Genomic DNA, 72,089 nt, shown 5'->3' with positions numbered 1-72,089 from the left:
ATCGAGTATGGGGCGGTGTGGCTTTCCGTCAAGATCTGTTGCTTGAGTTCCTCAATGTTAGGTACGCAAAGCCTGTCCCGGTACCATAATGTTCCTTCACTGTCCGTGACGAATTCTGAAGTCTTACTACGGTTCATTTTCTTCTTTATGCCTTTGATACTGGGGTGTCCCTGTTGGGCCTTCTTGATTTGTTCCACTAGGGTGGGTTGTATCTCCAGGTTCGATATGGTGCCCTCAGAGACTAACATCATGTTGAGCCGAGTGAACTCTCGCTGAAACTCAGGCCTCAAACTTTGCTGACCGTCACTGTCCGGGCTGGGGTTTCGACTAAGGGCATCGGCCACTACATTTGCCTTCCCTGGGTGGTAGTGAATACCGACGTCATAGTCCTTGACCAGTTCCAACCAGCGTCGTTGGCGTAAATTCAGCTCTGGCTGTGTGAAAATATATTTGAGGCTCTTATGGTCTGTATATATTTCACAGCGATTTCCCAACAGAAAGTGCCTCCACTCCTTGAGTGCATGTATAACTGCTGCTAGTTCCAAGTCATGTGTTGGGTAATTTTCCTCATGTTTTCGAAGCTGTCTGGAGGCATATGCGACAACTTTGCCATCCTGCATTAGCACACATCCGAGACCTTTTCGGGACGCGTCACAATACACCTCAAAGCTCTTGTGTATGTCTGGTACGGTTAAGACTGGTGTGGTTGTTAGCTTCTTCTTGAGTTCTTGGAAGCTCTGCTCACATGCTTCCGTCCATACGAATTTCTTGGCCTTCTTGAGTAACTGTGTTATAGGTTTTGCCATAGTGGAGAATCCTTCAATAAATCTCCTGTAATATCCGGCCATTCCTAGGAAACTCCGTACATCTGTAACATTCACGGGTGGCTTCCAGTCCAGTATGGCCTTGACCTTTTCTGGGTCTACGACCACGCCTTCTTGGTTCAATATATGGCCCAAGAAACCAACTTTTCTTAGCCAAAATTCGCATTTGCTAAATTTGGCGTACAACTGATCTTTCCTCAATTCTCCCAAAACAATTCTGAGGTGCTCACCATGTTCTTCTGGTGTCCTTGAGTAAACCAGAATGACGTCAATGAATACCACCACAAATTTGTCCATGAATTTCATGAATACTTTGTTCATGAGGTGGACGAAATATGTGGGGTCGTTTGTTAGTCCAAACGGCATCACCGTAAACTCGTATAACCCATATCTGGAAGTGAAAGCTGTCTTGGGAATATCTTCCGTCCGTACCTTCAATTGGTGATATCCCGATCGCAAATCAATTTTCGAGAATACCTTGGCCTGTGCGAGCTGGTCAAACAAATCATTTATTCGTGGCATCGGATATTTGTTTTTGATGGTGACCATATTGAGGGCTCGATAGTCTATGCACAGCCTTAAAGTCCCATCCTTTTTTTTTGGCGAACAACACAGGCGAACCCCAAGGTGAGGAGCTGGTTCGAATAAATCCTTTGTCCAATAATTCTTTTATCTGCTTCTTTAACTCCACCAATTCTGAGGGTGCCATTCTATATGGCTTCATATAAATGGGAGCGGTGCCAGGTGCTAGTTCGATGCTGAATTCGATCTCTCGGTCTTGTGGCATGCCTGGTAGTTCTTTCGGGAACACATCAGGGAACTCGCATACCACTGGCACTTTTCTCAATTCTGCGATGTCCATCTTGTTCAGTTTTGGTTTCTGTGATCGTGGCCTTTCTTGAGCGGAAACTCTTATAGTCTTGCCGTGATGGTGAGTGAGAATCACTGTCCGATTGAAACAGTCGATGAATCCTTTGTTGGTGGTCAACCAGTCCATTCCTAAAATGACATCCAGTCCTTTACTTTCCAACACGATGAGATTCGCGTGGAATGGTAGTCCTTCGAACTCAATGACCACTCCTTGGCAGTAACCCTGAGCAATTTGCTTATTTCCGGGGGACTTGATGATCATAGATTTTTCCAAGGGGAGTATCGGAAAACCATGTTGCGAAACAAAACTCTTCGAAACGAACGAATGGGAAGCTCCAGAATCAAACAAAACCGTGGCAGGTACTGTGTTGACAGGGAACGTACCGAGCACGATGTCTGGGGCATTCTGCGCTTCTTCCCTGGTCACATGGTTCATGTGACCCTTCCTATGGTTGTTGCTGGGATTGAAGTTGTTGCGCTTGGGGGCTGGATTGTTTCCACCATTGTTCGGCTTGGGTGCCGAGTCTCTTGGCTTCGGGCACTGTTTAGCATAATGCCCTTGTTGACCACAAGCATAGCAGGTGACCCCTGGACGGTATGTGAACTCCTTGTCTCTGGCATGAAATTGTCCGACGGGTCTTGGCTCAGTAGTCGTGGATCTCCTCGTGTCTGTCCTTGGGACCTCAGTCTTGCCTCGGTTGCTGCGGGCAAGAGTCGTCTTGTCCCTCTTCCGCTTGCGGATATCTTCCAGACTACGGCGCTCATTCTCCAGGGTGATGGCCTTGTCCACCAACGTCTTAAAATCCGGAAAGGTGTGTACAATCAGTTGGCATCTTAATGCTGGTGCCAGGCCGTCCAGGAATTTTTCCATCTTCTTGTTTTCTGTCATGTGCTCGTCGTAGGCATAACGAGACAGTTGGGTAAACTGGCCGTTGTATTCTATGACGGTCATGCCTCTTTGCTTCAGGTCATCAAACTCTCTCTTCTTGATCTTTAGGATGCTCCTGGGAATGTGTGCCCCACGGAAGCCTTCCTTGAATTCTTCCCAGGTGATGTTGTGTTCCCTGGGGTGCATGTGTAGGAAGTTTTCCCACCATGCTGCGGCTGCTCCAGTAAGGTAGTGTGGTGCATAAAGCACCTTCTCATGATCTGAGCATTGAGCGATAATCAGTTTCCTTTCAATCTCGCGAAGCCAATCGTCGGCTTCCAGTGGCCTGTCGGTGTGAGCAAAAGTTGAGGGGCGAGTCTTCTGTAACTCAGATAACTTGGAATGTGGTTGATAGGGTTCACGGTGGTTTCCCATATTGATGACATGGTTCATCATCTCCTGGTGCTGTTGCTGGCTTTGCTCGAAGAGACGGCATACTTGAGATAGTGCCGCTTCGCTGTCCTGTTGGCTAGACTGACCCTGAGTGAAATTGTTGCTGGTCTGTGTTCCGTAAACCTCTTCTGGCTGATTGGGCATAGAGCGAGTCCAAGGGCGAGACATTTTTCCAGTCTGGGGTATCAGTTGCAAAACCCATGAGAAAAACCGTGTAGCGCAGGAAAACCCTTGCAAAGGCAATAATCAAAAAGGCTTCAAGGTTTTCAAGAAACACAAATGATTTTCATGGAGAAGAAGTGCTTAACACAAATCTTACATGCGAAAGCAAACACAAGATACAGCACTCAGGTTGTGCGTACACAATCCTGACATGTTATTAAAAACTAGCGTACTACTCCGGAAGGCAGCAAACACACCAACACAAACTAGCGTACAGATAAAAACAGCACATCAAACAAGCAGGCATAACACGCGGCTACTCGGTGCTCTCAGTCGGAGATGGTGAAGATCTCCTTCCCCTTGCCGAGGGCAAGGCTCACGGTCCAGGAGAATCAACCTCCTCCTCTCTAGCTGGCTCCTGGCGTGCGACGCTGCGCTGTGGTGATGGTGCGGGGGCGACTGGCGGTAGAGCGCGTGCGGCAGGCGGTGCGGCTCTGACTGGAGTAGGAGCGATGACTCGGTCGAACTCCTCAGTGGTAGGCAGACGGCGAGCAGTGGCCAAAATGGCCGGTGCATACGAGGCTGAAGACGAGACGAATGTCAGAGGCGGCGCCGTGTGGAGAAGCTCCTTCCTGCTGGCAGGACCGCCCCGGACTAAGTCCATGCGGGCAGCCACAAGATCATCTACGAGGTTGTCGAAAGACTCCTCCAGAGCCTTGAGATACTCCACAACCATCTCGATGGCTTCATCTCGCTCTCCCCGATGGCAGGCGAACGCATAGTGGCTGGTGTAAGGCACATGGCATGGGAGGTAGCGGTAGCGACGAGTCTTCATCGTAGGAAGGATGTCCCGAAGGCGAGCTATCGCCTCCCGGGCAGCCATCTGCATGGCATGCCTCTCCGTAGGCATGGCCCTTCCCACAAAACGGAAGTGGCGTGCAGCTGAATGTCCTCCCTTGAACTGCACCACAGCCTGGTGCATAGACACGTCGTCACTGAGCTTGTGCTGATAGAGGGTGAACTCCGGGCGAGCTGCTGGCCTGATCGCGAGCTTGGTGATGGAGACGAGGAGCTTGACAAACCCCTCGGGCACGTTGGTGAACACTCGATTCTCACAGCTGTTGCCAGCCATCTAGTGGCTTCCTACATTCAGCCTGGCTCTGATACCAAGCTTGTCACGACCGGTTTTTCAATAAAATAATTATTGAGAAACCAATCCCTGTTACGGACCAGCGAGGAAGAATTCCTTCTCACTGATAGACAATACATTGGTCACAGAAGAAAAAAAATACCAGGAGTACTAAATATAATACAAAGTTGAGTAGAGACTGCCCAACAATTTATTACATGCACGCCGATAAAACAATACGGCGGATAGGGTGGCAGACTACTAACTCACGATAATGACGATGGTGGAGATATCACTGCGAGGCGAGTGATATGTCTCCAGATGACTACAGCTCTTCGAGCGTCGGAGTGAGACTCGAGAAGACTTATTGCGGGTGGCGGAAGCGTATACGATACAAGTGACCAAAATCCGGGATCGCACAGGACTGACTGGGACTCCTCTAGGCATCGGACGCGCTATCAAACTCTTCATCCAAGAGATCGCCTTCGTCAACATCTTGCCAAATCAACAAGCCAGGTGAGTACTATGAAAGTACTCGCAAGACAGTTCGGACATAAGGTATAACAAATGCAAACATGAAACACATGAATAAGTTAACCAGTGCGATTAGACATAGAGATAATAAATACTGGGTGCCAAGCGAGGGTCTGAATGACGCCTCGAGCGGAAGCTGCCGAATAGTAATACGGGTGCCAGACGAGTGTCTGAAAGACTCCTCGAGAGGAAAATGCGGAATAATAATACAAGTGCCAAACGAGTGTCTGAAAGACTCCTCGAGCGGAAAATGCGGAATAATAATGCAGGTGCCAAACGAGTGTCTGAAAGACTCCTCGAGCGGAAAATGCGGAATAATAATACAGGTGCCAAACGAGTGTCTGAAAGACTCCTCGAGCGGAAAATGCGGAATAATAATGCCACAGTCGGGCGTCGGGGCGACACCACATAAAGGGCTTATAACAGAAAGTAAAGGCAGTGCATGCCGCAGTCGGACGTCTGAGCGACATCACATAAAGGGCTTATATCGAAAGTGAGAAACGAGTACACGCCACAGTCGGACGTCTGCGCGACGTCACCTAAAGGGCTTATATCACATTTCATTATTACAACAGCTCGGAGACATAAATTATCACAAGCATGAGAAACAAAATAAAGCTTGTCCATCCACTGAAATAACAATAAAACCTGAGATTTTACCACTTGAGCTTGTTCACCGGGGACAAGTTTTTCACATGGATAGATATGGATATAATGTATACACTACTGATCATGGATACGATGATTTGGAAAGAATTGACTCTGCAGAGTTTGTACTTAACCACAGCCAACGGATTTCAGTAGTCACGGGGACTAGTTCCGTCTACGGTGTTCTGGAAGGAACACGTCTAACCAGTACACACCCAATTCAACCATCCGAAGCCAGGGATCACCCTCGGCAACATTCAAGAAAAACCTTGAGTCGGGGAGGCTACAACCTCGCGTAGCATGGGATCAAATTTCTATACGCGCGCTATAAGGGGGTGCCCCCCCTCTCGGTCCCAACCGAAAACACCCATGCCCCCTAACCGAATGACTGGCTTTAATCCTGGGCCAAGGTACCATCATCCCGGCCTCTCTGTTTGGTGTGTACACGGAAAGAGGTTACCAACTTCTAAACCGTATCCTGGCAATGAGACATGTGGTAGCACGGAAAGGGGAAGGGACGATAACACGGCTCCAACCATGTTAACGTCGGAAAAGTCGGATGACACAAGGCTGGCATGCTACAACAGTACCACCTTGCTGCCCTTCATGTCACCACATGATTAGGCCACCTCTCATTAGAGGTCATCGCAACTTTGGAACATGCGGGAAAAGATCGATAACGTGGCTCCAACCACGTTAACGTCGAAGAAAGTCGGATGACGCAAGGCTGGCATGCTACAACAGTACCACCTTGCTGCCCTTCATGTCACTACATGATTAGGCCACCTCTCATCAGAGGTCATCGCAACTTCGGAACAACCGGGTCGTTGCCTTACGAGCAACGAGATATTTACCGACACTCATATGCCACACACAAACTTTCACATGAACATGCAAAACTTCTGCCATATCAAATGTCCAAACATGCTTGCCTGGTTCGGAGAAGTCGGAATCTAGGTCCGCGAAGTTCGCGGCTCCGTCACCTCTCCCGGAACCTACGGCAATCACGAAACGGGTACTAACGTGAAAACCAACACATGCACAGAAACTTTGCCAAATATTTCCCAAATAAATCCCATAAAAAACTAGACAAAATTTTAAGAATGTCAGAAAAAGAATCACTCAAAAATACCTTTTTATTAAAAAGTTATAAAGGTTTCTGTCCAGGGACCTTTCTGTAATGAAACAGAAAAGTTCCAGGGTTTTAACTGAGAAAACAGAAAACGGTTCGTTTGGAAATGCGCAAGCGCAAGAGAGAAGACGTATTTTGCCCGAAGGCGTCAACAGAAAACGGTTCGGGGAAATAGAACAGAGGCTGACACGCGGGGCCCGCATGTCAGGTTTGAAAAGGCCGCCGGCGCCCGAAGACGGCGGTGGACGCCGGCGTCGAACCACGGCGAGTTAGGAGAAACGGAGGGTACCAAGAGCTTCGGTGTCTTCTTCCGCGTCGGTGGGTGGTGGACTCGTCCAACTGGGAGCACCACGTCGACGGCGACACTATCTCCGGCGGACGGCGGCTCGGGTGAGGATGGGGAACTCCGGTGGAGGGCTGCAAGCTTCAAATTGAAGTGCGGGTCAGAACGAGAGATGCATGGTGAAGTTACTGGCAAGAGAATGGAGGCTGCGGAGCACACACGGGGGCGAATCGGGCTGGATCCCGTGGCGGGTCGCGGCGGCCGGAGTCGAGGAAGGAGACCTCCTCGGGGCTCTTCCAGTGGCTAGGCGTGCTCTAGAGGAAGTGCAGGGCTGGTGGGTGCTCGAGTTGAAGCTCGGGACCTCTATTTATAGGCAGATCGACGGGGTGGCCGTGAACGGAGAATCTCCGGCGAGCGATTACGGCGGAGCAGTGGGTTGGCAGAGGGTTTGAGCAGTCGGGCAGCATCGGTGGATGTTACGGGATTCGTTTTGCAGCTAAACGGAGCTGGCCCTGGCGTAATGGCGTCTGCCCACGGTGAGGTGACCGCACGGGCTCAACGGCGGCAGAGAGCGTGCTCCGCGCCCTGCGGTTCACGACGAGAGCGGCAGCGCATTCGGGGGAGTGGACGGCCACGCGGCGGGCTCCGGTGGTTTGGGCGGCGCTGGGTGGAGTCGTCGGCGCCGTGTCTCCCGCTGGCGTCCGCAAAGCCGCCGCCGGCGTCGGTCACGGGGCGGCGCACCTCCTGCTGCCCGTCGCCGACGCCCGTAAGGTGCCAGGCGCTCGTGCGGTGCAGGAACGAGTGGGCGAGGATGAGGAGCAAGGCGACGCGGCGGTACTGGGGAGATCGATGCCCGTTTCTGAAGAAAACGACAGCAAGCACTGAACTGAAACTCTGAAGTTACTGAAACTTGACAGTGACCATGCATTGCAGGTGTTCGACAGTAGGTTTTGGTAAAGAGGTAAATTTTGCTGGAGCTATAACTTGGTGAGATGAGCACTCAAAGCACCCAGGGGCTGCATGAATTTATTTGGAATTTTTGGAGAAGGTTTTGAATGAATTTCACCAAATTTGCCAAATCTGGTCCAAACTTGCAGCTGATGTAGTTTGAAAATTTTGAACTGGAGACCAGTGGATCTTCATGGTTCTAGGTTGAGGGTTCAAAGGACTAGGAGGGGAAAGAAGTTTGGTGGTAAAAGTCCAAACAGAAAATGGAGTTCCTTTGTAAATCTCCAAGAGGTAGAATAGAAGGCAGAAAATATTTGAATAGAATTTGAATGGAAAATAAATACATGGGGAGGTTCAACTTGCTGGATTTGATGTAAATCATGATCCAGAGGTGAGGGAGTGTTTAGGAGAGAGGATTTGCACTTATGCCATGGCAAGAAGGAATAGTTGAAAGTGGCAAAGTACCTTCCAAAAGCCATAGTGCAAATTCAGAAAAAAGGTTTTCAAAAGTTCTTTTCCCAAATGAAAAAAAACATTTTGTCTTGAGTCCAAATGAAGAGCAAGAACTCCCAAGGTCAAAGGCAGATCTTGGGTGAATCCAAATAAAATTTTTGCCATAAAGAAAATATATGAGAGGGAGAGTTCTCTTGAAGAAATTTTTTTAAATCATTCCCCTCAAGTCAAATAAAATCTTTTTTAAAAAAATCCAAATAAAAACTTGGGTGCCACATTACCAGACGATACATGCACGACGTGCGTATCATGCCATCCATGGGAAAGGCTGAAACATCAGCTAATGGCTGGATTAGCAATCGTCCGAGTGTCGTTCAGCATTTTTATCCTGTGTGAAGTACTTCCGATATTTTACTGGTCAAAATTGACCAACCAAGCGCCTTCGCCCGAGACCATCTGCTTTAATTTACAAGCGCCAGTGTTACAAGCGGTTTTGATTGGAAAATGACGATCCAATCACGGCCTAATATCATGAGTTGGTCGGAAGATCATATGGTTTCACGTCAAACCTACCCGACTTGTCGTATAGGCTATGAATGAAACATCAGACGATGAACTTCTTAAGCACGGAAACAACAGAAGAGGATGATCTTCTTAACAAGCAAATCACTGGCATTAGATCGACATGCAAAACAATACGAAGCATTATTCTCAGGAGGCACGGTGAACAGCTCGTGATGCCGGATGGCACAACATTCCCAGCTCAGCTTTGCAATCAAACACAAGGCCTGGCATTACATAGACAATATTCAGAACAAACTCTTAACACAGGAATATCTCAGCAGAGTAACTATTTACTTCTAAACTGAACACAGGAATAGGAAAAAACACTCGACGCTGCTCACAGCAAGGGCGTCCCACTCAAAAATATCAAATGCATGTCTTCTGGCTAACATCAATGAGCAAATTTTGACAAGGTTTTCCAATTCCAATATATTAAACTAACGTCTTCTTGCTAACATCAATGATTAAACTTTGACAAGCTTTTCCCATTCAAAATATGTATCCTGTCGTAGCTTCCTGTACTTGTTTGGGCACTTTTTGCCCAGGGCACTCCACGTGTTGTTAAATTGCCAATGGTCTCTGCAGACTAGTCATGTCACTGGTGTCTAATAATACTCTGTAAAGCTTCTCAGTCATTCCTTCTATAATGTAGCCCAAACAGTGAGTGCTTCTTTCTGCAAAGTGGAACGACCAACTGGACCCAGTAATGCAGCAGTTTGCCTTGGACACATTGGCTCCTTTTGTGCAGTTCAACTAAAATCGAAGTCGGAATAAAACCGAGCTTTAATTTTGATATCCCTGTAAGCAACAATATGTATAAGGGAAACAATTACTGAGAAATAACGGTTGATGACTTGTACTCCCAGAAGAAAAGCATCTACTGATCTACTTTATCTTAATGGGAAACAAAGCAGGAGAGTAGCAATTCTCCATCAGTGTGATTCATTCATATTGACTGAGACATTATCTTAACAATGCCTTGTTTCAACATGTATAAAGAACGACAAAGCAGGAAAGTACCATTCCTAAAACAATGCAACTGATTCATTTTAACAGAGACATTATCTTAACAATACCTTGGTTAAACATGTAGAAAGAACTACAAAGCAGGATAGTACCATTCCTAACAAGTGTTGCAGTTTTGAACTAAGATTCAGTAGTTAATTAATTCTGAGAGTGGCATTTCTTAATTTTACCAGCGACATTAGATTAACGAAAAGCATAAATAGTTCCAGGGGAGAGTGGGCGCAACAACAGTATGTGCTTCCATCTACTTATAAAGGGGGTGATGCAGAGTTTGTTGTAACAAAGCAACAAGCATCATGTCTGGGTTGGTCCCATTTTTGTTCACTACTTAATGGGAAAAGACAGCAATACAATAGCTTCAATTCAACATTTATTTAAAACAGTACCAATACAAGTACACAACATCTCAAAGCACACTGCACAATCATGTGGATGAAGGCCTGTACTGACCTTCCATGAGACGGACAAAGATAAAATACGAATCTGCCAACACGAATAGGAAATCCAATCTCGTTTTGTGCAGTTGCACTGAAATCAAGCAAAGTGTTTCGCGTAGCGAAGCAAAATGTCGCAATAGCAACAAGTTGAATAGATATCCCTGTTTAAACAGAGGTAAAAAGGAATCAATTACTGGCTAATAAAGGAGGATGAAACATGCGGCCACAAAAATGGTAATCCCGCCAATCCCTAACAAGTGTTGCAGTTTTGAAATAAGATTCAGTAGTTAATTCTGAGAGTGGCATCAATTACTAGCTTATAAAGGGGGTGATGCTGAATTTGTTGTAACAAAGCAACAAGCATCATGTCTGGGTTGGTCCCATTTTTGTTCACTACTTAATGGGAAAAGACAGCAATACAATAGCTTCAATTCAACATTTATTTAAAATAGTTCCAAAACAAGTAGCACAACATCTCAAAGCACACTGCACATCATGTGGTTGACACCAAGATTTGAGACAACTCACCACGAAGACTGGAAACAAATCTCGATCTCCTTTTGTGCAGTTCCACCAAAATTAAGCAAAGTCACCGGTGTGACATTCAAGTTGAACTGCACAAAACACTCTTAAACATAAGTGTTTCGAGTAGCGAAGCAAAATGTCGCAATAGCAACAAGTTGAATCGATATCCCTGTTTTAACAGAGGCAAAAAAGGAAAACAATTACTTGCCGATAAAGGAGGATGAAACAAACAGTGACAGAAAGAAGCATCTAACTTATCTTGGATGGAAAACAAAGTAGGACAGTATCATTTCTAAAACGGTTGCATTGATTCATATTAACAGAGACATTCTCTGGAAACAACATTCGTTAGAAAATGTAATTTACTTTTAACAGTGGCATTGCTTCAATTTTCCGGCGGCATTCTTAGATTAACAACAGTAAAATAGCTGTATGGTACATGCCAGCACCATGTGCATCCACACGTATAAATGGGTGATGCAGAGTATGTAGCCAAGCAGCATATATGCGCTGGTCCCATATTTGTTCTCTTTGAACCTTCTTCCTATGTGAGGGCAGCAAATCTAGTCCTGCACAAACTACCCGACCCCCCAGTTTCTTTCCCTTTTCAACAAAGAGATCGGTTCCATACAGATGTGTGTACTGGGTTACCCCCTTTTTCCCTTTTCGACCTACAAAGCGGCTGGATAGCCAGTCTATAATACTTTCCGTCCCTCCTTTCCTCATTAAACCACGTCCTAGATTCTTGCTCCATCCCACTGCACCCTTCTTTCCTCTTTGAACCAAGACCTAGATTCGACTACAGATCGAAAAAGATCCACATGCAGCTAGAGCAACGACAGTTTGAAAGAAACTTATACCTTAGGGTCGTCGGGATGTGGCAAGGCGTGCGGCGGGAGGACGGATCTGCCCACACTACGTACGGCAGCGAGGAAGAAGGGGTCGGTGGCCCTCCCGCACAGGCGCTGGGTGAAAGAGAACAGCGCAGCCGGCAGTGGATTGCCTCCCTCGCCGAAGGCGATAGAGTGAACGCCGCACGTCCTCCCCTTCCCGGTGCGACGGGATACAAATGCCTCCTTAACCAGCTGTGAGGGGGGAGAGAGAGACAAGAGGCCAACGCAGTCTTTTTTAGATCTGGTGAAGAGAGGGTGAGAGAGTGTGAATATAGCAAACCCTAGCAAATGAATGCTGAGCCTCCGACGTGTAACATATATGGAGAGGGTGAGAGAGCGAGACACGAGACACGAGAAACTCTATCAAACAAGAGGCTATAATGGAGTAAAAAAATCTCTCCATAGCAGTGGTTTTAAATAGAATACGCGCGTTCCTGGAAAAAAGAAACGAAAACTGGCGGGCAATTTTTTAAGGGTCTGTCTAGGACACATCTAGATGGGACATAGTTATGTCACATCTAAGTTGATGTCCACTCTGTTTGTGGTCTATTTTTTTCCTAGTTTTTTTTGTTTCTTGTTGCTACATTATATACTTGTGGGAGCTTAGATGTGATATCCTTAAATAACATCCAGATGTGAATTAGACAAACTGATTTTCTAATGTACCAAGAAAGAAAACTCGATCAAAAACACGCCCCCGCTTCCAGGTCGCGAGAGTCGTCGCGCACACACACATAGACATAGACATGCATATCCGTGTTTACGTAAAATTCCATTTCCATCTCCATCTCCAATCATATTTGTCCAACTGGCACATTATTTACGTTGTTAATTATATACGCATCAATATTAACATACATCATCTCTTGTTTGCGCACGTCCGGACCGCTGCCACGGCCGGTCCTGACCAACCCGAACGCTCTTCATCACCCGTGTGTGTTTCCCGCCCGAAACGGTCAGTGCCGCATTCATGCCCGGCCAGACCGGACGCGACCTCTCACTGGCGCCGGCACTGAAGCGGCGCGCCGACCGAGAGAGCGTCGCCCGCGCCACTTCCGGGTGCACGCGGCTGCTCCGCGTTCAAAGGTCGCAATAGCCGGCTACAACATGCATGTAAAATGTTCTTGGGAGTCCGTTCTATAGCTAGCTGTCCTCCCCCAACTCGTCAATCTCTTCCAGTAGTGCTAGTAATCCATGGCGTGATCCATCGACAAGCAGGCGGGAAAGTTATCGTATACTCGGTTTGCGGGTGAGTGGCATGCCGAGCGACCCTGTGGGGTCGAGCCCTAGAGGAGGGTGAGACATGAACACGACAGACGTGATTTAAATGTTGGTTTTGCTCGATGGCGCGATCCAACGAAACGAAACGTTGGTTTCTCTCCGTTTCCATTTTTTCTCCGGAAAAACGGAAACTTTCCACTCCATTTTCATTCCTATTCCAAGGTTGCCCCATTACAACATTCCATCAAATACAAAGGAAAACTAACACGCATGCTGATGCATCTCAATGATTCACAGATCATAGCCAATATTTACTTCACAACTAAAGAAAAAAGTTGTGAGAACGTGTACGAAAGAAAAACTACTGCTGGGGTCACTACGACTTAAACCCTAAACATGATTTAATTTCCTGGCCAGGAAGAACCTGTCGAAGGAAAGACGGCTGGCACCCTCGGATCATACGATGCTTTTGTGCAGTTCCACTAAAATCGACCTGAGCATCCCTGATGGCAAAGATATTGAAGAAGTGTGATTAGAATAATAGTACTGGCACTAGTTCATGAGACATAAACTCATCACAAGTAGAAGCCGGTAGAAGTAGAGAAAGATCGACATGTAGATGGAGCTACGGCAGTGGAGCAAGCCGGCGCCAAAAGGGAGATGGACTACCTGGGACGTCGGGCTGTAGCTAGAAGAGCGGTTAGGATGCGGCATCGGCCCATACCGCGGTGACCCCCGATTGGGAAGCACCGACTGTGGGTTTTCTCCCTCGCCGATGTCGACCGCGTCTACGCAGAACATTGTTCCCTTCCCCCAGCTGCGGGATCAGGCCCGTCATTCTATGCTTGTGAAGAGAGCAACCTAAGCAAGCAGGCTTTTAGCTTAGGCTCCTGCTAGTGTATATATAGTGGTTTTCTTTTTCTCTCCATATCAACCATTTTATATTGCGTACGTGTCATTCAAGAGTGAAATGATGGTTGCTTCTTCCGACTAACATACTGTGTGATTTGCCTGCTCCTTAGTGGCCCCTACATGTATGCAACAGTCACACGTACACATGGACGCAAAAACGCGCGCGACGCCCTAATGCATGCATGTCCGAGCACACGACGGAACACACACGGTCACGCTCAAGTGCTCAACCTACACGTGCATGCACACACATACTCAGTCAGGGTGAGCTAGTGACCGTATAAACACCAGAAAAATTATATATATTGAGCGCAATGAGCGTATTATGAAGTCCACTGACCATATTTTTACAAATATACAGTGACAGACAGTGTATTTATCTCGTTTGAAATTAAGCCATATTAACCGGAGATGAGGCAGTATGGACTAGCATTACTTTGATGTGTCACGTCAACTTGCCGAGCGAGGAGAAGGTTGCAGGACGGGAGAAGCTTGCGTGCAGTGGCTCGTAGGACAAGGAGAAACTTTTGACTAATGCAAGCTCTCCCTCGCTCAGGCGGTGGACGTGCAACAGTTAATTCGGTGTCAGATTGCCAGAAGCATACACGATACTACTAGTGCTATTATTGTTCGACTTCCCGAATAGGCGAACAGCCAAGCGCAAAGTTTACTAGTACTACTACCATAGTCTATAAAGTTACGTACTATACTAGTACTAGGAACCGGATGGAGGAGCGTCTGCATTCTTATTATAATTTTAAAATGTGATAAAGCAATCTTCAACACATTTGGTTCTCTTCGAGGGTTCTCGCATGTGATAATGGAAGTTGATTGCATGGAACACTCGCCACAATTCTCACTTAATTCTGGCTCATATCCTGTTACAAATAGTAGCACTTAGTAATATTTCCTCTTTTTTTGTTATTCAGCATGTAAACAGGTCAACAAACCTTGCGGCGCGTCTTCGTGCGAACCGTGTTTGCTGCAATTTGAATGTGGCCGAGAGCTGGCTTGATGAAACACCTCGCTTCCTACTTCTTTTTTTGTGGGGTACCTCGCTTCCTAGTGACCAGTGTCTTGGCTGATTGTCCTAAGAATGCTTATATATGAATAAAGCTCTCTCATTTACCCGCAAAAAAGATTAAGCCATATTAACCAGAAAAGAGGGAGTATGGACTAGCACTACTTTTTGGTGTGTCCCGTCAACTCGCAGAACAAGGAGAAGCTTGCAGGACAAGGTCAAGCTCGCTTACGCCTTTTGACTAATGCAACCTACCCTCAGTGGACATGCATCAGTCCATTCGGTGTCAGATTGTCAGAGGCATACACTGTAGTACCCAACATGCGGAGTACCATCATTGTTCGACTTCACGAAGAGGCGAAGAACCAAGCGCAGTAGTACGAGTAGTACTAAAACTAGAACCGCATGGTGGAGCGTCTGTACTCTTATTTTTTTATCTCTGATAAAGTACACGTTTATTCCGGAGAAGGGTGGAAAACGGCAGCGCAACATGTAATGAATGATATCGATCAACCAACCATGCTCGAATATATCTTGGCCTCCGTGTGAGCCCGTCTGTGTGTTCTCGCTCCTCGTCTCTCTCAAGGAACGGCGGGTTGGCTCTTTGCCGTCAATTGAGATCGGTTTGCTCACGCTCCTGTCCCACAAGTCAGTGATATGCCAAGAGGAGGTGCGTTGACCGACTGGCCATACCCGTACTTGGTTTTGCACCTTCATACTACTCCTCCCTCTGTCACAGTTTATAGGGCGCGCTTCATTATGATGCATTTCTCTCAATGCATTTCCACCACCAGAGATACTTTAGACGCGTTTGGTTTAATGCTCAATTAATTAGGGCGTGGTAACCGCAATCAAGTCCACAATTTTCTCTCCATGTATTGTACTACTACGGAGTGGAGTAAGTGCATGCATGTGTGTACCCGGGGTGGAAGCACTGCATGCATGTGTGTACGCATTATTCCCTCTAGTAATAGACGGCGTGCTATAACTACCAATGCTATTTTTCAGGCCGATCGCTAGTCGCCTTGGTCCCACAGATATTTTTTTTCTTTTTTCTAAAGCGCGCTGTATAAACAGTGACGGATGGAGTAGTATGAGCGGATTCAAAGAAGAGTGTATTGATGGTTGCTTCTTCAGAGCAACTGAAAGTGGGAAAGGTGGGGCTTATGATTTGACTGCTCATTACTCACAATTAATGCGGCGCAACGACCGGGCTGAGTCTCCCATGCGGTTGTGCACTACCCCCCTCGGTTCTTAAATATACTCCGGAGTATTTGTCTTTCTAGAGATTTCAACGAGTGACTACTCAAATATTTGTCTTTTTAGAGATTTCAAATGGACTGGCACATACGGATGTATATAGGCATATTTTAGAGTGTAGATTCACTCATTTTGCTCCGTATGTAGTCACTTGTTGAAATCTCTAGAAAGACGAATAGAATATTTAGGAACGGAGGGAGTACACATATGAAGCAAAATGAGTGAATCTACACTCTAAAATATGCCCGTTTGAAATTTGTAAAAAGACAAATATTTAGGAACGAAGGAGTATAATTTTGTGCATGGCACATGGACCCGGATGATGAAGAGGCTTCTGGCAATGCTATCAAGCTTCCATCATTTGTTTAAATAATTGACATACTATACAAATAATTTTCCAGCGACATGAAATTGTACAATGGTGTGAGCTTTCAGCTTTTGTTTCGCATGTCTTGCCATCGACGCTCTTTCGGAAACAATAAAAAACTAACTTCCTTGCTAATGCATGTCAATTATTAGCAGATCAGAGCTAATAATTACATCACAACTGAAGACAGAGTTGTGAGAAGGTGTCAAATTAAAATTGATCGATGCTTTCATTGGCAGCAACGTCCCCCCAGCTCTGTCTAAATCAACAAGGCATGTTGGGAAAAAATGTAGCTGTCTGGAGCATGCAACATTCTGATCATTTTGTGCAGTTCCACTAAAATAGAGCTGAGCATCCCTGTTCCAAAGATATTAATTGTGATTACGATAATAGAGGACTGCTGATGAAACAATAAACACACAAATAGAAGCCGGTCACCTTTGCAGTCTCTCTTAAGACTAACTAGTTGGAGAAGATTAGGCACGGAGTTGGATGAGGAGGATAAAGCAAAACCAATCTCCCTTTGTGTAGTCGCACTGAAATTTAGAGACGTTGCCCGTGTCACATTTTAGTACAACTGCACAAAACACTCTTAAGAAAAAAGTGATTTGTGCAGTTCACCAAAAGGTCGCAATAGCAACGAGTAGAAAGGAAACAATTACTGGCCAATAACAGTTGATGACACATGCGACGACAAAAAAGAAGCATATTCCTTGTCCTAAGGGAAGATAACAACACGGTTGTGTTTGTCTAAAACGGTGTGAGGACGGGAATGCAATATGGAAAGTACGCCCGACGAGCTACATTTTGGGCAAAGAACTATGGAAGATCCACATGCAGCGACGTGGGAAGACGGGCAGTGGAGCAAGGTCGGAGGGGATACCTGGAGGTCGTCGGGATGTAACTAGTTGAGCGGCGGTGGGCGGAATCTGCGAGCAGGTGGCTTAGGCCCTGCCGCGCCGGAGCTTGGTCAGAGAGAACGGCGTGTACCAGAGATCGGGACATTCTGCCTCGGCGCCGTCAAACGGAGAAATGATGCACTTCCTCCCTTTCCCCCGGCGGACGGGATGCGGCCGGATCAGTGACCAATGGTGAGAGAGAGAGAGGCCACCGCACTCCCTTTCCCCCGGCGGACGGGATGCGGCCGGATCAGTGCCCAACGGTGAGAGAGAGAGAGGCCACCGCAGCCTTGTGTGAGCTACTCTGAAGAGCGACAAACCAGGCAGGCAGGCTCCATTGTATATAGTGAGCGGACTACCTTTTTCTCCATAAAAATCGTTTTATATTCTGTGTACGTGCCATTGAGCGCTATAACTTTATTTAAAAATAGCGCGGCAATGTGTCAAGTCGAACTTTGTTTTGTGCACGCGTGGTACACGACCTCCCTAGGTAAACAACCGCTACAGGCTTTCAAATTAGCACGTGGGCTGCCATTTCGTAAAGGAATGAGCTCCACCGTGTACCCGCGCGGGTGTGGCTGCGCATGAAGTGTGAGTACGTGCACGGTGCACCTATTCTCTTCTTGTATACATACACCACCTACGTGGGGTTGTGTGAGAGAGATACAAACCTAGAGAGATATAGTGTGTGGGTTCTTGAGAGTTTTTGGGGGGGGGGGGTTCAATCAAAAAATGTAACATATGCAATGTGTGTGAAATAGAGTCGTGGATATAACATATATATAGAGGGGGCAGTCCACGAGAAGAGAGTGGAGGTATCATCGGCTTGAGGTGTCCATAGAATCGAAGAGAGTGATGGTATGTGTGTTTGTGTGCACGCGCGATCGATAAAGAGTGCCATCGAATTTGTGTGTGCCCACGTCAAAGATATAGAGTGGCTGGCCTACTGGAACGTGAGATGGGACATGTGCAGTTTGTCTCTGTGGCATGTATACCTACCTGCAGCGCTCGACTATCGGTGTGTGGTGGGGGAAGAGGGAGGCCCAATTAACTATAGAGGTACAATGGCTGGTATAGGTGTGGAGGAGGAGAGCGGCCTACCTCATGTATTAAGGAGATCGATCTGCCTCATGTATTAAGGGAGATCAATCGGCATCCATGCATATGTGCAGGAGAGGAATAAGGTTGGGAGAGAGACAGAGCTAGAGTGTTGGAGGGGGTGGTAGTGGAGTTGCTTCTAACAAATGGTGGGATCGGCTTGCTAGACAAACGGAGGGCACGCCCGCAATATCAATAAGAGAGGAGATGGCTGCTTGTTGTCTGTGCACGTGCGTGTGAGAGACGGGTCAGGAGGCATGCATGAATGATGAGGGGGGACGATGTTGTTGTGGTAAGCAGACATAACTGCATAGGAAGATCAATCACCTTTGTTAGAGAAAGGAGAGACATAACTTGTGAGGTACGTCGATCGATGGGGGCGTATCTAAAGTCGATCTAGGTATATGTTGGGAGATCGATCGGTATACATGCATGTGTGTGTTACAAGCAAATGAGGCACGAGGAGAAGGATAGAGAGAGAGGGATGCATGTAGGAGGTGGTACGAGAGGCATACTATATCGAGGGGGAGGAGTGTGCAAGTACGAGAACGATGAAAAGAGTGGTGGGAGTGAGGCATGGACGGTGACAAGAGAAGAGGGGAAGCTTGTGTTTGTGCTAGGCACACCTGGCTAGAGAGGCATATCGATTGATGTGTGCCGTAAAGAAGGAGCTGAGGGGCCTACACACACCGTGGGTGAACGACCTGAAGTGAAAAGACGAATTTGCGCGATGGAGCTAGAGAATGCTGAGGGAGGGTGAGAGGGATGCGGGAGTGTGCATGCACAAGAGAAAGTTAGCGCTAGCTACAAAGATAAGAGGGTTGTGTGGGTGTAAAAGACGAATAGAGATCATATATACTTCATTATAAAAAGCGAATTCGGATATTTGAAGAATTTATCATAGTGTTTCAAACCGACGCATGTGTGAATATATATGATGGTGATACACATGGTGTGGTTATGAACATGTTATACTACATTTAATATATTTTGTCTCTATTCTTATCAAAAAACGGAGTTGTTGATGATGGTGTGCCTGCCATCCTGCATTATAGGCCGTCCGATTTAAATTTGGCGGATAGCAAGGAAACTATGATGGTTGAAGTTGGCAACAATCATGATTGTAGATTCTTATTGAAATAGAGAAACGAATTCAAATTTAGTTCGAATTGCAGCGGTAGTATAGACATTTGGAATGCACTAAAATGTTGGTATGAGTAGGTTACATGCATTATACAGCAAGCGAAAAAATTTAATCGGACATAACATGGATTCATACTCCCTCCTTCCATCTATATAGGGCGTAATGAGATTTTTAAGACCGCCTTTGACTATTGACAAGATTAATAGTACATGACATGCACAATGTGAAAATTATATCATTGAAAGAACCTTTCACAGACGAATTTAACGGTGTGCTTTGTGTAAGTTGCATGTCATATATCATTGCTCTAATATTTGGTCAAAGTTAGCATCGAAAAACGCATTAGGCCCTATATAGATGGAAGGAGGGAGTAGCTTTGAATAGCATTTGTATAGTAAAACGGGGCAAGACTCTCTCTTTGTGTGGTGTGAATAGTTTTATTTTTTTCGTTTTCTTTTTGGTTGAGGGAAGTGCGAATTGATTTCGTACGTACAAGTACAATATTACTACACATTAGGCTTGTCCCTAAAATTCAACCCGCGTCTTGTTATATACCGAAAATCAGATATCGTGCTCCCAAAACTGGCGCCTTCACAACCCGCGCCTTGCTATCCCGAAATTACAACGCGCATGAAAACTCCCTCCAGCTGCCAAATCCCGACACGCGAAATCCCCCTTCTAACCCTGAGCCGAAAGGGCCGCTAGTTCAAATTGGTGGGGGGTACTTTTGTAACACACCCTAAATTTTGGACAAGCACGTCCCTAAGTCATGCTTCATCCCCTCCCATCGCCCCATTTTCGCCATTCGAAATCCCAGGCCGCCATAACCTGTCCGCTCCACCCGCGAAACCCCACCCTCCTCCATCCGCCACGTCACCGCTGCCCAGCCGGAGCCTCTTCCCCGACGACGTCGTCCACCGCAACAGCTCGACGTCCCTCGTCCACCTCCCCGGATGAGGATCCGTCGTCCATCTCGCCGTCCCACCGGTTTAGCCGCCCCATCCTCCACCTCCAAGGAGCTGCTCCGACGATCGCCTCGTCTATCGCGGCTGCTCCATCCCCACAGTGCTGCCTTAACCTGCTCCACCGGAACCGCAGCATCCTCACCCACTCCTTGGACGAAGCGAAGGACGACTCGGCGCCACCAAAGAGGTTGTACACTCATCGCATCGCACGTTCTCCTTAACTCGACCTCCCGGCGCCGACGGTGCTCCATCCCGCACCCCCATGGAGCGGCTACCTTGAAGCCGGCGCCGCGGGCGACATCTCCATGGTGGCTCTCTCCCAGTGCGAGGCCCCTTCGGCGGCGGAGTCCATACCAGTCGGATCTGCTGCTGCTGCTGCTCCGGCTCTCGCTCGCTCACTCACGCTGCTGCTAATGCTCCAGCTCTCGCTCGATCGCTCGCTCGCCCAGCTGCTGCTACTGCTCTCCCCCTCGCTCGTGCTGCTGCTCTGCTCCGATTAAGCCACACTTCAGTCGACTGAATCGACTTTTGGGTCAGTCGATTTTCAGGGGTTGGGGGGGGGCTCGCCGGAGTTAAGGAAGAACCACCCGCAGCGGGGACGGGGACTCGCCGGAGAGGTACCCCACTATCTATCTTAGGGTTCAGGGTGGGGGCGGGGGCCTAGAGGGCTGGCCGGGGTGGCGGTGGCGAGTTGTTTCGGGGCGGCGAGGCGGCGCTGGGGATGGCGGTTCGGCCGGTGGTGGCTGGCGGCTCAGGGGGGTGCAGGTTGAAGATGAACTACAGGCCCTCCCTAAACTACATGTCAACTGCCTCTCTGCTACCATTGCGTTCAGTTTCGACAGTAGCATTCAGATTCCACAGTAAATTTCAGTTTCGGCAGTTAAGTTCAGAGTCAACAGTTTTTACCTCATCTGTTGTAGTCAGGTGGTTTTTGGTGATGTTAATTTTACATCCATTTTACATCATCTATTGGAGATGCTATTAGAATCCCACTTGAGATTGATGATGTCTGTCTTGTGCTGCTTCAGCCTTGACGTCTTACGGCTCACCAGAGCTGCTCCAACGACAGAACAATCCATCACAACAGAGCAGTGCCCTGGACGCCGTCTACAGATTCCTCAGATCTTCCTCCACACCTCCGACAGCCACCTCTGCCTCAACTGCTTCAGCGACCAACCCAATGATGCTGAGGTCGACACGGCTACGGCAAAGAGGTTGTACACTTGTTGCATCACTTATTACTATACATTCACGTCGATCCATTAGGGCTATTTTGGTTCAACGGAAAAACGTCGATCCACTGGTTGTTACCATCACTCTAAAATCTGCATGCTCTCCTTACATAATCTCACCATATTTTTTTCGTATGCATGTCAGATATTATACACAGTCATGCTGAACATGTAGAGAAAAAGAGAAGAGTTTTGCGCGGCAATACAATGTCATGCAGACATCGCTCCATGGTGGGTTCAATGGCAAACCCTCCCAACCCCTCTCCAGATTGTAATCCAGAGGAAGATATCTGTTCTCAGGCGGATTCAGACGCCGCTGACCACTCCTATTTACCCCCAAGGTGTTTGCTCTACCTTGGCATGATGATGTTAGTCATATCATGCATATGTTGCCTTGCAATGCCTACTTTTGACATCATATATGTCATCTGCTTAGTTTAGACATGTTCTGTAGTGCCACCTGTTTAGTTTCTATATCATATATGGGAATTATGCAGTCTCATGTCTTTTAGCCAGCCATAATATATGTGAAATGTGCAATGCCATCCTGTTTAACCAGGCATCATATATTTGAATGATATCTTGCCCATCCTTTTCTTCATTACATTTCCATTTGTCGACAATGTTTGTACATTAAACTACTCTTCCTATGAATCAGCCATTTGGGTGGGAGATGGAAAAATCTGGAGTGAAAACAAGGCCTTCAGAGCCGACAGTGCTACCTGTCGAAGCAGATCTCTTGTTAGGTCCCAATAGCTCCTCAGAGATGGATTCAGAGACAGATGACCAGTCCTATTTCCCCACTGAGGTGTATGCTCTAACTTGGCACGGTTATACTGCTCATATCATGCATACGGTGTCTTGCTTGCATAGTTTAGACATCATATACACAATATTCAACACCATGTTCTTAGTTCAGACATCATATCGAATGCCCTCTGTTTAGCATATAAATCACATATGTGAATTAAATGATGCGATCCTGATTACTTAGATAACATGTAGGTGAATTATGTCATGCGATCCTGTTTAGTTATTCATCATATCTTTGAATTATGTTATGCTATGCTATCCAGTTTAGATAGACATCATATATGTGAAATTATGTCATGCTATCCGTTTTAGTTAAACAATATACATGTCAACTATTTCATGCCCTCCTTTTTCCACACTATCTATTGCATCTGTCTCTCATACAATGTCTGTACATTCAACTATGTTTCTTGTTTATCAGCCATTTGAATTGGAGCGGGTGATGCCAGTATCTAGCGGACTAAAAACACGGTCTTCAAATAAAACAGTGCTACCTCTTGGTGGAGATAGCACCCCGGTTGTACATGCACAAGAACCAGCCCTACCACACATAACCCAAACTCTCGCAGATTGTACCCCTACTGCGATGGCCAGAGAACCAGCTTCACCCAATCTAACCCCAACCCCAGCCGATAGTAACCCAGTTCCTGTTGACACAGCACCATCTCCACCACAGAGCTCCCAAACAAGAGCAGTTAGTAAGGTAGCTCCAGTGCCCAAAGGGCCAGTACTATCACGGCGAACCCCAACTCCACCAGTTAGTACGCCTATTCTTGTGGAGGAACCACAACCAGCTAGTCGTAGTTTAGCATCTATCGCATTTGATGTTGTTAAATCGTATGTGCGTATCCTCCCATCTTGGAAATATTATACTGAAGATGAAGGAAAATGCCAGTTGCAGGTGTTTGTCCAGGAGTTATCTGTAAGTAATGTTATTCATGGCAATTACTTTGCTTCGTCCCATACATCCAACCTCCATGATGGTTATAATACAGCAAATTTTCTGATTTTTCTCTATAGAGAAGGACCGATTTGGAAACTCAGGATGAGGTAACCTGTGCTAATACCTCTGCTATCTTCAAGAATGCTTGGTGGCAGTATCGGAATTACCTGAAGAAAACGTACTTCACCGGCAAAGAAACTCATCAAATTCCGTTACGTTCTCCTAAGACACATTTACTGGACAATGACTGGGAACACCTTGTTCTGTACTGGTCCCGAACAAAGAATGTGGTAAGGTCTATGAGCTCATTTTCTATTTTTAAGTATTATATTCATGCGTCTTACTGTACTCTGCTCATGTAGAACAAGTTCCTAAACCTGAAGAACAACTGTTCTAATTTAAGATTCCATTGCTATCATAGTTCAAAAAAGCGCTAGGCGTTAATTGCGCGTTTTGCCACCGCCTTGCACTTTACTGACCAAAGCGCATGCTTATGCGTAGTTATGCACAAATTATGCGTAGTTATGCGCAATGCGTTTTGCCAACGCCTAGAGCCTAGGCGCGCTTAAGCGCTCGCTTAGGCACGTCTTTTATAACTATGATTGCTTTGCTCTTGTATCACTATATTTACTCATACAAACATATTTTTAAATTGAAGGATCCAATAAAAATCCAATGGCACAGCTGGTATGTTCACGCATGTTTCTTTAACAGGTTTGCTCTTATCAATAGCTCTGTTGATTTCAAAATTAATTGTGTATACAGTTGACTTTCATATCATGCACATTACTAGCATCACAACAGAGCCAATAGTGTTGTTGTACATGTAGACCCGTGGTACCCATCTGAAATCTTGTTGTGCCGTGTAGTTTCCCACGCTTTGTATTCTTTCACCGCTGCTTTGTCTTGAACTGATATGATTTGAACCGTGTCTCTATTTTGATTTGGCAAGACAATGCAGTGACCATAGGACATAGATATATGTTTGTTTGATGCTTTTATTATGTACTAGTACTTGGCAATAGAAGACTTTGTAGTTTAATCCTGTCCACCTTACTAATGAACTGGTTCACCGAAATGAGTTTCATATACTAGTACATGCTAAACTTGTTATGTGTCTGCTTGTTTCTTCTTTTAGAATGCTGACAGAATATTGGGGAAGAGTGCCTTATTAAGCAATGGTAAAGGAAGTAATACAGATAAGGTTCAGGATAGTGACACATCCTTGTTGGTCTTCAACAAAGCTGAGAAAACAGCTAAGGAAGACTATCTTGAAGACAGCGAGACAACCCCAAAGTCCTATCTTGGTTTAGTGTTCGAGTTACTAGCCACTACCGCTTGCACAAGCTATTCAAACTCACTGTCTGAATCAGTTCGGTTTCTTGAATCTCAACTACAAGCTGAAAGACATCGATCAGCTATGCTGCGACAAGAAGCGGAAGGACTGCGGAAGTCCCTGGAGCATTCAGATGCATACTTTCTGGTGCAACAGCAAGCGTTGGAGGATTTTAGCGCCAAACAAGACAAAGCTAATCAGCTTGCTAAGCTTATTGCCAGCATGGTGGATACCCAGGATAACGTTTCTTGAGCTCTTCTGAAGTTGTTTCAGTTATGCTCTTGTTTTGCTGCCGCGTTTATTTGCACTGGTGACCAATTTTGACGGCCAGTGTATGTAATGTGCTGCTTTGTTCCCTATATTTGCACTAGTGGCGAACTTTGATGCCTAGTGGATGAATATGTCTAATAGCGGTAATAGGATAGCGTTAATTGCTTGCTTATTTATTTCCTTATTGTCTTGTTTAGTTGTTTGCTTGTAGTCACTGCTGTTCTTTTTCTGTTTTTTCTAGTGGCCACAATAGCCTATTTTTGGTAACTAGGCCAAAATAATCATGGCAACACACAGGCTGTTGTAACCATGGGCCTCCTGCAGGCCGTATGATCCATGGGCCTTCGTCCGGCCGTAGGATCCATAGGCCTTCTATACGGGCCTTAGGGTCCATGGGCCTTCTACGGGCCGTAGGGTCCATGGGCCTTCTACGCCCGTACGATCCATGGGCCTTCTACGGGCCATACTATCCATGGGCCTCATACGGGCCGTAGGATCCATGGGCCTTCTACGGGGCGTATCATCATTTCGCCAATCATGGGTCGTACTATTCGTGGACCATAACGGGACGTTAATAGGACGTATATGATAACTCTATGAAAACAGCCCAACTGGTTTTTTTTAAATGAAAACGGCCCAACGTATTAACGGTCCGCAAACGGGCCGACCGTAACGACGGGCTAAATTTGGCCCACAAGCAGAAAATGACAGTAACGGGCCGTATGTAACCGAATGCTGCAAATGAGCCCAAGAATCAATGGGCCCTGAGAAGGCCGAAAGATAACTTAGGCTGGAAACGGCCAAATGGAGTAACGGGCCGTTCATGGGTATAAAGTGATACACTGTTCATTACGGGCCAGTTTCACCACGGGCCGTTAATGGGCTAAGAGTTACAAAGGTCCTCATATGGGCTGAAAGAAGTCATGGGCCACACATGGGCCGAAAGTTAAAACGGGCTGAATCATATTGGACGGCCCAGATGACCCTACTGGGCCTAATTCGGATAGGGCGTAACGGACCCTGGGTTAGCGGGCTGTAAATGGGCTATATGCGAACAGGCCGTTAACAGGCTTTCCGTGGGCCGGCCCGCCACATTCTGACCAAGTCAAACGGGCCGGCCTTTCCACATGAATGGGCCTCTGTTGGGCCGTGCCACGTGTCGCCGTATCATAGGCGCCTTCGGTCCAATGAGCGGATGACATCTGTCCCAACGGTGAGCCGACACGTGTTTCCTCCAGCCAATGACGATTTTACACGTGGAAAATCCCCATTGGTCAGGGCTGTTAACGGGTTATCGGATCCAAAACCCGACCCGATAGCTTAACGGCGTTCCGTTACGGTGGATGCCACGTGTCGGTCACCCTTGACGAAAGCACTTATGTGACGCGCGATTTATCGTCATGGAAGTGGACACTTCCGGGATGATAATTTTGGTAATGTCATGGAACACTTCTACGACAGCACAGGTATGACTATCTTGATTCTGTCATAAAATCGTCATGGATGTACATGCATGACAAAAAACGCGACCTACTGTGAAAAAGACGTATCATCACGGAAGTGTATTTTTTTTGTAGTGTATACCGGAGTCATTTGCGGATTGGCTTTGGAGATGCCCACACCATCAAATTCGTACATGGAAAAAGCTTCTAATGATATAATTTTCACATTATACATCTCATGTATTGCTAATATATCAATAGTGAAAGGCAACCTCGAAAAACGTACATGAAAGGAGGGAGTAGCTTTTATTATTATTTCATGGACATTGATTGAGTTAATTTAAAACACGTACTACACCAGATGACCAGAAGCAGACCGAAATCAGCTATCTTCTCACCTACTCCACACTATCAGCACGTATTCATTTGCTTCTTTCTCTAGTCTTCTTGTCTTTTCGGAGCTCCCGGCCATGGAAAGGAGCAAAAGGCTGAGCCAGATTGGATCCACTGCATCTCAGGATAAGCCCGAGTCTCCCCTCGGTTTGCTACTTTGTGGTACTAACCACACGCACCTCGTGGTTGGGATGATGCTTGGTTTGGCTCCCAGCCTGCCTCGTCGATCTCCCGGCCGATGAACACGTAGCAGGGCCCTAATAGCAACTGCGTGATGGAGGATGAGAGGTCATCGAACTCGACGGTGCCTTTCACGTCAGCGTCCATGGAGGCGATGAAGGAGTGGATCTTGTTCCCTTAGCTCCTTCACAATTTTGGGGGTCCTGGGAGTGTTATCCGTCCCCAACCGCCGAGCTGCAGGCGTCATTGTTGTTCCCAAGCGAGGCACCCGACGCATCATCTTCATCCTCGATAGTAGCAGCCCGGCTTCGGCATTGCATTCTTCCACCTGCAATATACTTTAAGGTACTGCTTGTTAGTGACAAATGTTACCATTTCTGTTTTTTGTACTATCATGCATACTTGGTGTGATTTTCGTCCAGATTGACTTCTTGTCCACGTACCAAATGAAGATAGTAAGTTCTGGACGCCTAACCCAGCTTAAGGAAAAATGTTAATTAGTTTATGTCCCCTCCACTTTTTTCGAGCTCGGGACTGGAATCGGTAGTGTTCGACCCCCTACGCCCATTAATTTTCATCAAATTAAGGAAATAAATATTGTCTTTATGTTTTAATAATTGAATAGTAAAATTAGGTCTAATTGCTACATATAATATATAACGATGCTAGGATCCTCTCACCGTTGAATTGTACTTTGTAATAAGCTTGAAATATCAGATGATATAGAGTGTTGATGTTTGGCATTATTGAACTATTTCCATCAAATGTTGATGCATGTTTCCAGTAATTATGCAGAGTAGTAGACCATATCCGTCCTATCATATCTTTTAGCATAGATAAGTCAGTTATTATTTTGAAGATAGTTTGTAGTGTACTATTTTTCCACGTATTTATTCTTATATAAAAGGCCGGTAGCATCCGTCTAGTTCATGGCGATGGACATGGCCTCTACCCCGGCGAACATTCAACCCAATACCCATCAAGTTCATATGTATGCAAGTAGCGCCACATTTAATAAATCTTTATTTCTGTCTGGCCAAATCCTTTGGTTTGTATTGAGTACTGTATACATGTCCTTGCCCTGAGTGCATGAACCCCTCTTATATTGTAAATTCCCAAAGAGACAATTGATGATGGCACCATAGATTACAAATTTATAATGTATAATTAGTTAAGTGAAATTGGTTCTAGATCTCCATGTTTCATGCGGTGAAGCACAATATGTGTAAAGCCCTACCGAGTTTTACTATCTGAGCCATTTAGTACCGCGATACAATGGAGATTCCAGCAATCCTAAAATCCGTGGATACTGCTATTCAATAGGTTAATTGTGGGGACCCCGAGTCATAAGTCGTGATCACCGAATGCACGTGTACAGTGATCCCAGAGATCAATGCTCACTGAACACACAGAAGCTAAATAACAAGAGTCTTAGGGCGTGTTCGTGTACTCCTCCGTGGCCGCAAAATCCTGAACTCCACCGCCAGCTTCCGAGCGCCAGCTTCTCATGTGAAATTCTGGAGCCAGCGATCTGTTCGGTGCACCAAAACCTAGAGCCAGCATCCTGTTTGTTTGGGCTGGCCTCGTTTAGTGTACTTGGCCTGGGGATGGCCCATAGGCCCGGTCGGCTAGCGAATCGGTACGTGAGGAACTCACTTGGCGAGCGAACCGGTACGTTAGGAACTCACTTGGCGGTGGCAGGGGCTGGTAATATCCATCAACTCCATCTTCTCTTTTTCTGGGAGCTCGGTTTGTCCAGCTCCGTGAATCCTTGTTTTCTACACTGCGCTCGCCGCCAGCTTCTCTCGCTATACTCCAGGAGCTGGAGCGTTCGGTCAAACTCCAGAGTTGGAGCCGAAGGAGCCAGGAGTTGGAGGGCTCCCGAACACGCCCTTACATGCATACAACCCGTCTTACACAAGTAGGTACATTATGGCCAAGTCTTGAGTATATCATCGCAGCAGAAATCTTCGTCGACAACTTGGACCCATGCCATCTTCCTTAACCCTACAGGCATTCTGACTGGGAAGCGTCCTAGCTCGCATGTTCATCACCAAAGTATTCTTCATCATATCCTGTTCTTTTATGCCTGGCCAATAAAATAACCCGTGGCAAGCCAATGAGTACTTTGAATATACTCGCAAGCAACCCAAGTGTGATAACAGAAAAATTATGCAAGGCTCTACTACTAAATTGGCATTTTTGCGGAAAGCTAGTTTTTTTCATGCAAGTATGATCAACATTTTTCAAGGACATGAATGCATTTGTAACAAGTATCAGGAGGTTACAGACATCAACTTCGAGAAAGAGTTATGAACTCATGCTCAAGCTCATCGTGACTTCCTCACGAATCATATCAACAATATTACCTAACCGTGTTGTTTGTCAGAAACATATGGACATAGTCTAAGCAGCACCACCCAACTGTCCTTGACCGTGGACACGGCTATTCGAATAGTTTGACACTCTGCAGAGGTTGCACACTTTACCCACAAGATCCGGGGAACTTCTGTGTCATCCACGACCCGTTGTACCTCAAGTACCCGGGGTAAGCACCCGATCACTATCTTTTCCTAGACGACACTAACATAGATTCCACTCGATTGGTAGTAACCCCCGTGCCCAACATTTCACATCTTAAAATTGTGGAGCCTTGCTCCCATATTCATCACATACCACTGGCACGGGGTAACAACGGTGTGTCCGGTGCCCTGTGAAAACAGTCATGGCCACCTATCCAAGCACGACCCCGTCCCGAGAGTGGCCTCGTGTCACCCCCGTCACTAGTAATGCGGGCACCATGCTAGTATCGGCCTAGGTAATCAATAATGCCCTTTCCCATATAAGGGTAGAGTGGTTGCACATGTTTGGTTGGGTCGGTCAACAAATCTTAAATCTAATCCGTCTATGTAAACAACACTTTCATCGAGCCTCGGTACACTACTTCTCCACCAAGTATGTCAAACCACACTTGTTTCTTTCCATGCATCACTCTGACCCATTTGCATAGCCAACTACTATAGCACATTTCTACAACCCACCAACACAACTCTAAACAAGGATAGAGTCTTGAACAATGCAAGTATCAACGGGATATGCAACGAAGGCAAACCTAGAAGGTTGCCATTCAAGATATATCATGCACTCGATGAAACAACAAAAATGCCATTATGATGTAAAATGGTTCATCATGGTCAAAGGGATGCTTGCCTGTTTTAACAAAGTCTTCGAGGTCTTCAAATTTCTCTGGCCTAGCTCCAAGTATTCCGTCTACTTCGTCAACTAACGTCGGAAACAAACACAATAAGCAACACAATAAGGCAAACATAAAAGTGCTCTAAAAATACGAAGTTGACTTTTCTAGGACTTTTCTGGTTATATGAAAAATAACCAGGGTTTCATTGGATTTGGATCAGCGGATATTTCTGAACATTTCAATCCGATGGAATCAAGGGATTAATGGATTTGCAAGAAGTGTACAGAAACATTATTTTGAAAAATGAGTAGAGGCAACCATTTAACAAAGGATGATTTTAGAAGCACCTAGGAGTTGGTGTCACTGGATTTTGAGTTAAAGTGATTTTTCTATGAATTTGGAGAGTTGTCAATATATGGAGAAATGGACCAATATTTCATGTGGCATGTAAAGTATTGGGAAAAATGTGCAAAGACTAAGTTATGAACTTAGAAGTATCTAGGAATTTGAAAAATGGAATTTGGGTAAAAAGTGTGCTCTCTGTGATTTTCTAAAGTTCATCACAGAAATAGAAAAACAAGATTTGATAAATGTTTGTGAAGAAAATCTTTATGGAAAATGTGCAAATTTCACCATGTGATAGATCATGAATTTATGAACTTATAGAAATTTGAATCATCAAATATGGAGTCCATTTGAATTATCTAGGAATTTTACAATATTTATGAAAAAGAAAAAGGAAGAAAAGAATTCAACCTTATAAAGCGCACTGGGCGACGCCCAGCTAAACAGTGCCTACTAGGCTCGGCCTAGTGGCTCAGCTGCGCGAGGGAGGAGGTGACGCCGAAGGCGCACTACGAGAGGGCGCCACCCAGCGGGGCTAGCGGATCGTCCTGAAGCCGTTTCCACTTAACCCGACTGGTGGGCTGGCTCGGTCGCCTCTGCCGCTGACGAGCGGGCCCCCTGCCAGCTGGCGGGGCGGTCATCCTCAACCTCCCGCTCGAGGCAGAGCGCACGCCGGCGCTCGTCCGGCGATAGCCGGCGCCTCCGGCTGTCTCCCGCGGCGCTCCGCCTATGGGCGAGCTCAGCGCGGAGCGGCGCATCCGCTGGTGCAGGTCACTACCGCCGGAGGGGGCCGACGTGACCGCATCTTTGACGGTGGCGGGGGAGGTCGTCGGCTATCCGTGGCTCTTGGCATTCGTGCATCCCTGCAACGGTTCGAGGAGGTGAGGAGGGTCGCCGGACCACGGGGAGTATTTGGGTGGAGGAAAGGGACGGAGGTGAGCTCGGTGTTGCTTGAATTTGAGCGAGCTGAAGTGGCGGCCGTGCGGTGGTAGGAGGAGAAGGAAGGTGCGGGAGGAGGAGTAGGCTGCTCGAGGAGGTCGCTGGGGGATGAGGGAATGAACCGAGAGGGTAGAGGGACCTGGGGTGGCTGTATAAGGCGGGGCCATGGCGCACCGTGGGCGGCGTCCACGGCCGCGGCCAATGCAATGCCGGGGGCTGAACTTGCACCCAGTGCCTTGTCCATGGCGTTTGTAGGCGTGGCCTAGGCCAAGGGAAAGGAATAGGGAGAGCAGGGAGGTGCTAGAGGCTTCGCGCGTGTGAGCTCGCCCATTGGAGCTCTCAGGCGGTTGGGGCGCGTGTGGAGGAGGCAGCAGGAGGAAGAAAGAGAAGGGGGACAGGGGTGTGGCGTGTTGCGGACGTCGAGGAGCATCGACTGGCGCGTGGGGGAGGCTCGAGGTGGTCGGAAGCCTTGGGCAGGACGCATCTACAGTGCGGGAGCACACTGTAGCGCGCTCCAGAGCGCCCATTTGGCATGCCACGGCATTCCCACCCACTCTGGGTGTGTCCCGCCTTATCTACTAGCTGCTGGGGCATATGGAGATGCCCTAGGGTAGCTTAGGTACTAAAGGAGAGGTAGGAAATAAAAATAGAGGGAGGAAAGAGATGCTGCCATGGCTGTCCAGAGAGGAATATTGGAGGTTTTTCCCAACAATAATTGAGAAATGGCGAGGGGAAAGTTACTGGAGGTAGGAGGTGACTAGGGTGAGCTCTGGTAAAAATTTGAACTAAAGGGGAATTCATTTGGGGCTCCAAACAGTGATCACAAAAATGTGGCAGAAGGTGTTCGATAGAGTTTTCGGCAAGCAAATGGATTCCACTTGACAGAATTAATAGGATCAAATGGTATATATAAATGAGGTTGATCACTAGATTTGAGCCCATTTGGAGAAAGTTGCCAATGTAACTTTGGCAAACCCTAGAAATCAACAAAATGGATTTTCCAAGATTTAGTCATGCAAATATTTTCTCCTTGATGCACCACTTGGTGTGGTCTCATCATTTTAGGATTTGAACACGTCCACAAAAATATGAATCAAAAGGAGGCAATTGGCAATGTAGAATTGTTCAAACTTGGTTCTGGACAGAGAGGGTTTTGGGGAACTTTTGTGTACCAAAACTATTTGGATGGGAATGAAACTTTCCAAGTTCATCACATTAGGCATATGTGACATGCTAGAGTTTTCTTGGATTTATTTGACAATATTTCATACAGAAATATTTCAAATGCTTGAAATATACAGAAATGGTTTGGGAGGGTTTTGTCCAATATTTTGAACATGACCATGTGTTGAAACTCATATATATGGAAAATATGTGTCCAGTGAGCTTCCCAAAATTTTCTCAAATATTTTTGAAACATTAAAATAATTTTAACCTATTAAAGACCATTTTTGGCCTTACTAGAAAGCCTTTAAATAAAATAGCAAAACAACTTTTAAAATAATATTTTTGTGTTTTCTGGGCGTCCTATATCTAATAGGAGTCAAATATATTTTTTTAAAAGATTTTTCATGCCCTAAATTAAGTACTTGTAGTTCAAGTCTCAATTCAGGGAGTTTGGGAAAACCTAATTTAGAAAATACTTTTTGGCCAACTTATTTTTGTAAGAAAATACTATTATGTCCTACACACATGGCATGGTCATTGGGCAAGGTTTTGGATCAAGGAGAAGGAGTATAAGAGTTGGAGAATTTATTTGATTTTTAGAGCACTTGCAATTGCAAATAGCGGACAAAAATCCAATCAAGCACAGTCCAAAACACTTAAAGTTTTTGTTAAACCATATTTTATCATGATTATTAGCTTAAGTGTAGTGGCATGAAAATCAGGGTGTGACATTAATAGCGTGCCCCCCTTTAAAAAACCATTTTATTTGTTTATTAGTAACTTTATTCCTTTCTGTAATATATTTTGACCTCTTCTTTAGATAGCTAATTCTTTGGTCTCATTCATTTGTTGTTTCTATGAGTGTTTGTCCTAATATTTAGGTGAAAATCCAGGTTGAAGAGGCGCGGGTCTATCATAAGGACCTGGTGATCTTCAGGAATGGGTATGTGGATCAGACCTGTTACGAATCTACATTACCTACTGAGTATGCCTCTTTTTCGATTCTATTGTCGTCATAAACAAAAGCTTCCTTTTTCAATTCTTTGCGAGATTGAAAAAATATAAGTACATATGAGAAAGGACGGTGTAATATCAATATAATTTGCATAATTAAATGTTAAGATGAGCACGACTAAACATTGAGTGTCTCCAAACTGGATAAGTCTGCATGCACACATAATAATTTAAAACCATGTTGTCATGGACTCTTAAAGTAAACACAATTGTATGCTAATGCAGATTACTTCCAAGTATATAGAATATCTAGAATATATTTGTGTAAGTGCAGCCAACGGGATTAAAGTTTGTAGTTTAGCACTTGCTAATGCGTCGTCCTAGCCTGTGTTCCTTCGAGTGGTTTCCTAATCCTCATGTCTTCTGTTGATTTTTTCTCTTATTTTTGCATTCTGTCCTTTTCTTTTTCGTTTTTTCTTTTAGATTTTGAATCCATTCTCACTAAAATTTGAATGTTAACTAGTAGAATGCCCGTGCATTGCTACGGACTACAATGCATATAAATAAAATAAAAAATTAAGGTTGTCTTCAAGGTTGAAACTCATTTCTCTCTCATAGAGCCAAGCATGTGCAGGCTCCATCAATTTAGCCCATATGTAGGAGAGAAATGTGTTTACCGGCCTATCTGACATGTTATCACCAACATGCAGTCCCAACACAAAAAACCCGCCCTACGACGCACTCTTCCATTTTCATGTCACCCTCCAATTCTCTCTCGCTTTTCTATCATAGCGGGACATTTCTCGCTAGAGCCCTCTCCTTCAAAATTAGATGACGCCCACCGCACCTTTGGCATGGCACCCTATCTCCTTGACACTGTACTTCCCCATGGACAGGAGTCCCCCGCCAACAGCCCCGCTCTACGTCATGATACCCTTCCCCAGTGTTCGTGTCGATCCGCCATCGCCATCAAACGGGAGGAGGTGTGCACCACCCGTAATGCCTTTCGAGCGAAGAAGGTAGATCCAATGTCTCCTGAGCCATTGACATGTTGTAACATATAGTTGAATGTCGTTCATTACTAGGAAACAAAAATATGATGTCCGTTGTTGGGCATGCAACTGATACGCCACTGTGTCCGTTACTAACTCTTGAAGGAACCAACCAATGCATTTACCATTATATCCTAACCAAAAAATTATATGACTTGATGAAAAAAATATGGAGCACTCGCTCATACAATTTGCCACAAAACCATCTCTACTGAAATGCAATTTACCACATTTGACCAACCCCAACCCACATCCCACTCACTCTCAACCCTCACTCTTATCATGTATCCACTAACTCGTATTCGGAGTGAGCCTGTGCGTCATGGTAGGTGAGCAACAAGGCACATGGGTGGCAAAACGCCTTCAGATGTAATTCACTACATGCCTATAGCAAACTTTCTAGATAAAAAGATAATGCTACCTCAACATGCACTCAATAAAAAAATGAATTATAGATCACAACGAAAAGTATTTGATGACTTAAAGCAAGCAAATACTATTGATTGTTTTTTCTTTTCTATTTTAGTAAGAAGGTAAAATGAGTACATTAGTCATCCCCATCGAATGCTTAAAAAGTAGGCGGTAGCAACAAAAACAAAGCAAACTTCTTATTGGGTTGGCAACTCGTCCAAGTATGTTTACATGGACCATCATAATGCAATACAGATAAACTTTAACATAAAAAACAACAATGATCGGAGATATTAGGTACAAGACAAAATGTATGACACAGGTTTATTGTTGCTCAAATACCACTTTCACATGATCTCTTTATAGTGTTGGTTAGGGCACTTGGTTCTCTACAAACATACTATTTGAATTAGACATCACCGATTCATGTAAAACTGTAATGATAGAAAGCTATTTCATTATTTCAACAAATAAAGGTCAGCAGATGCTAGAACACCACTTGCAGCTAGCATGAATAGTAGAAGAATTGAATGGTTCTATGGATCTATGTAAAACAAGTAGCCCACTTTGATCAACATATTAAGGTAGGGGACCCCCCTCCCCCGTGCGCGCGTTTGAAAATTCAAAAAACAAACAAATAGCGCATCATAATGAGGTGGCATAAGCTATGGTATGGCATCGTCCGAGCTCCCGTGCTCATTAACAGTTAACTCAAGAAAAAGTTGAAAAATAATTTTGTTGTTTATAGATGACATCTACGGCAACAATAATTAGACATACAACATCAACACTGATGGAATTCATAACACCTACTTGTTTTATGTGAGTATATAAGCTCTCACATTTTGCGCTACAAGTAAGAAAACAAAAACGATAGTTAGTTTATGTTCCATTTTGCAAAAAAAAACTTATATAAAAATGCCTATTATCAGGCTTTTTTTCTCTCCAAGCAAGAATACATAAATGGAAAGAAATATATCTTCTTACTAAAACTGCATCCCAGCAAGACTATGCATAAATGTGAAGAGAATCTAGCTTCCAGGAATATGTGCGATCCATTGTTCCATATACATAGTTAAGAGGAGAAACAACGAATATCACCTATAAATTTTTTTTGTACGACAATTCTGCTCCAATCAAAGAGGATAATACTCATAGTTCAGTGAGGCACACAGCTAGAGTGGCAATCATAGTATTGAAAAGAATTGTCTATAAATACATGAAAAACAAGAAAGTGTGCTAGAAATACAAGAAATGCCCCCTCCCCTCAACAACCTCACAATGCCTAGCCACCATCACTAAATATTCATTCCTCTGCACTCTCTTCTAAGAAGTCAAAAGCTGAATGCTTGGAAAAAAGTACTGAACAATCGGCGTAATATTTGTGAGACAGGTGTATCGCTAGTTCTGCAATTTTCTGAAAATATGACAGTGTACTAATCTAACGTGTGTTGCAACGGGGGCACATATAATTTAATAGTTAATACAAGCTTTCAAGTTTCTTTCACCATTAAATCAATCCTTTTTTTCTTCTCCTCCCCCCGCCGGAGTTGGCAGCTAGTGGAGTCGAACTCTGCCTTCTTTTGATCCTTGCTGTGGCCGCTCCTCTCGTCCTCATTGAACAACTCCATTAACAGTTTGTTCTTCTTCTCAACAAGGTTCCAACGCCCCAGGAGCTACCCCACAAGCTGGTAATAACTGTTGTTTTTAGTTGCGGCGAGAAAGATCTCGGTAAAGAGGTTGTTGATGCTCTTGATCACCTCCCCGTTGTTACCACAATATGCTCATGCAAGCACAATTTATACATCTATTGATGCATCATCGGTGTATTCACTTCCTTGACCTCAACTTCCATGAGCATCACATTGTCGTTCTTACCGCAGATGTTCATGTCACCCATAGGTCAAATTTATTCGAAGTCATAGGTCTGCATGAAGTTATATCTCCCATAAGCAGATTGTCTTAATATAAAGGAGAAGAAACTACTGTAACTGTAAGTGCATCTAGTGCCCCTTAGTGATTTTGGTGTATTAAAGACTTATAGGTAAGGGACTAATGTGTTGATGAGTGTACACAGGTCTATAAGTCTATGAGGAGTTTGATATTTAAAGAGAAAGTCGACCCCTAAAAATGAATGTCTTCAACTGAAGACTTTGAAAGTGAAGAAATTGGTTTGACCTTGAAGACTTGATATTCGTGCGAGGAACATGAAGCGTGAAGACTTTTGTTTTAGTAGTTTCATTTTCTTTTTTTCTTGAGTCATAGGAAACATCATACTGTTAAAGGGGGTCGAGGTAAAACTAAGGAAAAGTTTCCAAGTGATGCTCATCTCAAAATCCTACACCTACCAATCCCTTCGAGTGAAGCCATTGGAAATCTCATACAGTTAAGTTGATTTCTTCACTGACAGAGACGAAGTTCTTCTGTTGCCTGAGGAATTTTTTCTGACTGAGGAGTTAGGAATTCGCCAGTGCGGATTGCCTACCAGCGAGGAACATGATAGCCCTCAGGAATTTTATAGCAAAATTTCTGACTGTTGCAGTATTATGCCAGCTGTCCCAGAATATCTTATCCACCTAACGTTCATATCATTGAAGGGCATTTATGTCTTATCATGTTGGGCCGTTCCCTAGGCCATAAATAGCCGCCCCCTACAACCACTAGCTGGTTGGCTGCTCCGAGAGAAACTGACACTTGTCATTGAGAGCATCCTATCCTCCGAGGACTTTGAGCGAAAATCATCAAGTGTGGAAAACCCAAACCCAAACACCTACAAACCCAAAGTGATTGAGCATCATTGAAGAGATTGTTCTTGTGTGGAACTGACGCTTGTTACCTTTGAAGACTATGCATCTTCCAGATGGTTAGGCATCATGGTCTAGAGCATCCAAGAGGAAATTGTGGATTGCCGAGTGACCTAGTTTGTGAAGGTTTGGAAGTCACCTGAAGACTTACCATGAGTGATTGGGTGAAGTCTGTGTGACCTTAGCTCAAGGATAATACGGTGAGGACTGTGCGTCCGGGACTTTGTGTCCTCAGTTTTAAATACCTAGCCGCTCCAACCAGACATACATATGTCATAGTAGTTGGAACGGGTCTACCAAATCATTATCTTCACCGAGCTAACTGGTTCTATTTCCTCAACCCTTCTATTTCCTCATTACTATGTTGTTGTACCTGATCGTTACTGTTTGAAGACTTTCACTGAAGATTTTCTCAATTTCCCCAGTTCAATTTCTTCAGTCAGTTTGTTTTCAGCCCGCTTATCCTGTGTTTACGCTTCTTGTACTCTGTGCCTATTATCATTTCATCATGACGTCTGTGCCATTGTTCTGTTATGCTTGCATCTGAGTAATTATGTCGCTGCTAAGTTGTTCGTGACTTAGGAATTTCCTCACTGTGAAATTCCCCAGTGAAGAATTTGTAAAAATTGCCTATTCACCCCCTTCTAGTCGACTTAACGCACTTTCAATTGGTATCAGAGCAAGGTACTCCCTTGTTCTGTGTGATTTTGGTTTAACTGCATGCAGTTTTAGTTATGTCGACCGCAGGAATGAAGACTGTGTCATGTCCGATCTTTGAAGGTCATGATTATCCCAAGTGGAAGGCCATGATGAAGAAGCGCCTCATGGCGATGAATAGCGAACTATGGACTGTCACTCAGATTGGTCTTACCGATCTATGCAAGATGGCAGAGGCTGATGACATTCGCAAGTACACTCTGCTAAACCTCACGGCGAAGGACATCATCTGCTCCTGTGTGTCTCAAAATCAGTTCAGGAACATTATGCACCTCTGCCACGCGAAGCTTATCTAGGACTGACTCTCTGAGGTCAATGAAGGTCATCGAACTCGTCATGATCCCTGGTTTGAGGATTTCAAGGAATCACTCAAGGCGATGACTTTCAAACCAGAATCTTCATCCTCTGCAACATGCCTTATGGCGAAAGGTGCCAAGGTAACTGAATGCTACCTATCTGAGTCTAGTGATGATGAGTCTGGTTTTGAATTTGGACCCAACTATAGCAAACTTGCTTCCCTTGCCACTAAACAACAAAGAGCTTTGGAAAAAGTTCAAAACATGCTAGATGAGAGCGATGATTTGTTGGGTGAAGAAATGGATCGCATTAAAACTTTGAATGAAAATCTTCAGAGACTTTAGTCTAAGTTTGGCGACCTTCAAAGTCATCATAACACTCTCTTATCTGATCATGAGAAGCTTTCTTATGAATTTCTTCAAAGAAAGCAAGATCTTCAGAAGCTAAGGATGAGTTATGAAGATCAGCTGCAAATTCTTCAATTGTTTCTGCTATCACAAATTGCTCAACTGAGGATGCTACTAGTATCACTGACTATGCAGGGCTGAAGGAATTGTATGTGACATGCATGTACAAAAGCCTCAAAGAGAATCAGGCATTTTGTGATGTGCTTAAAAAGCAGATCCTCAATAGGAACCCTAGGAAAGAGGGTATTGCCTTTGAGAGGAAACTCAATGCTGATGGGACCTACTGGAAACCTGAGCAGTATCACAAAACCTCATGGGTTGCTACAAAGGGACCTCCCGTAGATCCATCTACTTTATCTGGTTTTACATGTGAATCTTCATATTCTTATGATGAGTCATTTGACTCCAATTATAAATTGTTAAAAAATCAGAATGGTGAAGTATTTGATAGATATGGCACTAACTGCAGGAACGGTCCCCCTATGATGAAAATCTGGGTTCCCAAAAGGTGCCATGAAAGTCTTCAGGTGAATGTCATCATGACACCACCTGTGAAGAATAGGAACCTAGATCAAATTCTTCATATGGACCAAAGTCTTCATATGGATCCAAGTCCTCATATGGACCACATTCCTCACGTGGATCAAATTCCTCATATGGCTCAAAGTCCTCATATGAACATCATCATGCTAACACTTATGTCTCATAGGGAAAGACAAAGGGTTATGAATATGTGCATTATTCTTCAAATCATTATGTTCATAAGTCCTCGAAGAATTTCTCTGCTTATTCATATGCTTACCCTAACCCCTCTTATGTGAAACGAAGTGGATTAGCATTTATGCCACCTTTCTCTTATGGAGCTCGCAGAATGGTGAACTCTTCGCCACCCCTCCAGATGTGGGTGGTGAAGAAAAAGAACTAATCTCTCATGCAGGGTCAGGTCTCCAGACGAACTTAACCGTCTAAAGAATTTGCTGGAGACCTGAATATGCTTGAAAGGACGCAAGCTAATCATGAAGAAATGAATTTTCATTTCTCACGTCCTCATATTGTTTTATCTGTTCTATTGCTTGATGAAATTGATCCGATGAATCTGATGTCATATTCTTCACTGATGAAGTATATGAGTTCGTACGATGCACTAATCATCTGGAGGATGATCAACCCAAAGCCACTAAGTGGGTCCTCGATAGTGGATGTACAAATCACATGACTGGTGATCGGAACTTATTGATGGACACTGCTTTATCTCCATCGCATCTGAAGCATATCACCTACGCTGACAAAGGCAAAAGCAAGGTATTGGGTCTAGGTAAGGTTGCGATCTCAAAGGATCGACACATGGACAAAGTCATGCTTGTCGAGTCCTTAGGTTTCAACCTCATGTCTGTCTCAATGCTTTGTGATCTTGATATGGTTGTTGTCTTCGGCAAGTATCGTTGTGTTGTGATCATGGAAGCTGACAATTCGAAAGTCTTCGAAGGCTTTAGGAGAGGAGAATTGTACATTGTTGATTTCTCTACAGGACCACAATCCGCTACATGTCTACTTGCAAAAGCTTCAGAAGGCTGGCTATGGCGTCGACGACTTGGTCATGCTGGCATGAGGAACTTGCACACTAACGCGAAGAAGAAGCATGTCATTGGCATCGAGGATGTCAAATTCCTCAAGGATGACCTGTGCGGAGCTTGTGAAGCTGGAAAGATGACCAAGGCCAAGCATCCCTCAAAGACTATCATGACTACCACTCGTCCATTTGAATTGCTTCACATGGATCTCTTTGACCCCAATCATTATTCCTCATTCACCAATGAAGCATCTTCATATGGCTTTGTTATTGTTGATGACTATTCTCATTATATATGGTTGCATATCGTCACTTACAAACATGAAGTGCAGGAAGTCTTCAAACGATTTTCCTCAAGGGCTTCAACCAACTTTGGTGTGAAGATCAAGCACATCAGAAGTGACAATGGGACCGAGTTCAAGAATACTGGTCTTGATGACTATCTTGATGAACTTGGTATTACTCATGAGTTATCTGCTCCTTACACTCCTCAGCAGAATGGCGTCGTGGAGCACAAGAACAAGACTCTTGTTGAGATGGCTTGCACTAGGCTCGATGAATATAAGACGCCTCGTCACTTCTAGATTGAGGCAATTGATATTGCGTGCCACATCATCAACATGGTATATCTTCACAAATTCTTCAAAAAGACCTCATACAAACTCCTCACTAACAAGAAACCCAATGTGAGTTATTTCAAAGTCTTCGGTGCTAAATGTTGGATTAGAGATCCTCATCACAATTCTAAATTTGCACCGAAAGCACATGAAGGTTTTATGCTTGGTTACGGAAAGGACTCGCACACCTACAGAGTCTTCAACACCGTTCATCACAAGGTTGTTGAAACTGTAGATGTGCGATTTGATGAAACTAATTGCTCGCAAAGAGAGCACTTACCTCCTGTGTTAGATGAAAAGTCACCTGAGGAAACCACCAAGTTCAAGGCTACTGAGGATGTCATACCTACTGAAGAATCTGCTGAAGAAGTCATTCCAGAACATGAAGAACAGCAAGCTGGGACACCTGAAGAAAATGGCTCTGAAGAAAATGTTGAGCCAACTCAACATCGCCAACCCGCTCATCCTCGCGTTGCAAATGAAGTGCAGATCGAGAAAATCATCAACGACATCAATGCACCAGGTCCTCTCACACGCTCAAAGGCTTCACATTTATCTAACTTTTGTGGCACTTTGCTTTTGTCTCGATCACAGAGCCCACCAAAGTAGATGAGGCATTTCTGGAGCCTAAGTGGATTCAAGCGATGCAAGAGGAATTACATCAGTTCGAGCTCAACAATGTGTGGGAACTTGTCAAGCGACCAGACCCACGCAAGTACAATATCATCGGCACTAAATGGATCTACCGCAACAAGCAAGATGAAAATGGCCTTGTGGTGAGGAATAAGGCATGGTTTGTAGCTCAAGGCTACACATAGGTTGAAAGAACTGATTTCGATGAAACTTTTGCACCTGTTGCTAGACTTGAGGCTATTCACATATTTCTTGCTTATGCTAACCATCATAATATCATCTTATATCAAATGGATGTGAAAAGTGCACTCCTCAATGGTAAGCTTGAGGAAGTAGTATATGTTGCTCAACCCCCAGGTTTTGAAGATCCAAAGCATCCTAACAAAGTCTTCAGACTCAATAAGGCCCTCTATGGCCTCAAGGAGGCCCCTCGGGCGTGGTATGATACTTTGAAGGAATTCCTCATGAAGAAAGGCTTCAAACCCGGTTCACTTGACCCAACTCTTTTCACCAAAACCTATGATGATGAATTATTCGTGTGCCAAATATATGTTGATGATATCATCTTTGGCTGTACTGACCAATGTTACAGTGATGAATTTTCCTATATGATGAGTGAAGAATATCAAATATCTATGATGGGAGAATTGAAATATGTCAACAGAGCAATGGGATTTTCATATCTCAGGAGAAATACCTCAAGGATGTATTCAGGAAATTCGGCATGCAAGATTGCAAAGGCGTCAAAATCCCTATGCCCACAAATGGCCATCTATGCACTAATGAAAATGGTATTGACTTCGATCAAAAGGTATACCGCTCCATGATTGGCTCTTTATTGTATTTATGTGCATCTAGGCCAGATACTATGCTTAGTGTTTGCATGTGTGCCCATTTTCAAGCTACACCAAAGGAATCACACCATAAGGCTGTGAAACATATTCTTCGATATCTAGCTCACACTCCAACACTTGGATTATGGTATCCCAAGGGCTTGGCTTTTGATCTCATTGCATATTCAGACTCTGACTATGCTGGTGATCATGTGGACCGCAAGTCAACATCAGGCTCATGCCATTTCCTCGGACGATCATTGGTATGTTGGTCCTCGAAGAAACAGAACTGCGTATCACTCTGTACTGCTAAAGCTGAGTACATTGCTGCTGGTTCGTGCTGTGCACAATTGTTATGGATGAAGCAAACCCTCAAGGACTATGGCACCAATGTGAAGAATGTTCCTCTCTACTGTGACAATGAGAGTGCCATCAAGATTGCTCATAACCTAGTTCAGCACTCAAAGAGAAAGCACATTCAGATTTGTCATCATTTTCTTCGTGATCATGTGTTGAAGGGTGACATCTCTATCGAGCACGTGAAGACTGAAGAACAACTAGCCGATATCTTCACAAAGCCCTTGGATGAGTAGAGATTTAGCAAGTTGCGGTGTGAGCTAAATATCTTAGAATCTTCTAATGTTCTTTGAAAAGGACAGACATCCTAACACTTCTGCAAAATTGATGACCTAGTTGTGCAACACATGAAGTAACGTTTTTCTTCAATAAATGAAGACTAACCCTCTGACTGTGAAGAAGTGAACGAAGAATTTGATTCTCAGAGCCCTACGACAATTGTACGCGGCGTCTGAAATCATCATTCTTATACGGTGGATCACGCCACCAGCAAAAGTTGAAAATCTTCAATTTGAGTTTTTCTTCAGTTTTGAAATTCCTTAGTTGTTCTATTTCTTCAACTTTGCAATGTGTTCACTCTTTTCGTCGTTGTTTTTAGTCCTCTACAACATTCACTTATTTCTAATTCTTCAAGTTGACTTTTCTGCTAAGTGAATGTGATCGGACCCTTCCCCCACTATGCTAAACTCAACCCAACCTGTTCACAAATTCTTCATGCACGTTCTATCTGAAACTCATTCAAAATCTTCACTGTGTCCTTGTCAGCTGAAGAATTTGCGAACGAAACGTTAAAATATTCTTATCTCAAATTTTCGGCATTTGCCGCTCCAAGCGTTCCACATCCCACGATAGGATTTATCTATTCACCCATGATCTCACACGATCCCCACCGCTCTGTACGTGGGTGACACATGTTGCTAGGATGAGAAGGGTCAGGGTCACGTTCGTCCATTTTCCTCGGGCGAGCGGATTTTCACCTCGGCTATATATACCCCTCACCATCCTCAGACTGCATTTACCCCGCTCGACCTCACTCCCCTCGATGGAGCATCTAGACCTAGCGCCGCCGCTACTTCCATCGTCGCCGGTGAGGAAGAGGTTCACTGCCTCGACCTCATTGCCGTCGTACTCGCGCCAGCCGCGGATATCTTCTCTCCGCCGCCGTCGTAGCTGTCTTCCTCTGCCAAGTTAGGGTGTGGAAGATCTGGACTGACGAACTTCCAATCTACAACTCCCTGTTCGTCGTGTTCTTCGTCAAGGGTAATTAAAAGTTACTTTTACTGCCCTTGTTGATTCTGATGATTTGCACAAAATCTTCAAAAGGTGTTTATTCTTCAACTTCCACACATTAAACACCTCACATTAGCATCTATTCTTGATTTGATTCTCTAAGCAACATTTTTCTTCAAGATTCCTCAATTGTGTGGATTTCTCAATCTATACAACTCTGCAACCTAAGTCAAAGAACGCTTAGTGAAATTCCTCAAGACACCTCTGGTCAAATTCCTCGAACTTGATCTTCTTGCAAAAACTTCTGAGAACGCATATGACCTCTCCAAATTCTTTGCACCTATACTCTGTTCACAGTAACACATGTCCGCTGCTGAATCACTAGGTTCTCATCAATTTAAGTCATTTTCAGCGTTCCTCGAAGACAAGTTGCATACCTCTTCAGAGAACTCAATTGTTCAAAATCCTCAGCTGAAGAAAATGGCAGGTGGCAAGAAACCTCAGAAGGGAGGCAAGAAACTTGAAGTGAACACTGCCTTTGAAATCCCTGATGACATCTATGCAGGGTATTGCACTCTTGATGAGGCAATTCATGGAAAGGAAACAAAGAATCAGCACAAGGTGCACATTCAGAGGATTGAGAGGAGATTGGCCAGAGAATGGAGAGAATATCGCTATGTCACACCCAAGTACATGAAGAAATTTGCTGTACACCCTCCATGCCCAAGACCTCCATTGGCACCTGGCCAAGACGCTGATCCCTCTAGCATCAAAAGAGGTGAGGAATTTCCTGCTGAATGGGCCAAGCGACAAGCTAAACTGGCCAAAGTGGCCAAAGAGGTAGTGAGGAAATTCAACAAAGACACTGCTGCTGCTGCTGATGCCTCTGCTAGCAAGCCCAAGAAGGCTATTCCTAAGAAGCCAGCTCGCAAACCACCAAGCACCTCAGCAATGCCCTCACGGCCAAGCTCTACTGTGCCCCCACGACAAATTCCTCAAGCTGTTCTAGTTCCTCCAGCTACAAAATCCTCAGCTGCTCCTGCAAAGTCCTCAGCACCTGTGCACCTCGCCTCGTGTCAAAGGACCACTGGCATCTCAATTTCCTCAGGAGCCTCTGCAAGTTCTTCAGCTCCTCCGCAGTCCTCAACAGGCCCAACTTTGCTGAAGACTAAGGCCACTGCTGGACGAGGCACTAGACCAAGTCCTCACAAGAAGCAGGTTGCCTTTCCTGTGCCGTCTAGTGAAGACGAGGCTGCTGATGAAGAATTGGAAGAAATCATCACAGATAGACAGCAAAGGGCCGCTAGAGCCAAAGGCACAAAAGTGCCCCTTCTGTTGGATCCCAAGTTGATCCTAGAGTACATTGATCTCTGGCACAAGGACCCCAACACTCCTATGCCTGACTTCAAGCTCACCCCTGGCCAAAGTCACATGTTGACCGCCTTCATAGGCGAGGAAAAATGGAAATTTGACAAGGCCAGGCAGCTGAAGAAAGCTTAGTACAAGAAGGAGCGTTTTCTGAAGAAGCATGTTGTCAAAATGACAACTGATGAACTTGTAGCCATGCAAGCTGAGATCAAGGGACTCAGTGATGAATTTGACGCATAGCGTGAAGATTGGCTGGGAGCCAAAGTCAGATTTGTCAAAATGGCTGAGAAATTCACCTCCAATATTGTAGCCCCAATGCAACATGAATCTCCTCAGGCTGATGCATCTGCACAACCTACTGAAGAACATGCCAGCACCACTGATTAAAATCAGACAGCTGAAGAAACTGAAAGCATGAGGGCTGATGAAGCTATTCCAGCCACTGAAGAAACGGCCAGGGTAACCACTAGTGTTGCGCCTGAAGAACAAGCCAGGCCAGCTGAAGCTTCTGCTGCTGCGCCTGAAGACACTGAACAAGCCAGGGCAACTGCATCAGTTGTGCCTAAGGAAAACGAACCAATTTCCTCTGCTCCTCCTGCACCAACTCCAAGTCCTATCCTTCCTTCTGCATCAGCAGCGAAAAAGACCAAGGCTGCAGAGCGAGCCGCTGCAAAGAAAAGGAAAGCATCTGCTTCCTTAGAGTCTTCCTCACCAAAGAAGGCGAAGACTTTGACAAGCTCCTATGACAATCCTATAGATGTTGTTCCTGTTTCAAGCATGCCATCAAAGGAGATTGTTCCCTTTGGTGAGGACTATGAAATCCCAAGTGGATCAGATGAAGAAGATCCTTCTGCTGCTTCGTCAGAGCAGTTGGATGAGGAAATTGTAGTAGAAAATATCCCTTCAACTCCATTGGTGTCCTCGCCCATGCATCAGTTCACCGCTGAAGAGGCCGGCGTTGGAGAAATTGATGAAGAAGAAGAAGACGTGGACATTGGGTGCACCACTCCAATTCTGAATGATGACTATTGGGAAAGTCATCACCCCAATTCACCACTGTTCTCTCCTCTACAACAAATTCCTCAGTCCCCGGTTCAGACCGAAGAAGTTCAAACAGGCTCCGAAGAACCTCAAGCTTCTCTTCTTACCATCCCTCAAGAAATTCTAGCCACTAGTACTGATGTAAATGCTGCTGAAGACATGGAGACCCAGGCTGCTACTGATGATATTGCAATTAAAATTCCTCAGCCTGCGGCTCCTGAGACAGTGATTCAAGAGGCTGTGAAGACATTGACTGACACTCCTCAGCCCAAGCCAAAGAATCCCTTCTCAAAGAAACAGAAGTTCAAAGCTGATGATTTCTTCCATGAACATGTGTTCTTCATGGAATATAATCCCTATGACTCTGCTCGTCTTCGATGCAAGCGCTTCTGGACAGCAAGTCAGATGAACTTCTATTCTTCACTACTTTTCGAGAAAGACAAGATCTTTGACCATGAGCATATCATGTGGATATGGAGTCACTGCCCGGCTTCACCCCAATCCTCAATGTTCTTCACGACGCTGGGTTGCTCAATTTCTGCACCGACATCTTTTACTGGAATGAAGAACTAATTCTTCAGTTCTACACTAAGTTGCACATCGCCAACAATGCTGAAGATATGAATTCATGGGTGTTGGACTAGATGACTAATAACACTCACTACAAAGATCCAGCCTCTGAATTACATCATGCCCTACCAATCAGTCCTCCCCATGAAGATGCAAGAGTCATCTACCATGAACCTGAGCTACTTGATAATTTCATGCAAGTGTTGATGAAACCTCTAAAGCCTGGCCAGGCCCCAAGAACCAAATTCCTTGTGAAGGAATTGCTCTATGTGCCAAGGACTGTATATAGAATATTGACCAAGACCCTCAGTCCAATCAAGGGCCATGACTCAAATGAAGAAGGGGTCGTTGACATCATGAAGAATCTGCTGTTCAACATCATACATGGTGTGCCAACCAACTACCATGATTTCTTCATGAGGACTATGGCCAATGTTGTTCTTTCACCGTCAGAATTGAAGCCTTACGCTCCCTGGATCATGAGATTTATCTGATCAAGGTCTTCAATCAAGTACAAGGCTGATGTTCTGAACCATCACAGCTACTTGCCCCCTATCGAGGTCTTCAAACGGCCTATTTCCTCATCTGATGAGAAGGGCTAGGCTGCTATTATTGATGAAGGCACTCGTCCATTGGATGGCCAGTTTCGCAAAGCTGCTTCCTACTCCACCAGTGATGACTCCGCCACTCATGATTCTGCCACTAATGCTTCAAAGCCAAATCCTCAAGCAACTGCTCCAAGGGTGCTGACTGATCGTGAGCTTCTCCTCAGTCTTCACCAAAAGGTCGATCGCAACCATAAATGGGTCAAGCAACAGTTTGGTTCAATTCTGCAGAACAAGACCATTGCTCAAAATTCAGTGAAGAAGAACCATTACTATCTGCATGAAGTATTTGATCGCACCTGGGCAGTGCTATCTCATTTCTACGGTGAAGAAGATCTTAAGCAGATGTGCTTCAAGCAGGACTTTGACTGGTCTCAACCACCTTCGAAGAAATTCAAGAAGGTCCAAGTTCCTCACTTGGTGGCCAGCTCCTATTCTTCATCGCGCGAGACTGATGAAAATGAAGACTTGGACCACACTGCGGCAAGCCCTACTTCAACAAACGACCCCAACAATGCTGGCACTCCTCCATCGACTTCCAGATGATATTCCTGAGGGGCGTTAGTCCTAATTTTTCGGCCCTTTTGGTCATTCGATGACAAAGGGGGAGAAATTTGAGTTAGTCTTCAAATGGGTCTATCTATATGGGTTTTTTTGCTAAGTTACAACTCTCGTTCTTCTGAAGATTTCTTGGATCGAGTTGTAAACTTAAGTCCGATGGTGGTCTGATACTTTTGCTATGTTCTTCTACATGCTATTTTCCTCAGATATGTTAATGCACGCATGCTGAATTACATCAGTCACCATATTTCATCGTGCATTTCAAGTTCTTCATATCATATTTTAAATGCGTGTATGAATTACAAGATATAGGGGGAGATCTCCATGATTCTACTCTTCAATGTGCATTGCTTCTCAAAAGAAAATTTCTCACATATGCACAACTTCAGGGGAAGTTCTTCTATATCTTGCAATCAAATTCCTCAATATAAGTATTTACACTTCATATGTTTATCCCCGTTGAAAACTTAAGCTATATTGTCATCAATCACCCAAATGGGGGAGATTGTAAGTGCATCTAGTGCCCCTTAGTGATTTTGGTGTATTGAAGACTTATAGGTTAAGGGACTAATGTGTTTATGAGTGTACATAGGTCTATAATTCTATGAGGAGTTTGATATTTCAGAGAAAATCGACCCCTAAAAATGAATGTCTTCAACTGAAGACTTTGGCTTTCTGAAGACTTTGAAAGTGAAGAAATTGGTGTGACCATGAAGGCTTGATATTCGTGCGAGGAACATGAAGTGTGAAGACTTTTGTTTCCGTAGTTTCATTTTCTCTTTCTTGGGTCATAGGAAACACCTTACCGTTAAAGGGGTTTGAGGTAAAACTAGGAAAAGTTTCCAAGTGATGCTCATCTCAAAATCCTACACCTACCAATCCCTTCGAGTCAAGCCATTGGAATCTCATACAGTTCAATCGATTTCTTCAGTGACACAGACGAAGTTCTTCTGTTCTCTGAGGAATTTGTTCTGGCTGAGGAGTTAGGAATTCGCCAGTGCGGATTGCCTACCAGTGAGGAACATGATAGCGCCGAAGAATTTGATACCCAAATTTCCGACCGTTGCTGTGCTATGCGCCAGCTGTCCCAATATATCTTATCCACCTAACAGTCATATCATTGAAGGCCATTTATGTCTTATTATGTCGGACTGCTCCCTAGGCTATAAATAGTCGCCCCTACGACCACTAGTTGGTTGGCTGCTCCGAGAGAAACTGACACTTGTCATTGAGAGCATCTCATCCTCTGAGGACTTTGAGCGAAAATCATCAAGTGAGGAAAACCCAAACCCAAACACCTACAAACCCAAAGTGATTGAGCATCACTGAAGAGATTGTTCCTGTGTGGAACCAACACTTGTTACCTTTGAAGACTGTGCATCTTGCAGACGGTTAGGCATCATGGTCTAGAGCATCCAAGAGGAAATTCTGGATTGCCGAGCGACCGAGTTTGTGAAGGTTTGGAAGTCACCTGAAGACTTACCACGAGTGATTGGGCGAGGTCTGTGTGACCTTAGCTCAAGAAGAATACGGTGAGGACTGTGTGTCCTCAGGTTTAAAGACATAGCCGCTCCAACTAGTCGTACAACTGTAACAGCAGTTGGAATTGGTCTACCAAATCATTGTCTTCACAGAGCTAACTGGTTCTATTTTCTCAACCCTTCCATTTCCTCATTACTGTGTTGTTGTACCTGATTGTTACTGTTTGGAGACTTTGACTGAAGATTTTCTCAATTTCCTCAGTTCAATTTCTTCAGTCAGTTTGTCTTCAACCTGCTTATCCTGTGTTTACGCTTCTTGTACTCTGTGCCTGTTATCATTTCATCATGATGTCTGTGCCACTGTTCTGTTATGCTTGCATCTGAGTACTTATTCCGCTGCTAAGTTGCTCGTGACTTAGGAATTTCATCACTTTGAAATTCCTCTGTGACGAATTTGTAAAAATCGCCTATTCACCCCCCTCTAGTCGACTTAATGCACTTTTAGTAATAATATATGATTAACTTGAAGGAACTATTGAAAAGATTACATCACAAGTTTACCTCGAGCACTCACATTGTCAAGCACTTAGGAATCTTGTCTGTAATTGTGATCGCAATACTTGCTCCCGTACGAATTTTTTACAACTGCAAACCATAGATAAAAATAACTATTAATAGCAACATGGATTGTTGACATAGAATACATCATATGAAATCAATGTTAAAAAGGGATATGCACATACATATGGCAGAAGATTTACCTACAATGAACTTGAGTTATATCATGCTATCGTTCACTCTTTAATCTTCAATTTTCACACTATATGAGGGCATAAGAAAAAGTGTGCCATTTCATTTGCATAAGGAACTTGGGAAGTGCATATTTATGGAACTGAATAGTTTTTTGCTTCACACCATTGCATCTATGCCACTTCTGCTGCTCCCATGAAATGGCATGAGATAATTGTGCCATTTCTCAGCACTGGAATAGAAGCTGACTAACTGCCAGTTAATAAGACATATGTAGCATGTAGCAAACCTCCTACAATGCACATTCCTTCTTTATATAACAGTACAAAAATAAAACTACAAAATAAATAAAGAAATAGAAATCTATGTAACAAATTGGATGGTGTCCGCAACTATGTGACATATCATGTTTTATATCCTCTTCAAGCGGATATGGGCACATAACATGTTGTATTCTCTCGTATCTTCTGGTCACTGAATACGATCATATAGGCTAGAGTCCAAGTGAAGCTATGCATCAAATTATGTATCTGCAAAACTGAGCTTACTAAAAGAGAGGTAAGCACTCACTGTCACTAATATTGTTATATAGTGAAGAACAATCTTCCGACCTGAAACTTTATACTCAACCGGAAAAAAACTGAACTAATAAAGACTGGCAATGGTACTCATATGCGCAATTAGTTTAACCAAGCAAGAAAATTTAATCACCAGGTTAAAAAAGTGTAAGCTGACTGACGATGCTTTGCAAACTCAAACATAAAATAGGAGACTAGGTGTAGCAAACATACCAATTAATCAGGTAAAAGATTTCGTTCTCTGCACTCTGCAGTAGCCAAAATGAAGATTTGTTCTGTGAATGCTTTGGATGAACGCACACACTTCCATTTATCATACAGGCTGCTCAGATTGCCAACTCCAAAGCCTTCACAAATACTCTTAACGGATCAGCTCCACTAAAAGTAACTCATGCATCATAAACAACATTAGACTATTTCTTTATCAAAAAATGTCAGCTAACCAACAAAAAGTTATGTATTGAAAATAACAATGTTCACAACATGAAGCTCCTTCCCTCCGAGAGTCCTTGCCAAGAAAGCAAAATTAGTTTTTATTCAAAGCTTGGTAATGCCCCATTAAACACCAATTCTACATCACGGTGAGACAGGCTAGACCTTCTGTCTTCAACTAGTGAAAAGCTTCTTCCTTGTTGTACAATATCACACCCAACATGAGTTTTCAATAATCACACCCTCCCCATGAAAAAATGACAAAGAAAATGTCACGATTTCTACATACTCTCAGAGATGAGAGGACTCACCTTTGGTGTCAGAGCCCGAGTGTTCGAGACCGAAACGCATAAAATCTTTTAGAATACTCAATCTCTCACCAGATGTGATATCCCAGTCCCTATGTTCTTTTATCTCAGTAAATATCCAAGGTTGTCAAGTATCAAATGTCATGCATTAGCATCAAAGCAATTTAATACAATTTCACATAAGGGCATGCCCGTATATACATTTCATGTGTTCCATTATGTTTAACAAATCAATGCATATGTTGTTTCAATGGTTATCAGACGATATTTGACTTCTCAATCAAATATCTCATGTAGTACAGAGATGTAGAGAGTTTATTTATTTAGCAAGTAAAAGCATCACAAAAAATGATACGACCTATGAGCATACTGGTTTTGCATGTATCCTCATGAATTACTATGATTACGTGCTAGACTTTACCTTGTCTATCAGGTATCAGCTCAATGTAAAGTATGCATTAAAAGGACCTTTCAGTAACTACGTAAACAATATGAATGCACAGTCATCAACCATCAGCTAGCTACGGACACGGACCAGATGTACTGATTTTAAAAATAAGTTTCATCTGAATTTTGAGATCAAAAAAGAGGGGTCAGTGAGACATTCGTAGAGGAGGAGAAAAATGTGCAAATACAGTTTACAAGCTCCAATTGAGCAACTACGGAAGACGTACAAAATACTATACCTATTAGAATGCTGGAATGGTCATAAATATTTAGAAAGTATCATTCACGCAAAATCCAAAAACTGTATATGCGGAGCGTTAAACACTGTCAGAAATATCAATATTTTGCAATGATGAATAACACTTCTTATGGCAGAGCTTTCCAGACTAAACACTAGAGCATAACTCATTTTTGTAGAACTAAGGCGGAATATGAAGATCCTAATTTAGTTAATGGATTCGAAGTTCCCTCAAATATCCCAAGCTCTTGCAGAGTTGACCTAGTTGCAACACCTCATTTACGTGAAAAAATATAACAAACCTATGAGAATTAAGAGTATTTGAAGCATCATCTGCCTTTACTGAAAGACCTTTAACTGGAGGTAATTCAACGTCACATATATTAAATAGAATAACTGAATTGTTGTGCTCACCTTGTATGTGCTGCTTGATTCTACGTAAGAACAACCTTCTTTGAAGGCAGGAATGGTGCCGATTATTTGAAGTGCCCAGTCAGATTTTACCATCTTCAGGCCTCATCCTGTCTACAAATATGTTCACCATCAGCTAATTAAAATTTAGTTCATTGAATCAGTACACAACTTCATCAGCATTTTGTTCATAACATTCCCATCAGCGAGGGTGAGTTACCGAGCATGGCACAAAGCAGGGTGACCTCAACAAGTGTGGGCAGATGGCTCACCAGTCCGGTCAGATCTGCCAACATGCCGAGCTCCACCATCGCAGGCAACTCCAAGTCCTGGCTTTTCGCGAGAGAACAAACACAACCAGTAGTTAACAAGATGAGAAGAAGGAAGAAATCACGCTGGATCAAAAGGATGCCAAGGAGCAATTCATATATGATAAATCACAAGTGGAACAATCATGTGCACAAAAGGGAACAACAATCCAATCTCACAGTGACAGTGGGAAAGCCAATTTATAGTAGATAGTTAGGCCTCGTGTCCACGCCTCCTCATCGAACTCGGCCTCACCCTTCGCCCCCGGCATGGCGGTCGCGACCCTGGATAGGAGCTGTCCCAACGTCCTCTTCGTGGCATCCTCGATGAGGCGTTGGCCCTTCGTGGCTAGCCCAGTAGAGGGTTGGGTAGAGGTGTAGAAGTGGAGATGTTGTTCACACGAGTACTATGCGAAGGGCAGATCCGCGCATGGTGAGCAGCAGTCGTTGCCGATGTCAATCAAGTGGAGGGGCGGGCATTGGAGATGGGCGAGCGTCGGGACGGGGCGATGTAGTGGAGGGGGAGGCTGGCGGTGACCGAGTTGAGGTGCGAGTGGCAGCGACCAGTGGAGGGCAGCAAGCTAGTCCTGCGTGTGAGATGGGGGACGCGGCGGCGGCGGCGGTGCTCCATTGGAAGAGAGGAACGTGAGGTGGGCGGAAGGGGCGACGCTTGATCCGATCCAGCGTGATGCACATGGTTATTGACTTGGGTACAGACGACGCACACGAAAAAAAACCAGACGAAAGTGGTGGGACGAAAATAAACCATGGATACTATTCAACCAACTCATCCATTAGAAGTAGGGATAATATATTTCCCCTGCTAGGCTAGCTGTAATAGAAAACTAAATGTGTTGATAGATGCATATGTGGGATTGTAGCACCAAGCTGCTGGTGCATATCCGTTCAAACATAAAAAGAAAAGAACCTTCTTTCTTAGCTTAGAGTACCATGTCATTGGTACCACCAATGCAAAAATGATCATGATTTTTGTCCTGTCCTTCGAGTAAGGTAAGGTAGAATACCATATAGTTTAAAATATAAAATTGGACATTTGTTTTTCTTAAAATTAAAATGTAAAGTTTTGACATGTGTAACTTATTTTTGCAGGTACTCTTTTAAATTTCTTGTTGGTAAGAATTTTGACATGTGTAAAGTTTCGGTGTAGTCTTTCTTAAAATCACCTTCTTTTTGACAGTAACTATACATGCATTTATTGAGTCCAATAATCACCATAGTTATGGATAAACGATTAAAAACATTGGATTTGGAGGTATTGCAAAAATAGTTTAAAGTTCTCACCTTTGATACTTGAATTAAATTGGAAGTGACAGACATGACTGTTTTTTGTGCCAAACTTCCATTTACCATATTTGCTAAAATATTTCCCCGTATAGTGATCCCTACCTTCTCACTAGTGAAAGAATTTGACCATGTAAAAGTAATGTAAAAAGTCATACATAATTTTGAAATTGCTTACATAATTGAAATAACTTACAATAGAAAAAGGACTTGCATCTTGCAGATGTTTGAAGTTTGCTATCTGCCTGTCCGTTTGTTCTTCTGTACTTCATCAATTGGTTTTATCATGGTAAGCAACCCAATTCATTGATCCATGATCAGTAACGAATTTATCAATGCCATATAGAGGAACTGTGCAAATTATCTAACTTAGTGCAGGTGATACATACTGGAGATAATTTGATGCACATGATACTTGCTGGAGGTGGTGTGATTGCTTGACGGAGCCGATAACAGTCGAGGAGAGTCAACAGAGAAAACTGGGGCACTTGCAACTATCGGAGGAAGGTGATGTCCAAGTGCCGATCGCTGGAGGAAGACGATGACGAAAGTGGGCTCTGAAGGTGGGATCCGACTTGTGGGGCATGCTGAAACTGACTTGATGCTAGCTTGTAGAACTAGTTTCATTGCCCTGGCACCATTGCTAACGTGATTGCCAGAGTTCATAAATCACAACATTACCTTCTCGCAATATCGCCTCGCCCTAATTACTCGAGGTAGCTGCCGCCGGCCTAGGACAACAAATCAATCTAAGTTAGACTTTGTTCCCTTGGTGTTTTGGCAGTAAAATATCAAATTATCTGTTTGTTTCTCAACCCCTTGGTTGCGATGCTTTAATTGTAAGTTACACTGTATATGTAGATGCAACTTTCCATTAATCTATGTTGAGAATAGTAACTTTGCACATAGTTCTTTTGGCCGGTGACAGCTATCTAAAGAGATTTTCTCAAAAGAAAAAAAATACCATTTGTAAAGAACCGAATCAAACTGGCAAAGCATATATAGATCTCAATTGGATGGACTCGCATGCACATAAGAGCGACGTGCATGTAAATGTTTGTCCAGTGGAAACCCATTGAAGCTAATCGGCTAGTGGAAACCCATTGAAGCTAATCGATCCATCAACAAGTAGCTGGATTGATCTTCGATCCATGTTTACTGGCGTCCGACTGGACATGCATGTACAAGAAACAACTGGACTGATCTTCCACACCGGCTAGAAAAACACATACCTAGGAAACAGAATAAAATCAATCCTTAGCTAGCCATGATGATTGCACCGCTGAAGAGCCCGGATAGAAATTGGCAAACACGTACCTAGGGTTGATCTCGATGGAAATTCCTGGGTTGTCTTCCCGGTAGGATCGTGTCGAGGCGACTGGCGGCTGATAGGAAAATTCCTACGATGTTGAGGCAGCCTTTGATCCAAACAGAGAGGTAAAATTAGTTTGGACTTTATCTTCCATGGCATTGGTGGGTAATTTCTTCATCTCAATAATTATAATTAATCTAGCGGTTGTGGTTTTCCGATCTATTAAACTAATGGTCGAATATTCCTAATTATTGTGGGATTTTCTAGCTTATTTCTCTTTTATCTGATGAGGCCATTAAGTACTTTTTATATATAAATAGATGTCTCGAGGAGGTAGGATGACTCAGGAAGCACTTTATCCTGATGGACACCCAAAATGAATTGAACAAGACTCTCAAAGAGTCACCCCTGATGCACATAGTCCTTCTAAAAAGAAAAAGAAGAATAAAAATGATAGGACTTTGCATGCCTCTAGTGAACCTGAAGTAGAAAAACCTCCTGATGATGATAGTGCAGTCTCTATCTCTGATGCTTAAACTCAATATGGTAGTGAACACTCACGTTTTGATAATGAAAAAGATAATGATGAGATTCATCAGGATACTTAGACTAATTATAAGGAACTAGACAATGATGCTGAGATAGAACCTGCAGTTGATCTTGATAACGCACAACCCAAGAATAAAAGATATGATGAAAGAGACTTTGTTGCTAGAAAACACGGTAAGAAAAGAGAACCGTGGGTTCAAAAACCTATGCCCTTTCCACCTAAGTCAACTAAAAAGAAAGATGATGAATAATTTGAATGATTTGGTGAAGCCGAGGCCAGTCTTTTTGCGTACTCGTTTGACTGATATCCTTAAAATGCCTCCTTATGTAAAGTACATGAAAGACATCATCACCAATAAGAGAAAAATACCGAAAGCTGAAATCTCCACCATGCTTGCTAATTATACTTTTAAAGATGGAGTATCTAAAAAACATGGAGATCCGAGAATACCAACTATACCTTGCTCCATAAAAAGAAATTATGTGAAAAACAGCTTTATGTGATTTGGGAGGTGGTGTTAGTGTTATGCCTTTCTCTTTGTATAAAAGACTTGATTTGAATAAACTCACACCCACTGAAATATCTTTGCAAATGGCTAATAAGTCAACTACCATACCTATCAGTATTTGTGAGGATGTGCCTGATGTTGTTGTTGCTAATGTTACTATTTTGACTGACTTTGTTATACTTGAGATGCCCGACGACGACAACATGTCGATTATCCTTGGTAGACCCTTCTTGAATACTGCAGGAGCTGTTATTGATTGCAATAAAAGCAAGATCACCTTTCATATAAATGGTAATGAACATACGATGCACTTTTCGAAGAAACAATTCCAAGTGAATGGTATTAATGTTATTGAAAAATCTTCGACAATCACTATTGGAAGCTTTCAACTACCTTTACCTACTGTCAAAAGAAATATGAAATGCTTATTGTTGGGGATATTCATATCCCCATTGAGGTAACTTAGTGTTTTATGAAAGTTCTTTGGTTTCATGCTAATCGAAAGTGGTCGTTAATAAGACTTGATCAACATTATTAATGGTCATTTTTAAGAGGTATGAAGTTGATGAATTTAGTGAGCACTACCTTCTGTCCCTACCTTTTGCTTTCTGTTTTTTTAGCTAAATAAAATAAAGTGCCATGTGTTGCCAGTTTTGTGAATTTCCTGTGCAATAAAAAATAACCCAAAAATAAAAGTTCTCAAAATGCTCTGGAATTTTAATACGGTTTTTTTATGAATATTGAAGAATTTTTGGTGCAAATAATATCAGAGGGGGGTGCATCAGGTGGGCACAACCCACCTGGGCGCGCCAGGACCCCTAGGCATGACCTGGTGGGTTGTGGTCCCCACGTGGGCCCCCTCACTTATCTCTTCATCCCACATCACCACCTACCTCCAGAAAAAAATCACCATTGCTCTCTCCCTCTCTCTCAATCTCTTGTGTTCTTGCTCTCAAACCCATGGATTTCGATCTCTTTGCTTGAAGCTCCGTTTCTGAAACTGTTTCGAGGGATTGTTGCTTGGTATGTGACTCCTCCATTCGTCCAATTATTTTTGGCTTTAGTGGTTTATATTTTGAATAATTAGCTACTCTTGGTGCTGCTGTAGATGAGCTTGCATGTTGAGTTCTTAGAGTTTTAAGTAGTTTGAATGCTTGCTATGGCCTCTATGCATCCCTATGAGTAGTTGCTACAAATCTTGTAAAGTTTTGTTGAGAAAATTTTGTGGAGTAAAATTTTTAGAATTTTGTTTACAGGAAAAACATGAGTATCTTTAGGAAGTTTGCTTCCAAGAACTCCAAGGGAGTGATTGGGGAATCATCTGACAGTGATCTCCATACCCGGAGAATGGCGGAGATACGGCCATGCGAATGGTTCAATAACCAGTTCATGGAAGGGGCTGGAATCCTTTAAGAGTTTGCACAATATGCTGCTAACGCCGGCTTCACCGACTTCGTCACAGCTGAATGTGAATAGTATCATATCCTCACAAACTCTCTGTGCAAAGTTTTAATTTACTTCCTAGGAATAATCCCCCTGCGGTAGAATTTAATTTGTACGCTGAACCCCATCAGATACCGCTTACTGAATTTTGTGACATATGCATGATCCCTTCCGATGGGAGTTTAGCAGAGCCTAGGCCTACAGACTTTGAAGGCCTTTATCGTACTTTGTATATAGGGGATGAGAGAGGGGTTTCAAGTGTCACCGCTACTAGCTTGCATTTTCCTGCCGTTCATTATTTTGCTCTATTCATTGCAAAGTGCTTGCTTGCTAGAGAGAAGGTGGGTAAACTCAGTGCCCCAGACCTTGCTATTTTACGCCGTGCACTCCAAGGCAACACAACTTATAGCTTGGGAGCTATTGTGGCACGCCGCCTCCACATTAATAAATCCAAGGGCAAAATACATGGTGGTATTTACGCTACCCGCTTGGCTAATCGCTTTAACATTCAGATACGCCAGCATGATTATCCGTTGCCCAAGGTTCACCTAGATCGCACGGCCATGGAACACCACCAGTTTATTGCAGTCGATTACCCTGACATTACTATTCCTTATAACCTAGTTTTCAGTGTGAAAACACGTGATATTATTCCATTGCCAGCACCTGCTTTGTTTGATCCTATTGCCAGGGGTGGATACAGGATTATGCCTGCGGACATCATCGCCAACCGGAACAACCTAGTTGCAGCACATGCTGAGACTCAGCAGTGGGGTCCACAGGTGCCCACTCCTCAGCATTTCAAAATGGGACCCCATGGTTTCTTTGACTACTTATTACCAAGTTAGGCCAAAAGCCTAAGCTTGGGGGAGTACTTATTTCCACCGACATTACATTCATGTTCACACATTTCAGTTGTCGGTCTCGACACTTTTCCATTGTATTATCCATGCATAATTTATTTTCTCACTTTCTTCTTGTGTGTTTGAAAAACTTTGGGAAAATCCAAAAATATTTCAATCTTCATTTTGATTTTTCTTTCACTACTAGGAAAAGGGCTATAGCTAATATGGACATTAATGGTGCACCATGTATGTGGTGCGCCACTGCTATATAGCAGTGGCGTACCAGATACAGGTGCGCCATTATTGACATATTACTAATGGCGCACCTGGTGTGTGGTGCACCATTAGTAGTTTTGAAAAAAAATTGTTAGCAGTGGCGCACCAGGGGATTGTGCGCCATTACTAGTTGACATAGTAATGGCGCACCACACCCACCATGCGCCATTAGTAGTTTTGAAAAAAAATGTTAGTAGTGGCGCACCACTGGACAGTGCGCCATTACTAGTTACTAACATTTTTTTTCAAAACTACTAATGGCGCACCAGACACCAGGTGCGCCATTAGTAACCCTGGTGCTAAATGCACCCCCCCTGTGGACCGCCTTTTCAGTTTTAGAAAAAATAAAAGAAAATGATGGAAATGTCAAAAAATAAAAGAAAAGAAGTTTCCCATGTGATATGTGGTCTAGTTGTTGGGAAAATTTACAAATATGAATTTCGACTTTATTTGCAAAACCTCTCTGAAATTTAGTAAAATGGGCATAACTTTTGCATACGAACTCGGATTAAAAAGTTTTTTATATGAAAAATCATCTACTCGAAAAGTTACATCCGAATTCATGGGGGGAACCCTGTTGAACATCTTCAAAATCCCCAAAACTCTAACAGAACGAAAGATATGGGGCTTTTAAGATCTAGAGGGGGGAAATGAAAAAAAATTCAAACTTACTAGTGGCGCCACTAGTAATAAAAAAAATTGGTTTAAAAAAATGTTTTTTTGGAATTTTTTTAATATGATACGTAATATGACCGGGAAGTTTGATTTTTTTTTTTAAAATTTCATCACACTCATGAACATGAACAAAGTCCTAGACATCAACAAGGTTTAATAGGATTGATATGATAGATATATCAACAAGTGCCTGTGAAGTGAGCTGGTGTTGGGTTGGATAGAACTGCGAAGTTAAGCGTGCTCGGGCTGGAGTAGTGTGAGGATGGGTGACCTTCCGGGAAGTTTGACCATAGAGTGCGATTTAACTTGAGATTAAGCATATTGACCCGAGATTAAGAAAATAACAAAAAAAATTGAAAAAAAATTCTGAAAAAAAATTGAAAAAAAATTGTTAGTTGCGCACTTCTATGTGATGCGCCATTACTAAGTCAGCTAGTAATGGCGCACTATGGGTGCGCCATTACTATTTGTTACTAATGGTGTGATAATAGTGGCGCACCTATAGTGCGCCATTAATAGCCAAAACAGGTGCACCACTAATAGCCAAACTTGAGATTAAGCATATTGACCCGAGATTAAGAAAATAACGAAAAAAAATTCTGGAAATTTTTTTCAAAAAAAAAATTTGAAAAAAAAAATTCTGGAAAAAATTTTGAAAAAAAAATTGTGAGTGGCACACTTCTATGTGATGCGCCATTACTAAGTCAGATAGTAATGGTGCACCAGATAGGCATTGTAATGGCGCACTATGGGTGCGCCATTACAATATAGGATAGTAATGGCGCACCAAAGGTGCGCCATTACAACCTGGGATAGTAATGGCGCACCAGAGGTGCGCCATTACTATTTGTTACTAATGGCGTGATAATAGTGGCGCACCTATAGTGCACCATTAATAGCCAAAACAGGTGCGCCACTAATTAGCCTTTTCCTAGTAGTGTTTCTAAACCCCAAAACATTTCCTTGTTCTTCTTTTGCTTGTTGGGAGCTTTCCCGTGTAAATAGTTTTTCTCATTTTTGTTTTCCCCTTTTATTTGTTTTCTTCCAAGAAAACAACAAACTCCAAAAATATTTCAGTATGTTTCTTTTAATTTCTTTTCTTTTTTATTGGGTTGTATCGAGGAGAAGACCACGATGAAAATGTTGAGTGGCTCTCATTTGCATTATTGTTAATCTAACAAAGAGACCATTTTACCTTGTCTTCTCCTTTTGAATAAAATGTTTGCATATTCCAACTTAGTCCATGACACTCTTGCACTATTATTATTTTCATACCGTTCGTTCGTGCTAGTGAAAGGCAATAATGATGATATTTGATGAACTGGCCATGGCAGAGAGAAACGGGTATGAACTCGACTTGTTCTATTTTTGTAAATAGGTTTAACCTAGTATCCATGATTCAAGTCCTTATCATTAAACATATTTGCAATGACAATTAGAGATTATAGTTTCTCATGCCATGCATAAGTAGCTAGGAGTGGATAATGATTTATCTTGGATGTCAACATTGCATTAAAATGATTGTGATGTAGTATGATGATATGGTATCCTCCTCTGAATGTTCGAGTGGCTTGACTTGGCACATGTTCATGCGTGTAGTTGAATCAAAACCAACATAGCCTCTATGATATTTATGTTCATGGTGTTCATATCCTACTCATGCTAGTGTCCAATGTTACTTATGCATAATGCATGTTCATGACCGTTGTTGCTCTCTAGCTGGCCGCTTCTCAACCTATTTTCTAGCCTTCATCCATACTAAGTCGGAATTCTACTCGTGCATCAAAAACCTTGAACCCAAGTTATTCCAGATGAGTCCACCATACCTACCTATATGCGGTATTACCCTGTCGTCCTAAGTAAATTTGCATGTGCCATCTCTAAAACTTCAAATAAATATCCTTTTGTGTGCCTGGATTGTTCATGGGACAACAGGAGGTAATTGGTATCTTCCATGCTAAGTGGATTATTCTCAGGACAAGTGTTTATTCACTCGCCATTGCACGAGAAAGGAGCGGTGATAGGGATTCCCAGTCCCAAACTGCAAACAGAAAAGAGCTTACAAATAATCAAACAAAAACTCCTACGCAGTCATAACCTGTACTTTATCGCTTGGGAACCACTACTAATGTGTTTAGCATGGAAGATATTGATAACTGATGGTCGTGAAGTAAACAAGAAGGGTGCATTTCTCAAAGTTTCATTTACCCATGTTTTAAAAACTTGAGCTCTGGCACCTCAGCAAATCACTGCTTCCATCTGCGATGGGACTATCTATTTACTTTTATTGTTGTGTCATCACCTTCTAAAATAAGCGCCAGAACCTGAGAGCACTGCTGTCATGCTGATGCATTGTGTGTAGCTAATGTTGGGTGCATCATGACTGGATCTTTTCTACCATGAATTACAATGTTTAGCCGCTGCTTGAACTTTGGAGGGCTAGCGAGATACCACTATTGTCCTATTATATCATGGTGATTTTGATAATGCATTGCTATTTGAGATATCTTATTATTGCTCGCTAGTTGATTTTGTCATTGATATGAGTTAATATAACTAGGAAATATGCCCGTGCGTTGCAGCATGAGAAAATAATATCTCAGCATTCCCCACATCCCCACACACACTCTTCCATGTCCTCTATGTGAACACAACGCACGATCTATATTGTCGCTTATCCTCCTTCCTGTCATCGTCAGCAGTGGTAGTTCAACCTTGTGTCAGTGGAACGATGTGGGCGGCGGCCGTCAATAATGGGAGGAGATAGTCGGCAGTAGTGCTCTGCCGCGTCGGGGTGTCGTTGGTTAGCGCCTCGCCTATAGTCACCTCCCTCATCAACCGAGCTGTTGTCAGTGCCGCAAATATAATTTGCAAGAAAATTTTCTACAAAAATATAGACCTAGGCATGATTCTAAAATAGTCATATACATTGTTTCTGACCTAGTCGGAGTTGTGGTTGCATCCTCATTTTGTTGCTAGAAGGCGACCTTCGAGGCATGGTTGCTTCAACCACTCTCTCCTACGATGATGTAACCGGATGGATTACTAATTATAGTGCATAAATTTTATTTGATTGGCATAATTAGCTCATAACCAGGCATGAATATCCCTTCATTATCAGGATTTATTCTCTTCAACTATTGTTGTGCTCAAGTGCCCACAATTTTTATTAATTAGAGCAAAATCAGCATATTCTCTTTTATTAGCATGTGCCCACAATTTTTTCAATTATAGGCTATAGCCAACCAGCATATTGTCTTTTACTGACACGTGCAAGTTACCTCCGACAATAATTTGTGGAGTACCTCATTTTGCACATGATTCTCGGGACAACTTCCTTATTCTCACGCAACCTTCTTATTTCCAGATAACTTAGGGACATATAAAAACCGGTGTGATTTAGTATAAAATTCCAAGGTGGGACTATTCCATAATTGCAAGCTAGCTGAGTTGGCTTTGTCCGTCAACACAATAGGGAAGGTCATAGTTCAATCCCCTCACGCCCTTTATTTTTTGCTGCTTGTCATTGTGACAGAAAAAGAAATGTGGTAGGCCCAATTGGGGATAAACAAAAAAAATGGGGAACTACGTGTGGAATGGAGGGAACAACATATATACGTATATTTTTGCTTTTCTTGGGGCAGCTGTGTGGGCGCTACTATATGACGCTAGTTACGTCAAATAGCGTGTGGAACGCACAACCAATCACATCTGGGCCAGCTACTGGCAGGCACCGAAATAACCTTTGTTAGGAAGGCACGATAATAATCCAGAAAAAGGACGGGTTGAACGATCGAGCACATGACCTTAAAGACTCGAGTACGTGCTGCTAGCCATCGCAACAAACACCTACTGCTAACCAATGGCCAGCATGAATATTTAGGAACATACTGCAACGTCAAATTTATATAAAATATTATTTTAACGTGAATTGCCGAATATTCTTGGAAAAATGAACATTTTTTGAAATTACAAACAACGATTTTGATATTCCATCCATTTTGAAAAAAAACATGAAAACAATTTGAAACGACATCATTTTCTGAAGACATGAACCTTTTATGAAAATACAAAAAAAATTGAAATAGTGACCGACTTCTGAAAATGGAACATGTTTGGACATTTAGAACCATTTTATAAAATGTGTTTTTAAACGCGAACATTATTTTGAATTTGTGAACAATTTACTGACATATGAATATTTTTCAAAATTGGAATTTTTCTAAAATTAATTTTTTTGAAATCCAAACAATTTTGGGAAACACAAATATTTTTTGGAAAAAAATTGAATATGTCCTGAATTTCGAAAAAAAATTGGAACAAGGAAAAAGTTATTTTTTCCAAACATTTATAAAAACGAGAACACAATATTTTATTTCTGAACATTTTTCGTAAATTTGAAAAAAAACTGAACTTTTTTTGAAAAGTTTTAATTACGAAATAAGGTAAAAAATAAATTTGAAAGGAAAACCCAAACAGGCCGGCACAATTTTGGGCTGCCTGTGAAGCTCTGACTATCTGCCGCATTGGGCGTCAAATAGAGTTTTTGCAGCTTCCTGTGCAGGCAAATAAGTTGGAAGGCTTGGCTGGGCCACGGCGTGTGCAGGCGAAGATATAATAGGTAGGTATGGTGGCTGTTTTGAGGAAGATATAAGGAGGTTTATGTGTGATAGAGCGTATTATATCACGGGGTTTGGATGTACAGGCGAAGTTTGCACCAACTCTCAAGGTGAGAAAGGGCAATGTACAGGCGAAGTTTGCACCGAAGAGGCTAGCAATGATGGAAGGTGAGAGTGCGTATAATCCATGGACTCAACATTAGTCATAAAGAACTCACATACTTATTGCAAAAATCTACAAGTCATCAAAAACTAAGCACTACGCGCATGCTCCTAGGGGGATAGATTGGTAGGAAAAGACCATCGCTCATCCCCGACCGCCACTCATCAGGATGACAATCAAAGAACACCTCATGTTTCAAATTTGTCACACAACGGTTACCATACGTGCATGCTACGAGACTTGCAAACTTCAACACAAGTATTTCTCAAATTCACAATTACTCAACTAGCACAACTCTAATATCACTACCTTCATATCTCAAAACAATTATCAAGTATCAAACTTCTCATAGTATTCAATGCACTGTATATGGAAGTTTTTATTATACCCATCTTGAATGCCCATCATATTAGGACTAATTTTATAACCAAAGAAAATTACCATGTTGTTCTAAAAGACTCTCGAAATAATATAAGTGAAGCATGAGAGTTCATCTATTTCTTCAAAATAAAACCACCGTCGTGCTCTAAAAAGATATAAGTGAAGCACTAGAGCAAATGACAAACTACTCCAAAAGATATAAGTGAAGATCAATGAGTAGTCGAATAATTATGTAACTATGTGAAGACTCTCAAACATTTAAGAATTTCGGATCTTGGTATATTATTCAAACAGAAAGCAAAACAAAATAAAATAAAATGACGCTCCAAGCAAAACACATATCATGTGGTGAATAAAAATATAGCTCAAAGTAAAGTTACCGATGAACGAAGACGAAAGAGGGGATCCCATCCGGGGCATCCCCAAGCTTAGGCTCTTGGTTGTCCTTGAATATTACCTTGGGGTGCCTTGGGCATCCCCAAGCTTAGTCTCTTTCCCCAAAAATTGAAAACTTCACAACACAAAACTTAACAGAAAACTCGTAAGCTCCGTTAGTATAAGAAAATAAATCACCACTTAAGTACTGTTGTGAACTCATTCTTAAATTCAGATTGGTGTAATATCTACTGTATTCCAACTTCTCTATGGTTCATACCCTCTGATACTACTCATAGATTCATCAAAATAAGCAAACAACACATAGAAAACAGAATCTGTCAAAAACAGAACAGTCTGTAGTAATCTGTATCATTCGAATACTTCTGGAACTTTAAAAATCCTACCAAATTAGGAAAACCTGAGCAATTTGTGTACCAATCCAGATCAAAAATAATCAGCTCAAAAGCATGTTTCTGTGAATTATCAAAACTAATTTAATGGGCGCAAAAGTTTCTGATTTTCAGCAGGATCAACACAACTATCACCATAAGCTATCCTAAAGGTCCTACTTGGCACTTTATTGAAACAAAAGCTATAAAAATGATTACTACAGTAGCTTAATCATGCGGACACACAAAAACAGTAGGGGTAAATATTGGGTTGTCTCCCAACAAGCGCTTTTCTTTATTGCCTTTTTAGCTAGGAATGATGATTTCAATGATGCTCGTATAAAAGATAAGAATTGAAACATAAAGAGAGCATCATGAAGAATATGAATAGCACATTTAAGTCTAACCCACTTCCTATGCATAGGGATTTTGTGATCAAACAACTTATGGGAACAATAATCAACTAGCATAGGAAGGCAAAACAAGCATTTCTTCAAGATTTTCAACACATAGAGAGGAAACTTGATATTATTGCAATATGTAGAAGCTTATGAGCCTCTCTCATAATAATTTTCAGTAGCATCATGAATGAGTTCAACCATATAACCAGCACATAAAGCATTCGTTTCATGATCTACTTGCATAGAAATTTTACTACTCTCCACATAAGCAAATTTATTCTCATCAATAGTAGTGGGAGCAAACTCAACAAAATAACTATCATGTGAAGCATAATCCAATTGAAAATTAAAATCATGATGACAAGTTTCACTGTTATCTTCATTCTTTATAGCATAGGTGTCATCACAATAATCATCATAAATAGGAGGCATGCTTTCATTATAATAAATTTGCTCATCAAAACATGGGGGACTAAACATATCATATTCATCAAACATAGCATCCCCAAGCTTGTGGCTTTGCATATCATTAGCATCATGGGTATTCAACGAATTCATACTCACAACATTGCAATCATGCTCATCATTCACATATTTTATGTCAAGCATTCTTTGTAATTCTTCTTCTAGTACTTGAGCAAAATTTTCCTTCCCATCATTTTCACGAAAGACATTAAAAAGATGAAGCATATGAGGCAACCTTAATTCCATTTTTTTGTAGTTTTATTTTATAGACTAACCTAGTCATAAAACAAGAAACTAAAAGATTTGATTGCAAGATCTAAATATATACCTTCAAGCACTAACCTCCCCGGCAACGGCGCCAGAAAAGAGCTTGATGTTTACTACACAACCTTCTTCTTGTAGACATTGTTGAGCCTCCAAGTGCAGAGATTTGTAGGACAGTAGCAAATTTCCCTCAAGTGGATGACCTAAGGTTTATCAATCCAAGGGAGGCATAGGATGAAGATAGTCTCTCTCAAGCAACCCTGCAACCAAATAACAAAGAGTCTCTTGTGTCCCCAACACACCCAATACAATGGTAAATTGTATAGGTGCACTAGTTCGGCGAATAGATGGTGATACAAGTGCAATATGGATGGTAGATATAGGTTTTTGTAAACTGAAAATATAAAAACAGCAAGGTAGCAAGTGATAAAAGTGAGCATAAACGGTATTGCAATGCTAGGAAACAAGGCCTAGGGTTCATACTTTCACTAGTGCAAGTTCTCTCAACAATAATAACATAATTGGATCATATAACTATCCCTCAACATGCAACAAAGAGTCACTTCAAAGTCACTAATAGCGGAGAACAAATGAAGAAATTATTGTAGGGTATGAAACCACCTCAAAGTTATTCTTTCGGATCGATCTATTCAAGAGTTCGTACTAGAATAACACCTTAAGACACATATCAACCAAAACCCTAATTTCACCTAGATACTCCAATGTCACCTCAAGTATCCGTGGGTATGATTATACGATATGCATCTCACAATCTCAGATTCATCTATTCAAACAAACAAAAAGTACTTCAAAGAGTGCCCCAAAGTTTCTACCAGAGAGTCAAGACGAAAACGTGTGTCAAGTAGATCACGTGAATATCCCATTGTCACCCCAGATAAGCACATGCAAGACATACATCAAGTGTTCTCAAATCCTTAAAGACTCAATCCGATAAGATAACTTCAAAGGGAAAATTCAATCCATTACAAGAGAGTAGAGGGGGAGTTGTCCCCACCTGGTGGCCCCGCAAACCCTGAAACCGACACTATAAAATCCTATTTTTCCAGAAAAATCAGGAAGAAAGAATTGTGCGTTCCACGAGACGGAGCCGCCGCCGTCTCATGTTCTTCATCGGGAGGCCAGATCTGGAGTCCGTTTGGGGCTCCGGAGAGTGGGATCTTCGATCTTCGTCAACCCTTCTCCATCACCAATTCCATGATGCTCCCCACCGGGAGTGGTAATTCCTTCGTAGGCTCGCTGGTCGGTGAGGAGTTGGATGGGATTCATCATGTAATCTAGTTATTTTTGTTAGGGCTTGATCCCTAGTATCCACTGTGTTCAGAGATTGATGTCTATGACTTTGCCATGCTTAATGCTTGTCACTTTGGGCCCGGGTGCCATGATTTCAGATCTGAACCATTTATGTTATCACCATTATATCCATGTTCTAGATCCGATCTTGCAAGTTATAGTCACCTACTACTTGTTATGACCCGGCAACCCCGGAGTGACAATAGTCGGGAGCACTCCCGGTGATGACCGTAGTTTAAGGAGCTCATGTATTCACCTCGTGTTAATGCTTTGTTCCGGTTCTCTATTAAAAGGAGGCCTTAATATCCCTTAGTTTCCAGTAGGACCCCGCTGCCACAGGAGGGTAGGACAAATGATGTCATGCAAGTTCTTTCCATAAGCACGTATGACTATTTACGGAATACATGCCTACATTATATTTATGAACTGGAGCTAGTGCCGTATCGCCCTAGGTTATGACTGTCACATGATGAATATAATCCAATGAATCATCGATCCAATGCCTACGAATTTCCTTATATTGATCTTGCTAAGTTACTACTGCTATCGTTACTATTGCACTTGCTACAAAATTACTGCTATCACTGTTACCGTTACTATTGTTGTTTCTACTGTTATCAAAATTATCATACTACTTTGCAATTGATCACTTTGCTGCAGATAATTAATATCCAGGTATGGTTGAATTGACAACTCAACTGCTAATACTTACAAATATTCTTTGGCTCCCCTTGTGTCGAATCCATAAATTTGGGTTGAATACTCTACCCTCGAAAACTGTTGTGATCCCCTATACTTGTGGGTTATCACACGCCACCCTGGCGACCAGCTCGCGGCAACAAGAAGACGACGCCACCACTACCGGCACCGTCAGAAGTCAGCAGACATCGCGATCTATGTCATCGTCTATGCCAAGAACCACTTCGGAAGCCATGGCACAAGGCGAGCTCCTATTGAGATTCCCGCGAACGGACAATCAAATGGATGAGTGGAGAGCCACCATTCAGAGCCTGATTAGTTTCGCTGAGGTGGGAGGATCACAACGGGTAGGCCCGCCATGGCCTACACAGGCAGCGACAACAGCCCGAGCCGCTGGCCATACAGAAGGGGGCACTCCTACGGTGCAGTCCCCTCCATGGCAGCCAGCGCAGGGGCTTAGCAGGAGCCATGTGACCAAGAGCCCGATGAGGTGTCGATGGCTTCATTTGATCCTTGAGCTTGTCGAGACCAGCGGCAGGTCCTGGAAGACAGGCGAAGGGAAGACGCGTGCGTCACCATAGAACAACGCCGTGAAACCCGCCGCTGGTCTGATAGGCGGAATGGCCCTGACGTCGACGAGCCCGTGCCCAGTGGAGACGGATACCTGCCTTTCGAGGTTGGGTGTCCCACCTTCACTCGTGAGCTACGGCAAGTCCGTTGGCCATCTGCCCGTATGTTCAACCCAGAGATTCTAGAAAAGCATGACGGAAGATTGAACCCGACAGAGTTCTTAAGCATTTACACTATTGTCGTTCAAGCCGCTGGAGGAAGAGATGAAAAGGTATTCGCCAACTACTTCCCTTTGGCACTCAAGCCGAACGTGTGGTCATGGCTTATGCACTTGCCGGAGAATTCCATCTCGACCTGGGCTGACCCGTGCAATGAGTTTGTTGGCGCCTTCACGGGCGGCCATCAAGAACCAGGGCGGCCCAGCGACTTGCAACTCCACCCACAAAAGGAAGGGTAGAGTTTACAGAAGTATATGCAGTGATTCAACCGGGTGCACAGGAACATTCCAGACATCCACCCGACAGCTGTGATTGCTGCATTCTCGTCCAACGTACGCAACCGCGTGATACCTTACAAGATGAACGTCCGGTTGCCCAAGACAGTGAATGAGTTGTATACTTTGGCAGATAAGTGTGCCCGAACAAAGGAAGGGAGGCGACTCCCCGAAGAAGAATATGGCATTGACGTAGACACAGAAGACCATGATGTTGCCACCAATCAGAAGAAGAAGAACAAGAAACACAACAAGAATCGCAAGGAGAAAATAGTACTAGCTGTCCAGGGATCTGGCGTCCCTAGTACAGGCAAGAAGGCCTAGACCGAAGCTCCCGGTAAGGAAGTTGCCGTGTGCACTGACTGCCGGGAAGCTGCGGCGGCCGAGAAGGCTGGGAAGGCTGATGGGCCGTACTGCAAGATCCATCGGACCAAGGGCTATGATCTCCAAGAGTGTCATCAAGTTGAGCAACTCGTCAAGAAATAGAAAGCTGAGTACAAGAAGCATGACAAGGAAAGAGACCAAGATGGCAATGGCGAGAAGGGCCGAGGTGGCAGAGGAAGCCGCCCTGACAGGGTCCCTCAACATCAAGGGAAAACTTCTAGAGGCCATGAGCAGAAGGAACATGATGAAGAGAGCGACGAAGGGGATGAAGAGGAAACCAGCAAGCAGGAGTTTCAGAAGGCCACTAACGCCCTGTGCATTGATGGAGGCGCATCCTTGTACTCCTCTCACCGCCAACTTAAACGGTGGGCGCGTGAGGTCAATGTTGTGGAGCCAACGGCAGATTCTCAGAAACCACTCAAGTGGTCCCGCACGCCTATCAACTTTGATGAAGAGGATCACCCTGACCGCACCACCGCGGTAGGGTGCTTGTCGTTGTTGCTTTCACCAATGATCCGCAACCTCGAAGTCACAAAGATGTTGGCGACGGCGGGGCTGGGTTGAATCTGATTTCTCCCAAGGTCATCAGCAAGCTGCAGATAATAGAAGAAGAGCTCAAGGTTACTGGCACCTTTCAAGGGATCAACCCCAGCAGGAGTCATCCAAAGAGGAAGATCATGCTGCCAGTGACATTTGGAGGAGAATTGTACTACTAGACTGAGAAGATTGTGTTCGACATGGTCGAGTTTCCATTGCCGTATAATGGGATACTTGGACGACCTGTCTTGG

General features: G+C 43.5%; 1 long non-coding RNA gene across 2 annotated transcripts; it reads right to left on the bottom strand.

Annotated features, from left to right (window-relative positions):
- Positions 1 to 36,497: 36,497 nt before the first annotated feature.
- On the bottom strand, positions 36,498 to 54,527 carry LOC120962859 (uncharacterized). Of its 2 annotated transcripts, XR_005753988.1 has the most exons (5): positions 53,837 to 54,527; positions 51,942 to 53,678; positions 51,162 to 51,442; positions 50,975 to 51,045; positions 36,498 to 37,236 (listed from the first exon to the last, which is right to left on the bottom strand). It is a non-coding gene; the product is annotated as an uncharacterized lncRNA (long non-coding RNA). The 2 variants fall into 2 exon arrangements; XR_005753987.1 differs by having other exon boundaries at positions 51,162 to 53,678.
- Between the last annotated feature and the right edge of the window lie 17,562 nt (positions 54,528 to 72,089).

The sequence above is a fragment of the Aegilops tauschii genome, chromosome 4 (genome assembly GCF_002575655.3).
Source record: "Aegilops tauschii subsp. strangulata cultivar AL8/78 chromosome 4, Aet v6.0, whole genome shotgun sequence".
In the NCBI taxonomy this organism is placed as follows: Eukaryota; Viridiplantae; Streptophyta; class Magnoliopsida; order Poales; family Poaceae; genus Aegilops; species Aegilops tauschii.
This window is presented reverse-complemented; position numbering and strand designations above follow the sequence as displayed.